Genomic DNA, 69,958 nt, shown 5'->3' with positions numbered 1-69,958 from the left:
AGCCCAGAGCAGCCCTGGAGGAGGTGCCGCTCGCAGGCCGACACCCGAGGGAGAGAGAGCCCGGCCTCCTTAAATGTTGCCTCTGGTGCCTCTCTCCCCTCGCCTGCCCCACCCTGGGCTCAGGCTTCAACCTTGACTTCGGGACCACAGAAGACAGCGACCTGTCACCTCCTCACCAAGTGAAAGGCTCCAGCAGGCTCCACACTCAGCCTGAGGCCCGTTGGTGGCATTTCAGGAGGTCACTAGGCCTGCTGTCATCAGAAGGCAGGGAAGCGCATCCCGGCCCCTCCACCCACGGCTCTGAGACCCTGAATTGGTCAGTTTACTTCTCAGACCTCAGTTTTCTCGTCTGTTAAATGGGTACGGGCTCTGCCCCACAGGGTCACTATGAAGAGTCTCCGAGAGCACCCATGGGCGAGCCCCCCCCATCCTCGTGACGTGAGCAGCAGGGTGAGTCTGAGGCATGAACCACACACACACCCACCCCACCCAGATCCCACACCCAGCTCGAAGCAGACTCAGGAACTTCTGTCCCCTCTCTTAGGCTGGCCGTGGTCAGCGTGGCAGTGGTCCTGCGGCTGGCAGCCCTGGGCGGGTGAGGTAGCGTCTGTGCCGGGCCCGGCTCTGGTGCCCGCACGATGAGGGTGCAGGAGTGGGGGGCTGGCGGTGCAGAGCGCAGGCCTTTGGGGAGACTCGGGGCACAGCAAGCTGGCTCCCCCAGGCAGGGGCCCAGGTGGAGGGCACTGGGCCACCCCCCAGCCCCTTCCCCTCGTGGGACCACCCCCCTCCCCTCGTGGGACCACCCCCCACCTGTGCGGCAGGGGAGAGAACTGAGCTGGCCTCCTGCCCGGGGGACTGAGGGAGGTGGGCAGAAAGATGAGGTCACAGGGACAGAGGGCGTCACTTGTTTACAGTCAAACACCCATAGCCAGAGACACCACGCGGACACACACGCAGTCCTGTGGACAGACAGCCCTGCACGGAGAGGGTTGGGCAGGTGGGGCCTCCGTCGTCAGCCGGCTGGCATGTCTGGACAGCAAGGAAGTGACACGTGCAAGCAGCGGGCTGTCAGGGCTTCAGCCACGTGGCCCAGTAGGCGCCGTGCACAAGGCTCCCTGCTGGGCTCCGCCCGAGGGGCCCAGGCACGGCCAGGAGACTTGCACAGGGAAGGGGCCCAAGGGCGAACCTGGGTGGCCTCGGACCCACACACAGAGAGACCCCGAAGGCCTCAGAGGGACCACAGGCCTCAGTCTCCCTAGGGCACCTAGGGGACCAGATCACAGCGGTATCAACCACTCCTGGGTTTTTTTTGTTTTGTTGTTTTGTTTTTTGTTGTTGTTGTTTTTGGTTTTGGGTTTGTTTTGGCCACACCACGCAGCTCGTAGGATCTTAGCTCCCCGGCCAGGGACTGAACCTGTGCCCCAGCAGTGGAAGCGCAGAGTCCTAAGCGCTGGACGCCAGGGAACTCCCAACCCCTCCTGCTTTAAAGCAGGAGCCACTAAGGCACGTTAAACGGGAGTGAGGGGCGACCAGGAGTGTGCCAGGTGGCCTGGCCTCCCCTGCAGCCCTGGGAGAGGGGGAGGCGGGCAGGTCTGGGGGCTGCAGTGGTGGGCAGCCAGGAGGTCACCAGCCAGCAAGTACACACACCCCTACTGAACTCACATTCACACTAGGCGGACTCACAGGTTCCCACCCACTGAACTCACGCTCACACACACGCACACCCCGTGCAGTCCAAGCCCCAGGAAGACATGGGCGGCCCTCCTCTCAGCTCACCAGCAGGCACCGTATCCCCCACGCAACATCTGAGCCTCCGCCGCCCAGAGGAAGGGAGTGAGGACACCACGTCCACTTCAGCCTGGCGTCGGGACCTGTCCTCACCGCTCAGGACACGCACAGCCACCTCCCACCCAGAAGCTGCCGGAACCAAGGAGGTTGCCCTCAGACGACCCCTTGCCTGTGGTTGGCAGGAGGAGGTAGAAGGAAGGGAGCAGGTTGGCCCGCCCACAGGTCAGATCAACGCATTGCAGCCCCTGAAGCACTGCTTGAGCGCCATTTATGCACCAGGCCCAGCGCCTGTCCCACGAGACAGAACTATGACTCACTGCTAACCAGGGGCTCCCAGGGCTGGTCTCCACCACTGGGGCAGCCGAGCTGGCACTGTGGGACTGCTGAGAGAAAAGAGAGCCCGTCTGAGAGGCACCGCGAGGCCTGGGCCCTGACAACACTGTCTGAGCCCTGGATCCAGCAGTGCCTGAATCCTGACCTGCACCTAGACGTATCAGTCACTGAGTCAATCAGTCACCCTGTGGCTGAAGCTGGTTTGAGCTGTGTTTCTGCACCTTGTGACCAAGAGGGTCCAGATGAACCCAGTAAATGTCTTCTGAAGCGGAAAGTCATCATTTGAAGACCTGTGTCCTGAGGAAGCACAGGGGTGCACCCCACGTGCACCCCACTTAGCCCACGTGCCTACTTTGCCCAGGGCTGTACGACGACCTCCATGGGTGCTCAGCTCAGTACTTTTGCTTTCGTGGATTCCTTCCTTCATTAAAAAAATTAACATTATGTTTTACAACTGTGTTGGTACAAGTATGAATGTGATCCAGGCCAGATTCATTATTATGTATTTATTATTATTTTCACTTCTTATTCTATTTTTAAAAAAATTAAAATTGACCATTTCCAGGGGCCCCTAGGAGCCTGTCAGGCCCTCAGGTATGTGGGCGCTATGTCCGCTGGAGAAGTCGGCCCTGACCTAGCCCAGCAGAGACTGGGGGCTTTGCCCACCCAGCCGCGCACCCCAAATGGGGGGTGAAGCTGACGCAGAGGAAAACCGCCCTCCTGGCAAACTGTGTTCACGGAGGGGGCAGGAGGGGGCAGAAACGCTGCTCAAAACTCCTGCAAAGGCACCAGTACACGAGGACCCTGCTGGCTTGGACCCGTGGAGAACCAGGGAGGGGAAAATCCCGAGGACGGAGACCCGAGAGGCGTGACCCAGGAGACCCAGGCAGGCCTTGGGGACACAGAGGACCTGGCCAGGTACCCAGTGACCTCCTGGATCCCTCCCCCCATCAGCCCCACCTGCCCCATCCCAGTCACAGAAATCATTCTGGACACCACCCGCTCCCTCAACCCCACGTCCAGGAAATGCATACTGTCCGGCGGCCCCTGGGGTCCCCAGGGTAAGGGCCGGCTCCTTATTCCAGGGTTCCAGCCTCTGCCCATCTCTGCTTCAGGCCCATCCTCTGTAGCCGCGCTGACCTGCCTGCAAGAGAGGCTTCCGACGTGATCCTCACCCACGCCTGGAAGGCCCACGGGCCCCCCGGTTCAGCGCCCGTGGCTCAGCCCAGGCCGGCTCACAGACCCCGAGTCCACGCCAGGCCCTCCTCCATCTCCTTTCTGGGAGGTGCAGGTCCCCCGGCTTGACCCTGGTGAGCTGACGGAACTTGGGCTGGGACGGCCCCAAGGGGACTGTAAGCCGTGACGCTGCCCAACAGGGAGGGTAAGGGAGGTGACAAGTCCTAATGAAAAATCAGAGGGAGCGGGTGGCCCAGCCGTTCCCGGCGGGAGTCCCCCGCCTCCCAGAATGCCGCAGCTCCGGGTCGGGGACAAGGGGGCCGCGGTCTGCATCAGGCTCCAGCTCCCTGGGGACAAGCCCGGCCCCTCTCTAGGTGGAGCCTCAAGGGCGTGTATCCCACGTGTTAGGCCCACCAGGGACCCCTGGCTCCTTGGCAGGCAGTCCGACGGTGAGCGCGAGGACCCCCTTGTGCCCCTAAGTGCTCATCAAACCATACCTCGTTATTGCTTTAATTTTCAGAAGAGCTCTCCTCTCCCCATTTTATAGGTGTGCAGACTGAGGCCCAAGGCATCAAGCCCCTAACCTTGGTTTGCATGGCTGTGAGGGTGGCCCTGTGATTTTCACCTTCTAACCCGTGCTCTAACCCAACCCAGCATGATCCCACTCAGACCCAAGGCAGACGGGAGGAGGGGACAGAGTCTGCCTCCCTCCGAGTGTCGCCTGCAGCATCGGGGGCCTCATGTGCTCCCCACTCCACCCCGAGTTGGGAGAGATGCACACAGTCGCTACCTGAAGGGCCGTGGGGACCCGGGAGGGGGCCGATGCAGAGGCGGCTGGGCCAGGTGGGCGCTCCCGCGGGTGGATGGGGGGAGGACGCAGGTGCCCTGCTGCAGGGGACGATGGCGCTGGACGCTCCCCCTGCCAAGGGCCACTGCGTGCCGGGCACTCCACGCAGCATCCGCGGCCAGATCTACAGCACACAGCCCCACAGGAGTAAGATTCGTGACAATAAGGTTCACCCCCCTCACATCACAGTACCCACTGGCTCCACACTAGATAGCACCTAAAGCCAAGGTTTACTCCTGCCAGCTCCCCCGGACACACCTGAAACCAAGACTTGCTTTTGCCTGTTTGAAAGATGCAGGCGTGAGGGCCCAATGAGAGCATTCACAATTATTTTTTTTAATCACTTTAATTTTTGAATAATAGAAGAGCAAAAGGTCACACATGAAGTATTAGGGATACGGATGGCTTTGGACTTGACAGCGGTTATACCATAGCAACTAGAAGATGATGGAGAAGTTCCTGCAAAATTGGCCTCTGCCCACCCTTTGCTGTAGGAAAATGATTTTCAAATTAGAATTTTATACCCAGTGCGATAGACTGAATATTTGTGTCCCCCACCCCCAAATTCACAGGTTGAAATCCTAAGCCCCAATGCGATGGTGTCGGGAGGTGGGGTCTCTGTGAGGTGATTGGGCCACGAGGGTGGAGCCCTCATGAGTGGGATTAGTGGTCTTATAAAAGAGACCCCAGAGAGCTCACACACCCTTCCTCCACATGAGGACACAGCAAAAAGATGGCATCTACGAACTGGGAAGCTGGTCTCACTGGACACCGAGCCTGTTGTTTCTAAGCTGCCCAGTCAATGGCATTCTGCTGTAGCAGCACGGATGCCCTGGGACAGCCAGCCCAACTGTCGATCGAGTGTAGGATGGCACGGACCTTTCCAGACAGTTGAACTCTCCCCTGCACTCTTGTTGGAAAGCCAGCAGACTACAGGCTCCCAAGACAAGGGAGTAAATCCAGACCAAGGAAGGTGCAGGACACCCAATGTGTCTGCGGTCTAGAGATGTAGACAAGAGGCAGAGGGTCTGAAGCTGGATTAAAATAAGCACATAAAGAAAAAAAAAAACACAGATAAAACGACATAGCGATTGATAACTATGGGGAAAAAGGTAAGGCAGGAAAAGGAATGATAGTATATTACCTGGCTCTGCCGTAGGCTCCGTTTACGTGATCGTGTGAAGGTAACTGAAACCACATTCTCTGCATTGCAGGGCTGGTGCTGGGAAGGAGGTGGTAGGGGTAGGGGCAGCGGATGAGGGAAAATTTATGCCTCTTCTCCATAGGGGAAGTCAGTAGATCCTGATTCAGCTGACAAAACAAGAAGGAGCAATACAAGAATGTTATTTAGGAATACAGGCAGAAATACCAAAAGAATTACTTTTTTAGAAAAGAGGAAGTGGCCGTCTCTGGGGAAGAATAACTGGGGTGGGTGGGGTGGGAGGTAGGGGTTGTTGTTGTTTTATAAGAAGCCCTGGGAATTATTTAACTCCTTAGATTATACGCACATACAACTGTGATTTTAAAAGACTTAAGAAAAGGTTTTCCTGTGAGCCGTGGATAAGCGAGAGCTCAGACTGCAGCTGGAGGGAAGTTGGCCCGGGGAGGTGGATGGAGACCCTGCCTTGCCTGAGAGGCACGGGGGAGGGAGGACGAGTGAGAGGCAAGGGCCCTGGGTTCCCTGGTGGAGATGGGGATCTCAGAGACCACCAGGCAGTGTGGCGGGTACCCGCTCCATGGGGCACGTCCACCTCCCGTTGCAGGTCCGGAGGAAGAGCCTTGGCAGCAGGGCCCCGAGACGCTCGGGCAAGTCACAGCGGCCAGGCCGTGCGGGGTGGGACCCAGGGCTTCCCCACCTGGTCTTGCCTCCCCTTAGATCCTATCTGGAGACCCTTAGGGGAGGGGACACAGGCCTGGGCGACACGGGTGCCACAAACTGAGCTGACTTGGCCGCCCTCAGGCCATCCCGGGGACTCTGTCCTCCCGTTTCCAGATGCAAAAGGAACACCGGATTTTTGCCATTTGGAGGACGCGGGAGCGAGGGCCGAGATTCCTTTGTGCTCTGAGAAAAACACAACATCTGGCCCCTCTGCCCCCAGCGTGGGAACAAGCAGCGCTCAGAGCGTGTGGGCGTGCGTGCGTGCGTGCGTGTGTGCAGAGTCACGCTTCGAGGCCCCATCTGTCCTTCGGGCTTTAGGATCGTTTCCTCCACGCTGCTGGCAAATTCTGCAGTTCTGACAACAGCTGTGAATACTCCGCTTAGCCTCTGTGAGCCCCGTGGCCACACAAAGGGTTCAGTCTGCCAGTCCCTAAACCTGCCCCCAGCAGTGACATGGGGGGTGAGGGGCCAGCTCAGGGGCCTCGATGTGCTGGGCCCGTGTCCTTGCTGCTCAGAGTGTGACCGCAGTTGGGCAGCTGGGTGTCACTTGAGAGCTTGTTGGACAGGGGGCTCGCCAGCGGCACCCCCAGATCTACCCCCTCGGGACCCGCGCTCAAGCAGATACCTGGGAAGTTAAAGTTCACGGCTACCTGGTTTATAGGACTTAATGCACACCCCAATCATGTAAGGTTGGGGTGTCACCTGCGGGTGAGAAGAGTGAGGTTCAGTGAAGCTGGGTGACTGACCCCCCTCACCCAGCCATGAGTAAACGCACTGGCCTTGACCCCAGGGCCGGGCCAGCTGGGTTCAGAAGGGCTGCCGGCTGGTCTGGACATGGCCTCTGGTGACATACAAGGGACACCAGCTGTCTGGGGCTGTTTCCTCAGCTGGAAGGTGGGGAGGGTCAGATCTAAGGGCACCCGCATCTCACACACGGTTATGAACCCGCGCTCCGCTGTGGGCCAGGCAGGCCTGGCCAGAGCCTCCGAGGGGTCAGACACACTCACAGGGGAGACAGGCGGTGGGCGGGCCTATCTGCCTCCTGACTCTGCTCCCGGCCGGCTGTGTGACACTAGGCAAGCGACCTGCCCTCTCTGTGCTTCAGGTTTCCTCCTCTGTGAATGGAGAGTAACTGGAGGTGAAATACTTTACTACCTGTAGGGTGCTTCCAACGGAGTCTGGCAAGACAAGCACTCTAGACTTGTTTCTTAAACAGATATTAAAGAGAAAGCACTAGGCCAAGTTCAGCTCAGGGGCAAGGGGAGGGGCGTGAGGGGGTGGTACCTAACAGCCAGAAGGGAGGCGGGATCAGGGGAGGCTTCTGGGAGGAGGAGACCCCCAGGCTGAGATCACCTGGGACAGAAGGAGCAGGGGTGAGGGTCTGGTGGAGAGAAAGACCAGGGGCCCCTCGGGGACGGGATGCACCCGGGAGCTGGCTGGTCCCAGCGGGGTGGGAACAGGCTCCAGGGCAGGTGGGGAGAGCTGAGGGAAGGCAGGCCTGCCGGACCCAGTGCCCACCTGGGGGATGAGATACCAGGTCCTCAAAGTCAGAAACGATGCCCGACCCCTACGTGAGGTGTTTCCAAAGAGCTTCCTTTGTCTTGTAGAAAGAGCTGAATGAAGGACGTTGCTGGAGTGAACGCTGGGCTCGGGTCTGGACTGCTGACGGCTGCAGCCCAGGGCGCAGCTCACGGGAAGGATCCCAGGCCACTGTGGACACAGAACCACACTCCATTACGGGCACCCCCTCTTTGGGCGCCCCTCCCAGCGTCTCTTCCTTCCCAGGTGGGGCAGGTGTGGACCGGGAGATGCCCAGGTGAAGGGCCCCGAGGCCCAGGGACACGAGCTCCGGACTGGGCAGGGGCAGGGAGTTCTGCAGGAGCGAGCTGGGCCACGCTGGTGGAGCTGGGGGACCAGAGTGACCCCTGGGAGCCCCCGGAAGCAGTGCCCGGGGATGCGGCAGACGACCAGGCTTCAGGGGAACGGCACCAAGCACGGACCTGCAGGTGGAAGGCTTCCCGCGCAGGGGATGCGCCCAGACCTGTCCAGCGGCATGTGTGTCTCCTGAACTGTCAGGAAGCGGACTCAGGGCTCGTCACCTGTCCCAGGTCACAAGGTGACAAACGGCTGGGCTCAGGCGCATCCGAGTCTGCCTCCTGGCCCCCCTCAAAGTCAATCTATCCCTTCAGGGGCTACCTCCTGGAGACTGTCACTGACCGGCTGTCACCCCTCTGTCTACCACCATCTGAAGCATCTGAACACCCGCAGACCTAGAACTTTCCCACCACCTCGCTCGGAGCCACCATCAGCTGGTGGGTCCCTGTGGGACCCTCTGCCTGTCTCCCTGCTTCCGCCCTTGCTGCCCGAGGCCTAGCCCTGCCCCGCCTTTACTTTCCCCAGAGCACACGGCATGCTCTGTTTACTGTTTACACTCTAATCTAATTCTCCCCACGGGGATGTCAGCGCCGTAGGAGCAGTGCTCTCTGATTTCTCCCTTAGTGCCCCCATCCTACAACAGCATCAGAGAGGGGGCAGGCACAGGCAGGGAGGCCAGCCGGGGGGCTGGGGCTCTGATGGAGAGAGTAGGGGTGCTGACCCAGGGGCCCAGGAGGGCTCCCTGGAGGAGGTGTGGCTCAGTCGAGTGGGCTTGCCTGTGCACCCTCAGTGACTTACATCAGCAGAGCCTCAGGAAGGATGCCTCGCCTCCCTGGTAATCAGGACGCCGCTTCAAAGGAGCATCTGCAGAGGCCGGGCCCTGGCCACTCAGCTTTGCGCCTCAGGAGTTATCAGGTACCCAATGCGGTAGCGCTCCGTCCTGCTAGTGTTAAACGGACACTGTCATTCACACGCGAGCCTAGAGGAACCTGGAGGGGAACCACAAAGCCGACTTCCGCGAGAGAGCGCGTCTTCTACAAGAGCGCGTTTCCGCGAGAGAGCCGTCTGTGGAACGCAGGCGGGCCACCTGGGCCACGGATATGGGGAGGCAGAGCGAGGGTCGGTCTGGGAAGAGGAGCTGCTGGGAGGACGACGAAGGGAATGGTGTGGGAGGCAGAGGGAACAGCCTGTGCAAAGGCTCTGAGCAGGAGACCCCAGCTGCCCCTCTGTCCTCCCAGGGACCTGGCGGGATTGTGGGAGGACAGCCCTGGGCCCGCCACACAGCAGTTGCAGCTGGAGGAGTGGGTGCAGGGCCCTGTCAGGTGGACTTTCTCCAACGCAGCTGTTGGCTCTGCTCACGTGTCCGCCAGCGGCCTGGCAAACGTGCCGCTGAAACCCCACTCGGTTGTTCTGGTTTGGGTTTGGGTTTTTCTTTTTAAGGAAAAACAGCTGCAAGGCCAGGAGAGAATGGCCGTTTTGGAGAAACTTCCGATGCCACGGGCCCGGCTTATACACTCAGGGCCAGGCCCCAGAGCCACCCCCTCCCGCAGGCCTGGGGGAGGCCGTGCTGCCCCGTCCAGCAGGATGCCCACCCTGCCCTCTCAGGCCTCAGGCTCAGGCCGGCATGACATCGAGCTCCCTTCAGCCTTCTCAGACGAGGGCCTCCCGCCGAGCCCAGACCAGCCACTCAGTGTGCTCTGTGGAGCCCAGCTCGCCAGGCCGGGCTGAGCCCAGGGCCCGTGCACAGCTGCCCCAGCTGGGGCTCCACCCTGAGCATCTGCCAGGCCTGGGGCCACCCCCCATGCCCCCAGAGCCCCAGACGGCACCGTCCCCCCCGCTGTGACCCTGCACAGCAGCAGCTGGTCACCACCTGCTAGACGTCTCACAGGAGCCCGGCCCACTATCTCCTCAAACCCTCCCAGGAGCCCTGCCATGTAGGCGGGGCCGCCCCCTTTTACAGGTGTGGAAACTGAGGCACCAGCGGTTCGTGTCGCTTGCCTGATCCCGGGAGTGGGGGTCGGGACCCCTGATGTCAACACACTCTCCCCTCCGGGTATCTGGGTCCAGCCTTTCTAGAAAAGGGGCGAGAAGCAGCGGGATTGGGGAAGAGGTACGGGCCCGGAAATACGGGCCTGGGATTGCAGGCTGGGCTCTGACGTCACTGCCGCCCGGAGAGGCTGGGGATGGAGTCCCCGCCTCCCTCACCCTCCACCTCTGCTGTCCCATGACCAGTGCCGGAAAGAGGGTCCCCACGTGCCTCTGAGATGAAGCGGAGAGGGAGGGGCTCTGGTGGGTGCCCTGGGGGGCGGAGGCAGGGGAAGGTCTCAGAGAGGGTCCAAGCCGAGGCTGGCCAAGGGCTTGGTGAGCGGCCAGAGGTGACTGGGCTGCAGGGGCAAGAAGGGGAGAAGGGAGGCGGGCCGTGGAGGCTGCCATGAAGGACCCTGAATGCAGTCCAAGGAGCTCCCCCGTGGCCCCCAGGGGCGGGGAGCGCGGGGAGTCCTCTCCATCAGGCCCAGGTGATGGGCGCTGGCTCAGAGAGGTGCATGGGTGGGCATGGAGAGGAGGGGCTTCTGAGGGAGGGGGCACCCCGGGGCCTCGTCAGGACCAGGTCACTAGGGGCCAGCGGTGACCCCAGGGTGTCTGGCTGGGGCTCCCACAGCTGTGCCCTTCCCTGGGGTGGGACCTGGGGAGCGGAGGGGTAAGCTGACCATAGCCACCGGGGTGGGTGAGATGGGACACAGGGGCTCCCGGCCCGCCCAGCGCTCTCCACGTCCACCCTGCCTCCCTCTAGTCCTGGCCCACCTATTAAATTTAAATGTCCTGCAGCAGCAGTGCCTGCACTGGGAGGGTAAGCTGACAGCCGCACCCCCAAGCCTCACTGCTGACTTGACAAATCGGGGTTTAACAAGTGTGAAAAGCAAACGTGTATGAGCCGGTAAACATCAAAAACGTGCATGGACCTCGACCCAGGAGTCCCACTCTGGGAGGGCACCGTATAATCCCAAATACACAGGGGAGGACACGCACATGACCTTGTCCACCCCTCGCTGGGCCATTTGTCATGGGGGGAATCAGAAAACAGCCTTCACATCCGACCACGGGGAACTGGCTACAGCAACCGTGGCCCTGCGTGCTGGATGGAATATCACGCAGCCACTTGGAAAGATGGGTGTGAGCGCTGCACGGTGCCGTGGAGAACACTTAGAATCGAATCTTAACAGAGGAAACAAGAAAAACCACGTGAGCCCCGGAGTGTAACGACGTCCAGAAAACCCACCGCAGGTGCAGGTGCAGGTGCGGGATAGAACGCCCCACGATGAAGGATTTGCCGTTTGGAGACGTGTGGCTCAGGCCGTGGGGGGGTTCTCTTCCTTGAGCTGAGAATTTTATAGGATGTGTTTATATTGTTTTTCTGATTTTAAAAAGAACCCTTAACAGAGAGAGATGATGTCAGCTGGAAGGCTCAGGGTAGAGCTTTGAGTTCACACTCGCTCCTTTGGTAGACGGGGAAGCTGGGGTGCAGAGGGGAGGTGAGGTCCGCTCAGCCCCGTGGTGCCGCTCCAGCACGGGGGGCCTCCCTCTCGCCCTCGCCCTCCGCTGGGCCGGGAGCTGTGGCGGCCCCCAGGGGGCCTGACCTGGAGGCAGGGATGTGGTGGGGGAGGGATTAGGAGACGCCCCAGGGAGGGGGAGAGTTCAGCACTCCCGGGAACCCGCTCTCCTCAACCCGGAACCACCTGCTTCCCCGACGCTGACAGGCAGGCAGGTGGGCTAGGCAGAGGGGCTTCCCAGAGCCTATCCCTCTCTTAGAACCTCCCCCAGAAACCCCACCCCCAAACTTCTGATTACACCTCACCGCCAGACCCACCAGGCACGGTGTGCTGGTAACCCAGAACCAGACTGAAGTTTATTTCCTCACAGTCCTGGAGGCTGGAAGTCCGAGATCAAGGTGTGGGCAGGGTTGTTCCTTCTGAGGCCTCTCTCCCTGGCTTGAAGACGGCCACCTTCTCCCTGTGTCCCCACAGGCTCACCCCTCTGTCCCTGTCTGTGTCCTAATCTCTTCTTACAAGGACACCAGTCATACTGGACTAAAGGCCTTCCCTCTGGACCTCATTTTCCCTTAATTACCTCTTTAAAGGCCCTAACTCCAAATGCAGTCACTCTGAGGTATTGGGGCTGGGGCTTCAACATGTGGATTTGGGGACAGAATTCAGCCCGAAACACACAGCCGTCTCCAGCTGCAAGGGAGGCTGGGAAGGCAGGCCTGTCAGGCCCGGCCGCAGAGAGGAGATGACAGCTGTAAATGGCGCACACGTGGGTCCGCGAACCAGCCCCGAGTCTGGTGAGAGGCACGCGAGAATCAGGAAGGCGGCCGCGGCCCCGCGTGTCTGCGTGACCCTTCGCGCCCAAGGCCCACTATTGATCCATTTAGGCTAAGATTTCTGTTACAACGCCGTGGTTTCAGCTGGACTGTGTTCATGGGCTCTGCCGCGGTGGGAAGTTCGCACAAAGGTAGCAAGTCGTGAAATTCCATCAGCTTCCTTCACAGCTAGAGCTTCTGGAACTCCGCTGCTGCTGACAGAGCCCCTAGCTTGTGGCCGGCACGGCAGAGCGCTGGGAGCACAGAGGAGGGTCCCCGAGAGTGGCTTTCGCGAGGGTCCAGGGTAAGCCTGTGCAAACAGTCTGCGGAGGGGCTGGAAGGGGCGTTGGCTTGAGGGCAGGGGGAGCCCGGGGGAGACAGGAGTCGGGCTAGGTGGGGGTGCAGAGTGGAGGCGTGAGGCTGGGACAGAGGGACACTGGGCAAGAGCCATGAGCGGCTGCCGTGAGAAGGGAGGCGGGGCGGGTTCGCCCGGACGTCTGGTGCGAGTCGATGCATGGTCATCGTGGCTTAGTGAAATTTTTAAAAATTGCTTTAAGAGGCCCCATGGTGCCAGCGCTGCAGGGCAATGGCGCTCCCTGCAGGTCCCCGTCCTGCTGCGTGGGGCCCTCTGTCTGCCTCTGCAGGCTCTCGGGGTGGAGGCACGCCTGCCCACTCACCACAGTCCTCCATCCTCCCGGCGCTGGCAGGGAGGGAGACCCAGGCTGCCCGGCCCCGCCCACCCCGTCCTGATGCTGGCTCTGGGGACCCGAGGCAACAGGCCTTGTCACGTGCCCCGGGGTGAGCCTCGTGGCCTCGCTGAGCACACCTGCTGAAATCTGGGGCAGTGGGGGATTCAAGCGGTCGCTTAGCTCAGGGGCCTGGCGCAGCCTCGGCGCACCAGGTGGCAGACCGTCTGCTGCAGCTCGGCTCTGGACCGGAGCTCGGTGGCCCCCGAGTGGTTAATGTACTGCCTGGCAGGACGCTGGGAATTCGCCAAAGGAGTTGTCAGAGTTTACCAGGGGGCCTCTCTTCCCTCGCTCGCCCTGGGGGCCTGGGCCGTCTTAGAAGCCCCCCCACTGCAGGCACCCCTGCCCGCCTCCCAGGGTTGGACCTGACCCACAGTCGGGCCAATTAACTGGACAGCTGTGACCTCACAGGGCGGCTCCCACAGTGCCCAGGGCTCGGTGCTAAGGGTCGGACAGGGTCCCGCATCTGGGATGGATCAGCCGCCCTGGACAGGCCGCGGGCCCCGGGTCAGGCCGTGCAGAGACCGCCTGGGCTGGAGAGCGGATGCCGCAGTGCAGGAGCGCGCGGCACAGCCGAGGGGAGCCGTGCGCGGAGGAGTAGCCCCCCCTGGCCGCCCTGGGTCAAGGGCTGTGTGTGGCTCTGCTAGATTTGCAAGTGCCAGGCGACCGTGCCGGTGGCAGATGTGCTGCGTCTCCTCCACGCCCACTGCCTGGGTGCACACTGTGTCCCGGACGTTGCCCCGACAGCACCCAAGAGCCCGTCAGCGGAGACGTGGAGCCGCAGCAAAGGGCACCACAGCGGCCAGCCCCCTGCTGGGCAGTTCCGAGCACGGCGACCACGGAGCACCTCCACTTACTCACCTGCTCAGAGACCAGCGCACAGCAAAAGCTTAGCGGTGTTTGTTCAATAAATGGTGAATGTTGGGGAGGGGCTGGATGGAGGTGGGGGCGGGGCTGGGTGGAGGTGGGGGAGGGCCTGGGTGGAGGTTGGGGAGGGGTGGAGCTGGCTGGCGGGGAGGGTGCCCGTGGCTGTTGGCTGCCCCAGTCCCGCTCATGGCTCTCCGAGCCCATCACCCTGGAGTTTTCAAGGTTGCTTCAGGGAAGCGTGGGACCTGGTCCAAGGCTGAGATCTGTTGAGACCACTGTGGTCCTGGAGCAGAGCAAGGAAACCTCTCCCTGGTGACCGGACCGCGGGGGTGCTTCTCCAGCCTGGCTGTAGGAAGACGTCGTGCAAACACAGACCAGACACCGTCTGAGGCCTACAGCTGGGCAGGATGCCCGCACCTTCTTCCCTCCCGTCCCCACAAAGGGCTCTTGTGTCCCCCTGGCTGGGCCGGTGTCACCGCTTTCTGAGCAGTGTTGTCTCTGCTGCCTCTGGCCCCTGTGGGCCAGCCAGGCAGGGGTGGGGGGAAGGGGGTAGGGGTGGGGCAGGTACCATCGGCAGAGCTGTCACCGTCATTGTGGCTGCAGACGGAGAGGTGAGGGTCCTGCAGAGGTGCCACCAGGCCCCCAGGCCTCCCGCCTCCCCGAGGGCATCCCTGGGAGCAGGGCGTCTTCCTGGAAATGCCCACCCTCTCTGGGAGGATGTTCGCCTGGCCCCAGACCTGCGCTCCTCATGTGCGGCTCTCCCGACCTCAGGCTGCGAGCACGCCCTGGGGACCGGCCAGATGCCCGTGGTTCCTCACCATCCTGGGGAGGATCAATCATCCCAGATCACTCTGCTTTCCACTCCTAACACGGTCACTAGTGTGACTCTGAACACCCGCCCACCCAGCGCGCCAGAGAGAACCAGCACACTGGTCCCGAGGCCCCTGCTATGGACGAAGGAACCTTCTGGAAGGACGATTTCACCACAGACCACCTGGACAGAACGCAAGGCAGCCGGTCTCCTCTTCCACCCTCTTAGCGCACGACGGTTCTGCTGCCACCTTTGGACTCACAAAGTTAGCCCTGGAGGGGCTGCAGCCCCCAGCCCGGGAGCCCCTCCCCGAGGGATGGTGGAAGCACTTGGGACTGCAGGCTGGCCACCTGAGCTCTCGAGCAGCAGTGTCCTCGCCTGGAAAATGGGGACGATCCCTACCTCTGGAATCGGATGTACACGGCCTGCAGTTTCTCCCCAGTGGCAGGCCAGTGCGCTCTGGAGCCGGGGAACCTGAGTCTGCTTCCCAGCCCCTGACTGTGGGCTGCCTGACCCGAGAGCCCACTTCCTCACTGTGGCCACCATCCCCGGGGCTGGTGGAAGAGAAAGGCAGGCAGGGGAACGCCGGCTGTGAGTCAGGTGCCACCTGGACACCGGTCCCCAGGCCAGCCCTGCACACGTCTCCTCCTGGCTTCCCTTTCAATGTCCCACGCCAGCCAGCGCCCACATGCCCACGATTTCCCCGGAAACACACACACAGTCCCTGTCCCCTTGGCCTTTTCCCTCTGCGCAGCGGAAACACAGGCTGCAATCCGCACACTCTGGGCGCGAGTGCCCGCTGCCAGAGGAACCCTGGACCAGCCACCAAGCCACCGGCTGAAACAGGTGGAATCATTTGGCCCGTCTGGGCTCACAGAGATCATACGGGAATGGGTCCTGTGCGCTTCCTTGCTTGGGCTTCCAAACCACAGAAAGTGATTTCCTCACAGCCCTGCAGGCTGGAAGTCCGAGATCAAGGCGTGGGCAGGGTTGATTTCTTCTGAGGCCTCTCTCATTGGCTTGCGGACGGCCGTCTTCTCCCTGGGTCCTCACGTGGTTACCCCTCTGTGCGTGTCTGTGTGCTGACCCCTGCTTCTCATAAGGACACCAGTCTTACTGGATCAGGACCCACGTGTATGACCTCATTTTACCTTAATCACCTCTTTAAAGGCCCATCTTCAAGTACAGTCACATTCTGAGGTGCTGGGGGGAGGACTTTGGCATATGGATTTGGGGGGACACAATTCGGCCATAACATCTTGCGTGGCCATTACTTTGGGGAAGAGGGACATCAAATCCAAGGTGCAGTAGCAGTGTGGTCACAAGGGAAAGCCCCGGACTCCAAGTCCTCCCTGCTGAGCTCCGCCAATTCAGAAGGTGCCGAGCACGCCCCTTCCCTGGGCTGCTCTTCCCACCCGGCCCTCCCTTCTGCATTTACCTTCCTGTACGTTCTCGTGGAGGGTCAGCATCTCCTTGCTGAATGACCGAGGCTGAGCGTGACCACTGCTGCTTCCCTGGCCAAGTCGCGTTTGTGTTCACAAAGCCTTTATCCAGCGTTCTGTCATTTGATACATGATTTTCTACATAGGAGTAGAAACACACTCCTTGAAAAAACACTTGGTTACTGAGACGGGCAAGTGAGTAGCTCTGGAAATAGCATTTGCTCATTTAATAGGGCTGGAGGGGAGCAGTGGCTTTGGCTTTTTTTTTTTCCTTGGGATGATTTTTAAAGAATTTCAACTGCAGTGATACTGCAAGATGAAAAATGGATTTTTCAGTGGCTGGTGGGCTCCGTCTGGTCACACTGTACTCCAGCATTATTTCCACAGCGGTCCACACATCCTGTCTGCTGTAGACGGGATGTCATTGGTCTTCAGTGTGAAGGACGTGCCCACCCCTCTGCTCACCTCTCCCTCCACGGAGCACCTCACTGGTGGCGCCCTGTGAGGGGCAGAGCTAGGAGACCATCCCTGGTCCCAGAGATCCAGAGGGGAGGCAGCCCCACCCAGGGTAGAGAGCCCTGGCTACTGCCTTGGAATGGGGCTGACCAGGAGCTGCAGCCAGTACCGGAGCTGGAAAGGTGGGCGGGGGTCAGCATGGGCTCAAAGCAGCAGCACAAGCCAGGGTGGAGACAGGAAGGCCCGAACCTCACACGAGAAGGCGAGCAGCCCCACTCGGTGGAGTGACTGGGACCACAGCCGTACCTGCCATCGCTGGGCACTGGGGCCAAGATGGTCCTCCCTCCTTCAGCAGCCTCTAAATCCACCCCGATCATTCTTTTACTCGTTCATTCATTCGCTTCTTCACTCATTCATTCATGAGTTTTTTCATGCAACTCATTCACTCATTCATTCATCCATCCACCCATCCATCCACCCATCCACGCCCCTCCAGCACTTGCCAAGCACTTCCCGTGTGTGGCCTCGGGCTGGGAATTGGAAACAGGTGATTCAGACCTGGTCCCTGACCTCAAAGAGCTTCCAGACCAATGGGAAGACCGACTACAAGCCAGTCAGTGCTGTGCTGTCCAGGGAACTGGGCTATGCACGTGGCAAAGGCAGCATGTCACATAATTCCTTCCGGCAGACGACTGACAGTTCAGCAGGGCAAGGGACAGGCCCCCCGGCTCAGATACCAGGTGGGAAGGGAGTCCGCTGCCAACCCCACATCCGTGTCCACACAGAGGCCGTTGGTCGGTCAGGGAAGAGGGACACGCTAAGGAAGGACGGAGGGACCCGGGGCTGGGACGCCACGTAGGCAGCCCTGGGACAGAGCAGATCGTCCGTGCGGCCCCTGGCCCTCGACGGCCAGGTGTTGAGGGCGCTCACAGACAAAGGCCATGTGACAAGGGCTCCCCCGGAGGGCAGGCTTCTGTGCAGCCCAGTATTTGCAGAGAAGGGCCGGCCTGGAGCCACGTGAAGCTCCTTCTGAGGCCCCGCTGGCCCCTGGTCCTCAGACAAGACCCTCCGCCCAGGCAAGAGGACTGGAGGCCGAAGGCAGAGCCGGTCCTGGCACACACAGGAGGTGAGGGGGCCGCACCTGGTCAGCCTCCATCCTCCATCTCGGCCTCTTCGTGAGGCCACAGGACGGCCCCTCCCTGCCCCCGAGGCCAGGGGCAACGGAGACGGGGTGTCGAGTGAGAACCCACCCACCAGCCATCGTCCTGACCTGGGACACTCGAGTGACAGGTGGAGACACCCATCGACCTCCTCCATCTGTCTCCCCCAGCCACCCCATCAGGGCGCCCAGGACCCGGAGCACACGCCCCCCCACCCCCACCCGCGGAGCCAGGCAGCAGTGGGTGTTCCAGTGCCTGTAGGAACAAACCACTTCACGTAACAAAGTGACAAAGTACACAGCTGGGAGGTCGGAACTTAAGGACGACCAGACGTTCAAACCATTATGCATTTTTTTTTCCTTTGGAAACATTTCTTTGATGGAAGCTTCCAGTTCCACACAACAAAGTAATCAAACTGATTTTCTTTTCCTGCAAAATCTTCAACTATGTCATTCGGGTGGTCCATGGTGCAAATGAGTAAGGTCATAATTTAATTACATGAGAAAGTCAAACCAGAGTGAACGAAGAATCAGACTGGCATCGTACAGGGCGTAGTGAAGAACAGCCTTGTAAGAAATCTCAGATGAAGGTAGAATATTGCCCGACCCGAATCACCAACGACCAGTTTCACAATCAGCATATGAAAATAGAACGTACAAAGCTCTAATTATCAAAAAGCGCTCAGTCCGTCAGGAAGAAATGATCTTACAGGTTTTCTTTTCACCCAGCGAATCAGCCCTGCCCTTCAGGCGTTACCCGTCCTGCTGGGACTCGGGGTGGGGGGCAGGCCAGGATGAGCCAGTCCCGCCTTGGGCTCCACGGGACGAGCAGCCGGGCAAGGGCAGAGCTGTGGGTTCGGAGAGCGGCAGCCGTCTCTGGGGCCTCCTGAACTTGAACTCGAGGTCCACGTCTTCACGGCTTCATCATGGTTAGCCAGTGCGACTACAGCTTGGATTTCAAGCTTCCTAGGACGGGCTTGTTGGCAGAGAATTCCGACCACCACGACGCCCTCTCTAGCACCTTGCTTTGCTGAAGCACAGCGCTCCAGAGGTTCTTATAGAGCTGCAGAAGAGACAGAACACACGTGTATGTAACGAGAAAGACTTCGAGTGTGCCAGTGCAACTGTGAACACCCAGGAAGTTCTCTCCTGTCACTCATGGAAACATTTTAAGATGATTTAAATTTAATTTATGTAAATCAGTCTTTGCCAGTAGAGAACACTTGTGAAAATGCAACTATGAAGGCCAATAATGTACACTTAATGATGAAGACATCCCGCTCGCCCTTTGCTTTGGAAATTCTCCTGGAAGGTGGATTCTGCAAGTCGACGTTTCTCTCGCACCCACGCGGCTGCTGGCTGGTAGGCGGCAGGGCAGCCCAGCAGCAGCGTGACGGCTTGTCCCCTGGGCCACAGGGCCTGGGCACGCACTGTCCCCACTCTGCCTGCCCCGTCAGACTGTGCAGACCGGGCCAGCTAGCCGTCGCCTCAGGGCCCCCCAGGCGGAACTGCTCTCGGTTGTTATGTTCGAGGAAGGTCCTGAGCGTGGCAGGCAGCCGCCTGACGCCTCCCTGCTCCCAGCACGGCCAGCGTCCAGGCTGAGGTCCGTGGAGGCAGAGAAGGGGCCGGTTTCGTATCTGGCTGATGCTGGCAAATGTTGCTTTTAAGAAGCCACCCTCCCCTGCACCTGCTAAGCACACTCAGCAGTTCTGCCCACGCTCTGCTATTCTTGGCTCCCAGGGAGATACAAGGACAGGCTCTGTCTCCACAGGTCATCAACCCGAGGCGACACTGCACAGCCCGGAGCGTTATGCTTCACTTACTGATGATCTCAATCTCCTACAGCTGTGCCTGCTCATCTAAAAGGAATTTCTGGGACTTGCCTGGTGGTGCAGGGGTTAAAAATCGGCCTGCCAATGCAGGGGACATGGGCTCGAGCCCTGGTCCAGGAAGATCCCACACGCCGCGGAGCAACTAGGCCCGTGAGCCACAACGACTGAGCCTGCGCTCTAGAGTCCGTGTGCCGCAACTACTGAGCCCGTGCGCCACAACTACTGAAGCCTGCGTGTCAAAACTACTGAGCCCGCGCTCTAGAGCCTGCAAGCCACAACTACTGAACCCACGCACCACAACTACTGAAGCCTGTGTGCTACAACTGAGCCTGCGCTCTACAGCCTGTGAGCCACAACTACTGAGCCCACATGCCACAACTACTGAGCCTGCACTCTACAGCCTGTGCGCCACAACTTCTGAAGCCCGCGCACCACAACTACTGAAGCCCGCGCACCTAGGGCCCGTGGTCCACAACAAGAGGAGCCACCGCAGTGAGAAGCCCGCGCACCGCAACGAAGAGTGGCCCCCGCTCACCGCAACTAGAGAAAGCCCGCGCACAGCAATAGAGACCCAACGCAGCCAAAAATAAGTAAATAAATAAATTTATAAAAAGTAATGCCTGACATTAAAAATAAAATAAAATGAATTTCTCACCTAGGAGCACTTAGTTCAAACCTCAGCCCTTAACACTAGGAGGAAAGCACACTGCGTCAGGCACTCTGTTGGGTGAAGCCTCGGGCTGGCTCTGGTGTCAGCGTGGAACCCGGGGCCCCTGTATCGGGACAGGACGGGATGGGGCGGCCCTCCCCTACTCTGCCGCCGCCCGCCCGCGAGCCAGGGCCGTGTTCTGCAGAGCCGCTCGGCGCCGCCTGTCGGGGCTAACGCTCCCGTGCACCTGTGTCGCAGAGGCCAGCCCCCCTCCCGTGGGCTTGTCAGCACATCGTCCTCATGCTCCCGCGGGGGCCCTAGCCAAGAGCAGCGTTCACTCTCTCCTGCCTTCCCTCCAGACGGTCCATCTCGGCCCCAATCCTGGCTCCGCTACAACCCGCCCGGCCCCTCCGGAGGCTGGGTTTCTCCCTGGCGAAGTGGACGTGGTAACACACACCGTGAGCGGGGACGCCCCGCCCAGCTGTGCAGCCAGAGGACGGCAGGCCCTCCACAGATGTACGGTCCCCACCATCCTGATTCGATGGGGGACTTGTCCGAACTGCCCACCCCAGTGCCTGGTACTCCTGTCCCAACCCCAGGTGTGGCTTGGGCTGGTCAGAGGTCCAGGCGTCTGCCCCCCCAGACGGATTGCAGTGTCCCTTGGGGACAGACGGAGGGTTCCTAGCACTCTACGTTCAGTCTCCTGGGTCAGCAGAAGTCTCAGCAGAAAGAACACAACAGCCCTGGAACCTCAGCACGTGACTTCAACACTGTGAAATGCCACGTCTCCATGGAAACACAGGGACAACCACCCACAGGTAGTGGGAGGCACTGAGCAGACCCGTGGGCGTCGTCCAGCACGGGCGTCTCCACGTGGTGGAGGAGGTCAGGTAGGGACACCCGTGGGCACCGTGAGGGTCCCACAGCAGGACAAAGTGGGGCCACTCTTGGGGGTGCCCCTTCAGCTGGAGGCCGGAGAAGACCTCTCTGAAGAGGTGCTTAGAATGAACACAAGTGCTCCGGCAACAGGAACACAGGTGCAAAGGCCCTGGGGTGGGAAAGCGCCCAGTACGACGGAGAAACAGGAGGACAGTGAGACTTTAGTCCAGAGGGTGGGAGGGTTGCGGTGTGAAATGACCTTGGAGAACGGGGCAGAGGTCAGGCCGCGTGGGCTGGGGACGCAGGAAGGGATTTGGGTGCCATTTCAGGTGCAGGGCTCCATCAGAGCAGCTGTCTGACAAGGTCTGCTTTTAAGCCATCGTTGTGGAGCGTGGGGAGGAGGGGCGAGAGAGGAGCTCGGGAAGCCACGTGCGGGCTGCCGGCGAAGCACAGGCAGAGGGTGAGGGGTTACGAGCTAGTGCCGTGAGACGGTCAGAAGACCCGGGGGTGGAGAGGCTCCCAGGAGAGCGTGAAAAGAGCCAGACAGTTGCAGGGCCCCGAGCGTGGCACAGGCTCGGGCTGACCTCGGCATCACGGCCCAAGAGGGCGGCAATGCCGTCCCCTTTCTCGGAGGAGGGCAGGCTGGGGGACGGCTAACCCGCCCGTGACCACCCCCACGTCTCCCAGCCACTCCCTCCCCGCTGCCCACGTGTGACCAGAGACTCCCGGGCCACGGCATCATCTCAGGCTCTGCAACGACTACCATCAGGCCCCAGAGAGCCCCCGGCTCGCGGTCCTGAGTGCAGCGGCCCCAGCCGCCACGGGAGGAGGCTCTGCTCTTTACCTCGCCGTCAGCTCTGCCGATCGGTGAGTTCAGGATGGAGTCAGGAGGGGCGATCACATCAACCAGGGCAACAGCATCGTCTTTCAGCTGTTGGAAAACAAAGTCCATACACTTGGCAACTCCCGGCATCTCCATGGCGACCACCGAGCAACAGAGCCTACAGCCCACTAGCAACGGTAACTCTGGCGGGCAGGCCCATGTGGCTCAGTTACTAAAGTGCTATCTTTTCACTGGCCTGGATCTTAGGTTCCCTGAGTGTGTGTCTGAATATTTTCACCATGTTGCTATCCACTCAAGACTTCCAACGTTTTATTTTTTTTTCAACAAGGTACGGACCGCTCGTAAAACTGACGATTCCGTGGCTCATTAATTGGCAACTGTCTTCAGAGGTTTGTCTCTGAACCCTGACTTATCTGGGCAATTACTGTTCCAACAGAGGAAAATATGTCCGGAAAAAAATGTAAGAGAAAAAGCATTTATGAGCACCTGGAAAAGCCATCATTCCAACGCTCTTCGGTTCCCAGTAGTTTTATTACTCTCCCGTCCCATTATACAAATTATTCTTCAATATGACAAGTGGAATTTATATGAGAAGACTCCCAAGCATTTTCTTGAAATGCAAAAAACAATTTTCTTAAAATGACTGTGAAATGCCGTGGCTGAACTCAAGAGAACGCTGGAACGGGGGCGACTTGAACAACGTATGAAAGCAACCGTTGAGCAAAGAGTCACAAGAACAGGGAAGTGCAGCCCGCTCTGTGGTTCAGAGGCTGCTCCCCGGCTCCGCACACCCCCGGGCACCGCGGTGGGTGAGGGGAGACGAGCCTGGACCGGGGTCGGCCAACGTTTAACGTAGGGGGCCCACAGGAAAGAGCCCGGCTTTGTGGGCCGCAGGGTCTCTGTCTCACGCTCCCCTCTGCTGTGACGGTGAGGACAGCCCCACAGACGATGCCCAAGGGAATGGCTGGACCGGGGAAGGAGCTGGCACCCTCCCCCCGGCCGACCCTGGCCTCCCCGAGTCAGGACGAGCCTGGATCTGCCAGGCGGCTCGGGCTGCATTATGGCCCAGGACCGCCAGCCACCAGCTCCGTGGTGTAAGTGTCACGTTTGAGAGCAAGGAAAACAATGGTTGTTTTTTTTTTTTTTTTTTGCGGTACGCGGGCCTCTCACTGTTGTGGCCTCTCCCATTGCGGAGCACAGGCTCCGGACGCGCAGGCTCAGCGGCCATGGCTCACGGGCTCAGCCGCTCTGCGGCATGTGGGATCTTCCCGGACCAGGACATGAACCCGTGTCCCCTGCATCGGCAGGCAGGCTCTCAACCACTGCGCCACCAGGGAAGCCCCGATGGTTGTATTTTTCATAATGGCAACTCACCACCTGTGGAACACACGAAGGAAGACCCCCTCCTGTTTAAGTAAACGTGGCCTGTGAACACAGCACGATCACAGAGACACCCTTACCCAGAGCCCACGTGGGGAGAGATGGGCGCTTAGGAAACGAACCCGGGGAGAGCCTTAATGTCAACCACAGAGGCATCACCTAGAACTACATCAACTTAAAAGCCCTGAAAGGGGAGAAACGGAGTGGCCTGTCACCCGTCGTGTGAGACACTGGGCAAAATGCTGGGGACTTTGGTTCACGTCTTACCATCAAAAGTAGAGAAATGCCTCTAACTGCACCCCCCGATACGGCAGCCACAACACACGTGACTGTTTCATTAAAATTAAAGAAAACTGGACTTTCCTGGTGGTGCAGTGGTTAAGAATCTGCCTGCCAATGCAGGGATCATGGGTTCGGTCCCTGGTCCGGGAAGATCCCACATGCTGCAGAGCAACTAAGCCCGTGCACCGCAACTACCGAGCCTGTGCTCTAGAGCCCACGAGCCTCAACCGCTGAGCCCATGTGCCGCAGCTACTGAAGCCCGCATGCCTAGAGCCCGTGCTCCGCAATGAGAGAAGCCACTGCAATGAGAAGCCCCCACACCACAACGAAGGGTAGCCCCCGCTCTCCGTAACTAGAGAAAGCCCGTGCGCAGCAACAAAGACCCAAGGCAGCCAAAAATAAATAAATAAAATATAAATAAATTGGTTTAAAAAAAAATTAAAGGAAACTAAAAATCCTTGGTCACACTGGCCGCCATTCTAACAGCCCCGGGTGGCCAGTGGTGATGGTATGGGACAGCGCCGTCCCAGAACACGTCCACCCCCACACAAAGCTCCAGTGGACAGAGTGCCCTCAGAACGTGACGTGGCGCTGGGGCCATCTGACTTTTCTGGGCGACAAAGGTAGAAGGATGCAATAAAAAAGGAAAATACCGTGAAACGAACTAAAATTGGAGGCTAACATGAAATGCTGGAGAGAATTATCGATATCGCTGTAAAAAATTATTAGAGTGAGCTGAATGTGTACAGATTCTACGACAGTCTCTGAAAGTGACGCTTCCTGAAATTTCTGACATAAACACATTCTGTAAGTTTCCCGGCTGTGCTAACAGTTGCCCGCACACAAACGAGTGGGAAGCTAAGGTCAGTGAGCGTTAATATACGGGTGATCGCGTGTAATGTGGAAATCGTATAAGGATAGAAGGGGATTTCAACTCACCTGGGCACACAGGGCCAGGATGGCGTTCTCTACCGTTTTACCTGCCTGTTCACCAGAAAAGTAGCCACCTGTAAGCAGAGCGCTGGTTACTCTGGGTTCTGCTACCCTAACTCCCAAATTACCCACAAATTGCAAACATGCTGAAACCGCTTTCCAAAAGAGCCCATTCTGTGTGAAAATGCCTCGCTACTGCTGCCCGAGCCCCGCTGCGACCCGTTCACAGAAAGGTACCGGCCAGGGCTGGGCTCCTGTGTCCCCCTTCCCGCCAGCTCATTGAGCTTGTGCTGGGGGTCAGAGCCGGGAGCTGGGGAGGCTGAAGCCCAGGAAGGCGGCCTCGGGGGGCTGGGGGGAGACCTGCGGGGCAGGGCCGGTGGCAGGCAGAGCGCGGCGCGGGCGGTGGCCGGAGGCTGTGCTGGGGGCCGACAGGGGCTGCGGGCACACAGCTGCACCTGCGGGCATGTGGGTGTCTGTAGCCACCAGGGGCTGGGCACGAGACCCAGCCCCTCAGCCTCACCTCCTACAATGCGGCGGGCTGTGCCGTGCCGTCCAACAGGCCTAAAGAGGAGGCCCCGACTTTGCTGCGGGACTGATTTTGTCTGACTTTTGCCGCAGAGAACGGCGCCCGCTCACTCGGAGTGGGTGGGCGCCTCGCCCCACACCCCGCTGCTCCCTCTACCCGGGAGCCCTCGGGCACCACCTCCCAGGGGCAACACCAGCCCCAAGAGGGAAAACATGGGTTCCTGGCAAGGGGGAGGGGAAAAGTGTACTCCTCACACAGCCCAGATGTACGCACAGAACGTGAACAGATACACAGAATAGCTGTAGTGTTAACACGTCATGGGGGTGGTTAGGAAAAGACGTCTAAAAGGGCTCCTTGGGGGATAATAATGAAAATGAAGTTTGAGAAACTCAGGTTTACCCCCTTCCCACCAATCTTCCAGGAATCAGGCCATTCATCACCGCCTCCAGGAAGCCCTCCCGGATCCCCAGTCTGGGCATTCCTGGGGGTGCTGCCCCAGCAACCCGGGCTCGGTCCTGTGGGCGCCACCCTTCTGCTGTGCTTTTCTTCTTGTGGCCTCTGGGCTCCTCACTCAACGTGTGATGAGTGCTCAGAAAATGGCACGGAAGGAGCACCACATGGGGAAAGCAGAGTCTCCTGGGTAAAGCGGAGGGTGCCCAGCTCCTGGGCAGGGGGCTCACCTCGGTAGAGCAGGGCCGTGTGCTGGTTCAGGGACCACAGGGCGTAGAGAGCGCTGAGCCGCCCAAGCACAGCCCGCAGCGGGGGTGGCACGTCGGGCTGGTGCACGTGCTCGTGGAACCTCCGCACGACCGTGAGCTCCAGGAATGCCAGGGCCAAGGGGCGGCAGCAGTACACCTGCAACAGAACACAGCACACGGCGTTCGGGAACACACAGCAAGGTCTGCGTGCCAGCAGCATTAGTGCAGCAGGGGACGGACGGGGCCGGGCAGTGCTTCTGGGGAAGCACCACGGAAAGGCCTGCAGGAACACAAGCCCAGCTGCAGCAGCTCTGGACCTCAGGCCCGGCGACCTCTCTCAGCTCAGTCCCATCTGGGACGCGGGGTGACCCCACAGCCAACACACAGGCACGGCGGGTTCGTCCAGCGCGGCCAGTGGCGTCTCCAGGAGGTGGGCTCCCTGAGAGCACAAGGTCAATTCTCTTGTACCCGGGGCCACGGACAAGGCTACTCCGGGGACTCACCTGAGAGTGACGTCAGCTCCTCCAAGGGCGTGGCCACGCCCCTGCCTCCCAAGTTTCTAAAGATCAGCCTTTCTCGCCCACTCTCCTATCACGTGCAGGAATAAGGCAACCACTGAACAGGGGCCAAGACGTGCAGCCGTTCCCGGCCGAGTTTGACTTGCGTGTGAGTTCCGATGCTGGCTTTGTGTGTGGAAGCAGGAAGTCACCACGGATCTTTCGGTCCCAGCTTTTGCTTCTCTAACCAATATCCAAAACATCTGCTGCTAATCATCAGCCTTGCTCGCCAGCTTTTCTCTCCCCATCTCTAATTGATCGGTTTACTGCCTTTTTATTAGAACAATTATAGATGCGTTCCTGATTTATTATAATGAGCATGTGTTGCTTGTGTAATTAAAAAAATAGTCCAGCAAGGAGGTGGCCGGGGACGGGGCAGGGTGAAGACCTTTATTCAGTGTCTGCCTACTTTGCCCCCGACCGTCGACCAGAATCAACAGACTGCGGTCCAGAGTGCGGTCCGGGGCGGGGGAAGGGGGGAAGGGGGTGCAGGCACCAAGGGGCAGGGGCTATGATTTCAAGGCCGGCTCTCGACTTTCAGAGCAAACACTGGGTCGCCCCTTGGTCACTTCCGAGGCCGAGGCTCTCCCAGGGCCTGCCCGAGACTAGGCGCCCTCAGCAGAAAATTCAAGGGGAGGACGCTTCCCCGGCCTCGTGCCAGTCTGCCTCGTCCGACCCCAACACCCCGCTGGGCTTCTGAAGCCGCAAGGGCACACATCCTGCGTCCCGTGTCCGGCCTGGAGGGCCAGCCCGGGGCCTTCAGAGCGGCTCTGTCCCCTTCCCTCTCGCACACGCTGTGGTGTGTGCGCCCTTGGCTTTGGAGGGTGAGCGCTGGGGGAGGCTGGGGGAGGAGACCTCACAGGAGGGAAGCTGACGACGGAGGTGGGCAGGGAGTACCCCACCCTCACCCCAGGCCAGGCACTAAGCCCACAAGAGCCAGCAGTTTATCACCTTGATCCTCCCCGGACCCCACGGATGAAACAAGGTCACGCAACGGGCAAGAGGTGGAGACATAGCTGAACCCAGGCAGGCTGGCCCCAGTGTCCACCCCTTCACTACGTCGCTCGAGCGTGTCATTACAGTAACCACCCGCACCCCTAAACGTGCTCACGCGCTGTGGGCTCCGCTCTGCGTGAGGGTCCTTGCGAATCCCGGAGGCCGGGCTCAGAACTGAATCCAAACTCTCCGTGCTCTCCACTTCACTCTCTCCTTTTCGACCACGTGGATTTTCTAGTATGAAATCACATTGCGTTCATCTCATCTCCCCGTGCAAGCGGCGGACGTCCATTTCACCTATGGCATCGGCTGGTGCAGGCCTGGAAAGGCAGCGCCACCTCTGACCTCGCCACCCGGAAAACGCATCCTGAGCCCCGCTGAGCTCTGAGTCACTGACGCAGAAGTGATTCAGGGTCGAGGGGACCAGCTTCCAAATCCACTCGGCTTTTCCAGATGTGCACGTGTGGACAGGCGGTTTCCACCCCAAGCCCAAGCTTCTTGGTCTGAGAAGAGGGGGCGTCAGGGTGCAGCCTCCGGCGCTGCCAGGAGGGGCATCAGACAGCATCTCACGTGTCCGGCACCTGCTCGGGGTCCTAGACGCTGCTGTGATGGTGGCTGCTCTTCTACTCTGTCTCGATCCCAGGACTCGGACACGCATGAAGCTGCTACGTGTGCTTCTGGAAATGTTCAGATGAGGCCATCGGCCGCCTGGGGGACCTGGGCTTTGGGGGTCCGCCCCACCGCGACCTCCGTGCCCAGGACGCCCGACGCAGCAGCGGGCTCAGGAGCCCACGTCTACTTCCCCACCCCGCTGACTGGGCGCCAGGGGCTGGCTGGCTGGCTCTCCTGGCCGCTCGTCAGGCCACCTGCCCTGCTGCCTGAGAACCTGCATTAATAGCCGTGGAGAGCACAGTGCACGGGCAGCATATGTGCTGGGCCTGGGCGGTCCCGTGGATGCAGGGTGACGGCCATGCCAGGCCGTGGGCAGGCAGGAGGCGTCTGAAGGGAGACACGGCAGAGGCGAGATTCCACGAGCCACAGAGAACGGATCTGCTTCCGCTTCCCATCAGCTCCCCGCTCCAGACGGGAGGTTCCACTGACTCAGGGGTCCTTGACTGGGGCCGGTTTGCGCCCTGGGGCATCTGGCACCGTCAGGAGACAGTTTGGTTGTCACGACTCGGGGGTGTTGTTGGCATCTTAGTGGGTACAGGCCTGGCGTACTGCTGGACACCCCACAATGCACGGACAGGTCCCCCAAAATCACACAGCCCGAACATGCATAGGGGTGAGGGCCTCACTCCAGCTCCCACGCCCTCCACTTCCCGCCCAAATCCTTACACGCAGTACCCGTCCTTGGCTTCTCCCGGACAGCCTGTCCTTGCCGTCAGCAGATCTGACCACGCTATTAACAGACATGGGCCAGTGCCCACAAAGGGTCCTTATGGTGTCCACTCTGGGGCCGTGGCGGGGACAGAAACACTCAGGGGTGGTCCTACCCGCCATGGCACAAGCTGGTCCACACTCAATGTTTCTGCCGCTCTGTAACCACGAAAAGCTCCAGAGAGAGGCCAGCAGTCCGACGTGTGAAGCCAGGAAGGTCCGTTCCCCTCTCCCTGCACTGGTCCCAGTGCCACGGTCCTCCCTCCCATGCATCCCCACCCCCACTAAACCTACAGCCCCAGGGAAAAAATTCGGATCCAGGTATCAGTTTCTGGTGTGCTCTGATTTCTGAGTGTATTTGCATTTTACCAAGTAATAAATATTTTAGGCAAAAAACAAACTCTGAACTATTCAAGCGTGGACATCAGCCGTGCAGTGTGGGGGAAAGAGCTGGGCTCAGGGGTCACAGCTGGCTTGGGTTCAATGCTTGGGAGTTCTTACTAGCAGGAGCAGATAAAGAAAAGTTTATCAACTTCCCCCCCTACCCCCCGGTGAGTCAAAGAGTGAACACACTTTATATTTTCACAAAAGCAGCCAGTGACCTCCCCCAAAGGGCACAGTAGTTCACAGCCTCGACTGACAGCGCGTGGAGTGGCCCTCGTCCATCAGACACTGTCCTCGGACCCGCGCATCCCTGGCCCTGGTTCATGGTCAGCGACTGCTGTGGCTGCCACCTGGGGCCAGCGGCTGGTTTCCAGGCCAGGCTGACCCTCAACCTGTAGGAACTCTTTGCTACCGTCGGTTACGTACGTCTCATGCTTCCCCAGCCTGGAATCTGTCCTCTGACTGCTTGCAGTATCCTTTGCTGTTTAGAAAGGGGGGACGTATGTGTAGTCAGAGCTGCCAGCTTTCTCTTCTTTCACAGCCTCTGAGTTTCCTGTCATACTTGAGCAGCTCGTCCCGCCGAGGGCACGTAAACATTCGCTGAAGTTTCCCTCTCGTGCTCTACTGCTGCTCCCATCACCATCCGGGCGGGGACCACATCTCCACAGGACCCTGAACGTCTGTCCCAGGGCTGTGAGGCGCTCTCAGCTGTCAGGATGACCCAGCGCTCACGCTTAATGCTCCGTGATCCAGACCAGGTCTGGAGAACGCAGCCCCCCTCTCGGGTCACCCTCCCCTCCAAGCCCCGCGGCCGCCTTCCAGTACACATCACGGCCACTCCGTCTGGCCGCACCTCAGCTCCGAGGCTCTCCCCAGGGACACCCGTCTTGGCTGGACCCAGGCTGGGTACGCTGCCCCTCCTGTCCTCTGCCACGAGGCTCACTGAGGTGCTGTTGCCAAGTTCTCAGTCGAAGGTCTATGTGAATTCCTTCTCAAACGACCACGCCACACACTCGGGTTCTGCTGTCTGTGTGTGCAGGTGCCGGGCACAGGCCGGCGGGCATGACGGTGTCGCAGATCGGCTCAGACGAGACCTGTGGTGACCTTCTGGGCAGCTCTGCGGGGTTCGGATGTGCTGGGAAGGGGCGACCTCTGTGTCCTCCATCTCTTCGGGGTCTTGGGCTACAATGCAGAGAAAGGAGGAACTCCGCAGCCGTCAGTGTCCGAGTGACCGAGGGAGCCGTGGCCCCAGCCCACGTGGAAGGATCGTGTTCACACCTCCTCTCTCGGGTTCCTGGACTGAACTAGGGTTTCACCCACCTTGACGTCTGCTGAATTCATTGAAGACACAGGTTTGATCCTGGTTTATTCGCCCTCGGTCGGAGCCTTTCCAGCGAAGCCCCATCCTGGTGTGCTCCTCCCCCTTCCTGAGGCAGACACGCCCGGCAGGTCCCCGGATGCCTGCTCTGCTCTGACTGCACCTGCTCAAGGGGGTGAAGCTGTCCCTCGCAGCACAGGGGGCGGGGCCCTCGGAGGTGACGGGCAGACGTGGCCCCAGGCTATTGGGGGAGGCTCCATCGCCCAGTGTCCAAGGTGAAGGGACGACACCAGTTTTGGAAGCTTCCTGAGCTACGTTTTTCCCGAACGACACCCGTCACTGTGGATGCACGGGGCCCACGGACCACAGCAGGCCCAGATCCCGCGTAAACAGGTGTTTAGAGCGGCTGTTTTCGTGCTGCGGATTCCACACACGAGAGGCAGCCCTGTCCCAGAGTGAGAACCAGAGCTGCCCGTGGGCCAATCTCACCGAGCCTCCTTGGAGAGAAGCACAATGACTACGGAAGCAAATGCAGACAGAGCGCGGGTGGGACCTCACAGGAGTCACCGAGCCGTCACTCTGCTGGTCGGGAGGGACCCTGGTGGCTGACGGGCTCCCACAGCCCCGGGTCCCCCCTCCAACCAGCACAGCTCTGGCCGACGGGCCACACACTTGTCAGGGGCCTTAGATATGATGCCCACAACCTCTTCCACACGGGGCAGGGGCGGCGCCACCGTCCCAACAGCAAACCAAGGTGCGGAGAGGTCAGGCCAAGCGCCCGAGGTCACAGGGGCTGAGCAACGGGGCCTGCCATCATCAGGACATGCAGCTCACCAAGGACACGACGGGGCGGGAATTAGGAGCGAATCATTAGAAAAGCAACTTTTAAAACAAACACGTACCTGACAGTTGTTTCTTGCTTCAAAGTCGTTGCTTCCCGATTGTTTCTCTTGATTTAATTTCTGATAACTCTCGCGGAGCAGGTAACAGACCAACCACTCGTATGCCGCCAGCGGGACTTCAAAACGAGAAACGGAGAAAACTGTAACCGATGTCACCGTAGGGCGTCTCACCCTTGTCGAGAACTCAGCTCTCCAGTTTACAGGTGCGGAAACTGAGGGACTGCCCACGGCACAGCCCGGGTGGTGGCCGGGCTGGGACAGGCGCAGGTGAGGGTGTTTCCTGGCTCTGCTGTGAGGCCAGCCCGCGTTCTCCATGGTTCCGGAGCCACGGAGCCCACAGGGTCACGGAGGCACTTTGGGGGAAGCACCTCATTTACGATGAGGATACACAGTCTGGAAGAAACTCGGATCCGCACGGACGTCAGGACGACTTTCCAGCAGGCGGTAGGAGGAGGGGCGCCCTGTCCGCCTGGCCAGCCCGGCCCTGGGGCCCTGGACCTCACACCGGCTCCCCTGACGCCTCGCCCCCCTCACCCGAGAGCCCTGAAGTGCAGAGAGGAAGCACACGGCAGGGGTGTAGACAGACAGGGACGGGCTGGAAGGGGCTGGAGGAAGACCTCCGTCCTCCTCCCCAGGCCCCAGCGCCGCGCCCGCATCTGTGGGTCCTTCTCGCCACATCTCCGCTAGTTCCGAGGACTCGGCGGCCTCAGAACAGCCTGCCCGGCAGGACGGCTACCGCCTCTTCCGTTAAGGACACAGGGCGTGAGGACGAGCCCAGGCACACGGCGAGTGAGCGGGGTAGGGGTGTGGAGTGTGACCTGGCCACGTGGCCCTGCATCCACGCTTTCCCGCCCGACCCAGGCAGAGGGCCCAGAGCCAGGGCGCCCAGGCCCGCGGGGCCTGCAGCTGCTCCCGGCTCCAGACTCCCAGGTGGGATCTGGCCGAACTGGGTCTGGGCACAAAGGCGGGACACGGGGCACCTGGGATTTCCTTCGATGTCACACAGCCCGTTCCCTGGGAAGATGACGCATGGTACCCACCGCTACGGGTCCTGCTACGGACCCCCGACCGTTTCACGCTGTCGCATCCGTCACCTCACAGCACAGCTGAGAACTTGATTAAAGAGCAGACGATCCATGTCACTGGGCTGAGGAATCGGCTCAAAGGCCGCAAGCTGCCCGAGCTCACACAGCTGTTCTCAGGGAGCCCAGGAGGCGGGGGTGGGGACCCGGGACCCGCACCCCTCCCAGAGGCCTGCCGGGTGGGGTGGCCGGAACGGGGCATGTCCTAACCCCCTGAAACCTGTGAACGTGCCCTTACTTGGGCACAGGGTCTTTGCAGATGGAATGACGGGACAACACGGGGTCATCCTAGATCAGGGTGGCCCTGAATCCAACGAGAAAAAGGAGAAGCGCACACACAGAAGAGAGGCCGTGCGAAGGCAGAGGCAGAGATGGGGGACGCGGCCACAAGCCCAGGGATGCCTGCAGCCCCCACGAACTGCGGAGATGAGGAGGGAGCCTCCCCGGAGCCTCCGGAGGGAGTGCGGCCCCGCCCACACCGGGGCAGTGAGCTTCGGTCCAGGACACATTCCTGCTGTTTTCACACCCAGTCCTGTGCCACAGGACACCCACAAACCAGCGGCCCAGGGCGCTGCCCTTCAGGACATCCCTGAAAAGCCAGGTGGACACTGGAAACCAGCTCTGATGCCGACGGGGCCCGCTCTGACGCATGTGTGTCCCAGGGTCTTTGTGGCTAAACTCTTCCTGCCGGATGGACCGTCACCAAGACGGTAACAGGTGGGCGCCACGGGGACTCAGATTTTCCATGATCTATTTACATGGCAACAAAACCCAGGAAGTCGCCAAGGCCAGCAGCCGCTCAGGCTAATTCCTGACCCCAGCCAGGGGCCCCACCATCCCACGACGCAGCAATCGCGGCTCCTCTGGACTCTTCCCTGACGCTGCCCGGGCAGGCGACCCCCTGCAGAAGCGACCCGGCTCCCCGAGGGTCCCGCACCACGTGGAGCCCCCGTGCTGACGTCAGCAACCAGTTCACGGTTTGCTCTGTGCTCCGAGCTTGATACGTGAGTTGCTGGAACGTTTTTCCTAGAAATTCCACTTTCAGCCTTTAGTGTTTCAGAGAGAAGCGGGTCACACTGCTCCGTGTTCACACGGAAGGGCGGAGCCCCCAGCGAGCACACAAAAGGTACCATCGCAGCCCGCGGCGTGCGGGCCACTCGCAGAGTCCGTCTGGGCGTGAGGAGTCATCGGGAACGAACTGGGGGAAACCGGCACAGGTGGGCGGCAACGCTCTTGCTTAGGGGCTGCTGACGGCCCAAGACAAATGCTGCTTCAACTTCAGTCCCCAAGTCCCTCCCAGGTTCCTGGGTCACAAATGGCCTCCTCGGGGCTCCCCTGGCCGCTCCCCTGCACCCCTCGAAGGCCCTGAGCACTGTCTGTCTCCCCACACCGGCTCCCCCCACCCAGGCGCGCTCCCAGGGCGGCCACTGTCACTACGGTCAATCACTCCGAGGTCTGCCCACCCTCCTGGCCTCTCAGTGTCGGGGCTCCCCGACACGCCCACCGGGCACTCAACGTGGGACCCCTGAACTCCCAGTTTCACCAGCACCCACCCCCCGGGGGGTCTCTCACCTGGCCCTCCATCGAACGTACCACCTGACCATCCCCCCGACCGTCCCCCGTGCCCTCACCCAGCTCCCGTCGCTCTCTCCTGTGCTGCCCCTGCCCGGGTTCTGGTCCTCTGGCTGCTCTCCCGAGTCCAGCCTTGCTCTGCGTCGGCACCAGAGCACGCCTTCCAAAGTGGGGCTCTGGCCCAGGTGCGCCCCAGAAAGCAAGGCTTGGCCACCTGGCCCAGATCCTCGGCTGGCACACAGCCCCAGGTGTGGGAGCCACCTGCTCTCCCACCATGCCCACCCCACGGCTCCTGTGTGGCTGGCTGACTGCTCCCCAAACACACGGCTCTGAACCTCCAAGACCCACCTTGCAAGCCGCCTTCCTGGGAAACAGCTAACTCACGCTACAGGGGTCACTCTGCACCCACCATTCCCAAGGGAGGGCCCCAGCTCATGGCGGTGAGCCGCCCACGAGGGCGGGGGGTACCGCATTCCCTCTTGATACCTTACAGGGGAAACTGAGGCTCAGAGAGGTTAAGCATCTAGCTCGAGGTTACACAGCTGACTCCAGACCCTGAGCTTCCAACCTCTGGGCGGTGTGCTGACCGCACCATGTACCCCTCTGAACACGTGATGCTACACAACCCTACTGTCCTGCGTGTATACACAATGGTCAGAGCAGCCAACACGCTGAACTCCAATTATTTAATATTTTTGCAAATAAGCCAACTAAAGGAAAAAACTGGGCCTCAGTTATTAAGCGACGTGCAGCTCCTCAACACTCAGGACCATTTGTTAAACCCATCCTCAGCACACACGCATCCTCAGCACATAAATCAGAGGAAGCAGACAGAGAGCTGCCCCACCCGGCCCCTCCCTCTCCAAAGAAACCTTTTAATCCCTGGAGGAAAAATCTCCTGACCTTGCAGACAGCCCTCGCTCAATACTGGAAAGGTCTTGAGTGTCCAGCCCTACAGAGCCCCAGGGTCATATGTCATTTATGGACTTTTTACCCAAGATGCAGCTGAGACAAAGGCCGGCCCCGAGGTGTGGGATTTCATGATCGAATGCCCTGGAGACGAACGGCTGGCTGTGGGCTCCCAACCGTCAGTGTTGGATGCCAAGCCCCTTTTGTCAAATGAATTTTGTTTGCGTTCTTTGCTCCAGAAAATGTTTTCACTTTGTTGGAACGAGCAGAAATTAGAGCACCCACAGGAAAAACAGATGACGCCGCCCTGGCGTGCTTCCTGATGGCCGGCGCGCAACACAGCTCCTGCGTCCACAGCTCCAGCGAGCGGGGAAGGGGCACAGCGGGCACAGCGGACACCTCCTGAAGCTGGCAGACCACGTGCTTACGTTCTGATTCTACAGTGGGGGACAGTATTAGGGGAAAACATTCCGGTGGGGTTGATGTTATTAGAATGATTAGGTCGTTTCCGGGGGCTTCCTGGAGCAACATTTGGGGAGCTCTGTAAGCATCAGAAAGAGATCTTCAAGTGTGTCCCTGTGTCCTCTTAGCACTTTAAAAAGGGAGATAAAGGACGTGCGTTATTGTCAGAAAAGCTGTAACGAAGTGTGGTGAGGGAGACGAAGCAGTTACTAGCAGCAGTGTTTCTGGATGATGATGGTGATGAAGAAGGTGGAGGAGAGACAGCCGGCAAGTCAGCCCAGCCCGGGTCTGACGCCTGCTCCGGCCGCTGACATGCACTGGGGTGCACTGGGGTGGACTGGGCAGCCGTGGTCTCCTCTCCTGGAGACGTGAGCCGCGGTGCAGCCCGGCGGGGTCCCCCAGAGACGGCACGCCCAGTGCCCGCAGCTGCTGATGCTGCGATGTGTCACATGCTCTCCATCCTCCGAGTAAGGGAGGGGGCGGCTCCTTCACCCGGAGGACCCAGCGACCTGCCCCCGGGGGGACACAGACACTCTGTAAAGCCAGGTGCCCTCCTGCCATGCCAAAGGCTCTCCGCTAACAGCGTTCCGTGGAACACACAGCATCTCAACAGTGGTTTTTGCGATTAAAATCACAACCGTTAACACGGTGGGGGGCCAGGAGCAGACCCAGCACCCCTTGCTCTCTGGCAGATGGGCTGCCATTCCAGCTTCTGCCAGGCACAGTGCACCCTGGAGACACGGAGGGAGTGTACTTACCTGAGGAGTCCAAGCAGTCCTCAGGGCTGGAAGCCTCGAACCCGTGGCCAAGGAGGTTGGGATAGGCTTCCAGAAAGTCCACGGTCTTCAGCGGGCTCTCAATGCGGGCACCGTCTAGGAGCACAGCCAGTGACTCGGGAGAGCCAGGGACCCCAACCCCCACCCCAGGGGATGTCTGGCGATAGGACCCCACCTGCCCCAGCCCATCACTTCAGAAGCTGGTCCATCCCCATTTGATCACACATTTCCTTCCTGCAAACCCAGAGTCCATCCTGACAGAAGAGCTAATTCAAGGGGGCCTGGGAACCTCACCCTCCCGCCCCCAACTGGGCTGCAGGGGCGCCGGCCTCCTCACCTTGGTCCCGGCGCACCAGCAGCCCAAGCAGGTAGTTGCTGGTCTGCTGCAGCAAGACGTTGTTGTCGCCTTCGTATGTGCAGTTCGGGTCGTTGTCATCTCTGAGGTCTCCCAGACGGTTCACTGCAAGGAGGCCCCAGCATTCTCGTCACTGGGGGTGCACATGTGGGAAGTGCCCCCCAAACCCCAGCTGCCACCTGGGACTCTGAGGTCCCAGGCCCGGCTTGACCGGATGAAGCACTTCCCGCCCTGCTCCCAGTGCCAGCTCCACCCCCGACCCGCGGTGTGCCGTCTCCATCCGGCTGCTCCCTCTTTAAGGACATATTGGTGACACCTGCGAGGTCCCCGGGAAGAGAGGCGGGTGGCTCCCCGTGAAGCCCCAGGGCCACGCTCAAGAAGCATCTGCTGGCATCAGCATCCCTGTCCCTACCACGAGCCTCTCAGGTCACCTGGCAAAGCGCCCTCCAGTGGGGTCACTGACGGAGCTGACTACCTGAGCAGCGGGAGGGTGCCCTTCTTCCTCTTCCAACTGAAGGAACCCTTCTTTGGACACGAGACATTTCAAATATCTGAAGACAACTCTCATTTTTCTCTTGTCTTTCCTACCAGCGAAATAACCCAATTCCTTTGCAGATTTGATAAAGTATGCTTCCCAGATCTTCACCACCTAGGTTTCCATCCTCTGACGGAGAATGTTCTCCAAACGTGAGGCTGAGATGGGAGAAAGGGTAGGACCCTAACTTCTCACACTCACGTATTGCTATGAACAGCCCAAGAGGGTGTAAGATGTTCAGCAGCAGACACGAGGCTTGTGGTCACCTATGACACCCTGATCATCTTCCTCTGAATTGCTGCCCATGCCACAGTTAGACCACTGAACCTGAAGGGCTAAGAGTGCCCTTAGAGAAATGACTTGCAATTGATATTTAAATCTAGATAAACGGCTTTACGTTTATCCCTGCTGAGTTGGGCCTCACTGGCTTCAGCCCTGTTTGTATTATGTGATGACACTTCCTTTAGTCATTTTTGCTGTCTGAAGGGCTGCGTGATTCAAGTTCCTCCTTCTAAACTATTTATAGCGTCTCTATACGAGCTATAACAACAAACAAATACTACAAAGAGCACTGCACAGAGGACAAAACACATGGATGAGTAACGTCTGCAGCCCCATGATTACCCACACGTCAGTAAACGTGGAGTGTGGGGAGGGGAGGGGCCCCCCTGCCTGCCGCCCCCGCACGAGGAGTAACTGGGACACGTCCCGGTTACTGAAAGCTCCTAAAAGGCTTCCGGAGGAATAAACTGTCAAGGAAGTCTCTGCCAGCTCTGTTGTTGCCTTGAGTAACCAGACTTTAACCAATCAGTTATTGAAGAGACTAGCACACGGGGAGTTAGGCAGGTAAGCTGCAGTAATGATGACGACCACAATAATAACAATAATAATAACAGACCAAAATGACGGGGCACACGCCCTATGCCGACACTGTGCTCGACCCTTCATGTGGGGTAGTTCACTTACCCGTTGCAAAGCCCCCCGTTGTGCTATCCTATCATTAGTCCCATTCTACGGAGAAGAAAGCTGAGGGGCAGTGAGGGTGGGCAGCTTGCCTGCGGCTACGAAGCCCGTGACCGGCAGAGCCGGGATCTGGCCCCGGGCTGTCGGTCTCCCCCTCCCTCCACCATCCACCAGCTGACCGACTGCCAGTGTCAATAAAAGCAAACTCTCTTTTTCTAAGTTTCAGAATTTTTCTTCGGAACAAAACTTGCTGCCAGTTTACTGCCAAAGCCATTAACTAAAAAGTTCCAATTCAGATGAACAGATAAGCTCTTTCCTCTTCTGGTTTTCGGTCTCCACGCATCGTGACACCCGGATTTCGACCGAGGAGCATCAGGTGGCGGCGAGCCGAGGGACTGGACTAGGGCAGGGGTTGGCAAACCCGCTCTGGAAAGTTCCAGCCAGTCAATGTTTTAGGCTTTGCTGAGACGGCTCTGCTGGGCGGGTGGAGTGGGAACACAGCCACAGGAAGTGTGTAAACAAATGGGTGTGACCCGGGGGCCAACAAATCTTTATTCACAAAAACCTTTACCCACAGAGACGGCCTTTGGCCCGCAAACGACGGCTGTCGTTTGCCGACCCCTGGCCGTGAGCCACATGGTGCGGGAGAGGACAGGAGACCAGCCCACGTGTCCCCAAAACCTACTGGCCAGATAGCCGTGTCCTCCGCACGCCTCCCGGCACTCCTGGATTCCGCGCTGGGCCGTCCACGAGGCCAGGGGCTTGCCGGCCGACGCCAAGGCGTGGATCTCGCGTCCCAGCTCTGCCTTGGGAGAGAGAAGCCAACGAGAACAGGTGAAAAGAGGCTCCGACCCCAGAGGTCAGGGGTCAGTTCAAGCACAGCCTCAGAGGCTCATGTCCCCTCCAGTCTAATCCGAGGTACCCGACAACTACAAAGGAAAGAAACCCAGTTTTAGTTTAAAAAACAGGATTCAAGTAAACAGGGATACCCTGCAGTACAGTCACACAACTCCACGACAGTGAAAATAAACGACCACGGCTCTGCCCAGCCGGTGAACACGGGGTGGGAGCGCGGGGGAGCGGGAAGGCTGATGGCAGAAGAGCATAACGTTATGACTCCGTTTACTCGAAGTCTGCAGCGGAGACTAAGAAGAAACCCAAGGGGTGGGAGGCGGTGCCGAGACGCTGCCCCCAGGGGAGAGGGTGGCAGGCGGCCCCAGAGGACTGCACAGACATGGCCACTCGGTCCACACTGCGCGGAGGCCCAGCCAGCATCCCCAGCCTTAACACGTCTAGTAAATACTCTTTCGCCTCGACTCGATATTCAACGCAGTTACAAGAGAGACACACACACACACCCGCTAAATAACGTGATGTGTTTGACCAGCGTTTTCAACTTCGAAGAAGGGCTACTTTATAACCTGTGCCTGGGTTGAAGCACTGAGTTTCAGAAAGAACAGAGCTCGACGACACGTCAAAACATTTTTAACAGGACAACTCCATTGTCCGCTGGCAAAAGGTTCAATGACTCACGCTGGGGAGAAAAAACACGCGTAACCCTGCACTCCTGATGAAACGGTCTTCAGGGTCACGGTTGTCACGGTCGGCCTGACTGCTCAGCCGTGCACACTGCCGGCAAGCCCCCCCCCCCCCGCCTCCCCCTCCCCACCTCTGGACCCCTGGATGTTTACGCTGAATATTCCAAAACGTGCTAATTTGATACAGGCTTTTCAGGGCGTGGTACGTAACCCCGATCTGCAGCATTCCTAATCAGTTTTCAGACGCCCTTGGTGTGATTCCCATTTCACCGCTGCCCAGGAGGCAGCGTAAGGGGGGAAAAGAAACAACACATGAACCGCCACACAGAAATTAGCGGAGGACCCCTTTCTACGAAGGGGCCGACCTCAGTGGGTTTGCACGCTCATTTCTGGAGCAAAGCCCCGCCTGTCAAGTCAAATCCGGTCAGCTGGATTCAGACCTTTGTCAGGTTGTTTACAAAGGGAGCAGAACCGTGAAATCGACTGAGGGGCCAGTAATGCGGATTTTGCAAAACCATCATGTTCTCAAGAGGAGAACAGCAGCTGAACTCACAGACGGGAACCGGGAGAGGTGTCAGCACATCCTTGAGAATCGGGAATGTGGACACGTGCCTGACACGTTCCCATCGCAGCGAGGGCTCCGAGAGGACACAGCCCACGGGTCAGGTCGGACGGAGCCTCCATCCCCGCGAATCCACGCACCGAGGCTGTTCTGAAAGAAAGGCTGAATCTGTGCTGCCCAACCCGTGAGATTTAAAGGATGACAAACGCTGTGGAGAAAAGCGGAGACCCTCACCTGCCTGGCGCTCCGGTCTTTCCCCAGAAGGCCTTGCTGAAGCTCCACCAGATCCAGGAAGAGAGATTTGGAAAAGTGGTCCAAGGCATAGGCCGCGGCCAGGTACGGGAGTAAACGCCATTGCTGAAACAGACAAGTCCCTGCCTGGAGGCCTCCAAGTGCCCCCAGGGCCCGCCTGCCTTCCGGGGCTGGAGCACCAGGAACCCACTGTCCACCGTCCCCACTCATTGCAGAAGGTCCCGCACGTCTCCCGGACCCACCCCCGTGACGCTTGCCCCCCGACGCTCTTCCAGTGCGGCCGGGTCTCCCGCACCACCCTGACGACCCCACTCAAGGAGAAACTGTGCCGCGTGCACCACCCTGCACGGCCCCCTCACCGCTCTCCCATCCACGTGGCCCCTGAGCCAGAGCAAATGCTGATCTACAAGAGAACTAAGAAAGCCAGGCGGCCGTGCCTGAGCGCGGGGCCCACCTGGCGATGCCCGGGCTTTGGGAGCCTACGGGGAATGAAGCAACCCCCCCAGAGCCAGACGGGGAAACAGGCTCATGGAGAGCCGAGGGAGGGTGTCTCTTTCACCAGCGCACATCCGCTGTTGCGTGGATGGAGGGGGCGGAGCCTGAAAGGACCTGGGAGACAGGTGCCACCGTCGGCAGCACCGTGGTCACCTGCCGTTTCCTGGGTGTGGTCACGGTGCCAACTGCTTCTCATGCACTAACGTATTTAATCCTTACAGCCACTCGCAGAGAGGTATTATCAGCAGTCCCAACTTACAAAGGAGAATACTAGAGCACAGAGAGGTTCAGTGGCTTGCCCAAGGACACACAGCAGGGAGGGGGCGGACCTGGGGTCAGGAGCCCAAGCATGTGGCTCAGGTGGGCTCTCGTGACCGCTGAGCCAGGCCTGATGCCCAGACAGTCGGACGTGCCGTGACCTCACCAAGGCCACAGGGTTGGTGGTGTGGTGGACACTGTGTGCCAGCCCGGCATGAGCCAGGCACTGGGCTTTTCCTTACTTGTTTATTTGGTATTAAAACAGGTTCACGGCCATAGTAAAAGAAGTCTTAAAAGAAACAACTTCGATTCAGTTACAATTTCCTGAAACTTGCGCTCAGATACACCTTTGCTCAGGCCTAACTGGCCAAGACCTGGGTCCGATTTAGCTGCTGACTCTGGCAGGAGCCACTGACTCGAGCCTCGGGGACCCACCTGGATCCCCAGCCCACCTGGTGTGCAGGGCAGCTGCCCGGTGCGCACGGAAGGGCTGGGGCCGCAGGGGCACCGGGGGGGGCTCGCTGTGATAAAATGCGTCCCCCGCCCCGCCCCGGCGTCCAGGTGATGCCCAGCCTGAGTTGCACCTTTGCCATCGAGGGCTGCCGCATCTCGGAGGACCCGGAAGGCGAGCGTCCCCCCTGCTAGAGGACGTCACCACGAACAGTGCTGCCCCCTCAGCCGCTGCGTCCCGGGGTCACTTCCCAGGGATGGGACGAGCGCGTTGGAGTGTGGCCTGGACGTCAGGGTCCCGCAGGTGGGATGAGCGTGCGCACCTGCTCCCTCGGCCTCACCAGAGCGCGTCCTGCTGGTCGTACACACTCCTGTTCAACTAAAGACCATTTATCGAGACCGCGTGTGGCCCCAGACGCCGCACTCCTTCCCTGTGAGTGTCTGTCACTCCCTCTGTTAACTCCTGAAGAGGCCTGACCAGCAACCAGCAACCCAGGTGCAGCGACCTAAGAGAGGAGGTATGTCTGCACGCGGAGCAGAACGAAAGTGAACTCACGCCTGCGGAAGCTGTACCTGCATCGGATACTCCAGCACCGGTACCTCCTCCTCGTCTGTTGGTCCAAACTGACGCCTGGTGGCTGAGAAACGCAGAGCTATGGACACGGCCAGCTTTAGGTTCACGACGGACATGCCCGCGATGGCGACCCGGCCGGAGGACAGGCTGCCCAGGGACTCGCTGAAGTGCTGCCTGGCGTCCTGCAGGAGGAAGGCAGGTGAGGGCGGACCTGGGACCCGCAGGCTGCCTTGGGGACGGGCACAGACGTGGAGGGGCGCTCCTTTATTCACTCAACACTTCCAGGCCCTGCCCCCAGGGCGCCCCAGGCACAGGCCCCTGGGCCCAGGAGGCCAAGCTGCATGGGGGCCGGCGTCCCCATCACAGGATGCTGTGGGGAGGCACAGAGGATGCCTAGTGACAGGAGGACGGGGCCCCGGGCAGATGTACCATCTGCAGAGACCTGCAAACGGCCACCTGGAAGTACGAAGCCCCGCTCCCAATCCCACCGAGGACCGGACAGCTGTGCCGAGAGCGACGCAGGAGCCGAAGCAGAGGGCATGGCTGGCACCGACATTTCGTTTATAAACCAGGTTCCTTCCCCCACCCCCTCACCCCCCACCTGGGATTCCTCCCGGTCCATCAAACCACCATTCTAAGCGGTGTGATGGTCAGCTGCCGTCCTTTGTGACCTTTGAAACTGGGTAATTGCCCGTGTGCGTCTATTTTTAACGTGTTGTAAATCGCAACGCGCTTATCGCTGTTTCCAACAGCGGCTCGTGCTTTAAGGGCCGTCGGCGGCGTTTGGGTACCTCTGCCCGTGAGGCTCACCCAGTTATCCGATCACGCGCACCTCCCTTACCCCCTGCTGCTCCTCCTGGGTTCACTTATTTTACTATTCGGACTTTTCTTCCAAAATTATGTCCACGCTGGTATTTGTGTGGCAACATGTCAAGCCTCTGGCCGACAATATTGATTCTGTTCTCACGCACGAATGACAGTCCAGCTGGATTTAGAAGAAGCGTGTTTACAGTTGTTTTCCCTCAATGGTTTGAAGCGTCATCTCACTGACTTCTCGCGTTCGGCGTCGTGCCGGAACTCTGAGACTAAAGGGGCTTCTATTCCGTGGGAGTTGGCCCAGCATCCCGTCTCTGGAAGCCCTCAGCATCTTCTCTACGAGGTTCTGACACTTCTCCGCAGTGAGTGTGGGATGGGAGACCCTGACTCCCCCTCTATGGGCCCCTCTGTCAAGGTTTTCTTCCTTCTTTACTTTAGAGACATTTATCTTCATCGTTTCTGCAAAACGTTGTCCCCGTGGTTCTCTCCATCCTTTCCTGCCGCCTCCTTCACTCTGATTTCCAACCGCTAATTCACTCTCCCGCTGTAGGTACCCCATCTGTTGGGTTCTCTTGATGACTTACTTTCGTACTTTTCATTCACTTTTTATATCGCTGTTTCCATTCTTGAACGGCTTCCTGTGTCACCTCTAGCTTCTCTCGTCATCTGAAGGTACCCGTCACACTCGTTGAAGCCCTGTTCTCTCGGCCCCAAGCAGCCGAAGCTCAACGTCAGGCGGGGTTCTCACACGCACATGTGCTGCCGGGACGCGTCATCCCGGCTGTGGGTTCAGGCCTGAGAGGGCTCAGCTACCCCGACTTGGCCACGTCTGGAAAGCGCCCGGGGCCGTGCCACTGCATGTCTACACTCAATGAACTTAGGGGCGTGGTCAGACACCAGAGGACACTGTCACCCCCGTTGGTGCACAGCCCACAAGGCGACCCTTCACTCTTAAACCCCTGGTGGGAAAGAGCGCCGGCGGGGGCAACCTCCCTGACTGAAATGCCGGGGGCCTGGCAGGGGCGGGGTGGGGGGAGGTCATTGTGCTCGGGGTCCTGGGGGTGTGGCCGACCCAAGCACTCCCGTCCCTGTTGGCGGCACTGGGACCTGATCCTAGACAGGTTTGCACGGGCCACGGGCTCCTGTGGTGACTCTCCCCCTGAGCACAGGGGGTGGGTGTCCTGTGGGCCTGGAGGCAGCTGTACCTTAACATGGGTGACGTAGGTGCCCTCGGGGGTGATATCTCCTGAGCGGTTCAGCAGGTCCTGGCGAGGAATCCTGACCTTGTGGAACATGGCAAATCTGTGTGGAGACACAGCACTTCTGGTTAAACTGGGGTCAGCCCCTGGGGCTTATCTCCTCTCCCTTCTGAAACTCAGTCAAATAAAAGCAAAGGACAGGGCTTCCCTGGTGGCGCAGTGGTTGAGAGTCCGCCTGCCGATGCAGGGGACACAGGTTCGTGCCCTGGTCCGGGAAGATCCCACATGCCACGGAGCAGCTGGGCCCGTGAGCCATGGCCGCTGAGCCTGCGCGTCCGGAGCCTGTGCTCCGCAACGGAAGAGGCCACAACAGGGAGAGGCCTGCGTACCGCAAAAAAAAAAAAAAAGGCAAAGCACAGCTCAAAAGGTGACATAATCCCCAAAAGACCAAAAAAACAAACACAACAAAACACAACAAAACAAAAACGCAGGAGAGAGAAGGCACCAGTAGACAAGACGTTTCAACTAATTTTTTTATCCAAAAAAGTAGGCGTAAGCAAAAGGTGGTGTGAGTGATGGGCTCTGTGTGAGATAAAGCGGCCGTCTGTTGGTAATGATGTAGGCGAGCCCCCCCACCCCCAATACTGCCGGCGCTTGGGCCTCAGGGCTGCACGCGGGCTCCCGCTACACTACACGCTGGGAGGAAACGTCCTCGCTCGCTGCGGCCAGAACACCTGGGACCGGTCATTCAGCAGAAAAGGCGGGACCGTTTTCATAAAGATGAGAATCTCCGGTTCTCACACTTGACTCCCACACCAGAGTCCACACACGGAGTGACAAAGTCAGCAAACTGAGGTTTTAAACGTCCCGAGTCAAACAGGGGTACTGCACCATCCCATTAGGGCTCCAGGGCAGGCGAGTCAGCTTCCCTGAGCAGCTGAGAACACACGTGCACACGCATCCCTGGGGAACACGCGTGTGTCAGTAATCGAAGGTGTTTTCTGTGGTTGTCAGGAAGGAAGATCTATCTCACGACAGCGCAGGAACAAGGTTATGCGAAGTAACGGGTGGTACACTGTGCAGAAAAACCCAAACCATCTTAAAATATCAACAGTTCCGACAGCGCCTTATCTGACTTCTAAGCAGTTTCGATGTCACACGGAACATTCTTTTACTGAACCAGAGGAAGCAGCTCTGGGGAGAAGGGCAGCGCCCTGCGGAGAAGGGGGGCAGCTCCGCGTACCACCCCCCAGCTCCTGCTTGGATCCCAGGCTGTGTGGCTCCCCAGCCACCGTCCGAGCCACGGTGCTTACCCCCACCCCGAGCTGTGTCCTGATGGTCTGTGCCTCTTCTTGTCCCATTTCCTGCAACAGTCTCCCCCTTGGCTCTCTCCAGACCCCACCTCGTCCCCCTGTCCCGCACACGGGAGCAGAGGCCTGTCTAAACCTCAGCTCGGAATGGTCACACCCGGCACGAGAATCTTGGGTCCCTGGGACCAACAATATCTAAACCCGTAGGGAAACGTGGTGAGCCCTCCGGCGGGACCCCTGTCAGCTGCTGCCTCCTTGTAGCCCGCAGCCTGTAGCTGGGTCACATCTGCCTGTCACCGTCAAGCCGGCCAGGCCCTCTCCTGGCCTCAGGGCCGACGGCCCTCAGAGCGCTGCCACCTCCTCCAAGATGCCTGCCACGATTCCCACGCCTGCCCCGAGGTGAGCACCAAGGGGTCCCACAGCACCATTAGATGGCGGTCCTGGCCATGTTGCCCACTGAGCCACTTGCCTTTCGGTGGCCGTTAGGGACCCTGTTATAAGGGGGCCACATGCCTGGCACCCAGCAGACACGTCCTAAGTGCCGGGGATGAATCAACAGCGGCGAGACATTGTCCTTAGGGCGCTGGTGCACCTCCACAGAACCCCGAGTCCCGGGGCAGCCTTGAGGGGTGACACAGCCAGTGCACCTGGGGAAGAGCTGAGAGCCGGGGCTGGGCGTGGGGCGGCTGGAGGGGCCCCTCCCAAACTCCTTTGGAAGCGACTAGGATTTCTGCACGTGAGGCCACCAGGGCCCCAGCAGCATCCAGGCCAGGGTCTCCCTCCGGCGTGTGAAACGCAGGCCTGGCCCGAGCACCCGAAGGCACTGCCTGGAGGGAGCCACCCATCGGGGCCTTTGTGGGGCGGCTCTGACGGGCCCCGGGACCCACGTCTCTAGACCGCCCGGCCTCAGTGCCGACGTCCCTGGTCTGGTCCAGCTCACCACTTGAAAGGCGAGGAATGCTTTCACAAGTCTGATGCTGTCAACTGAGTGCGCCCTTTTTAAGGAGTGGAAACTCTTCACCCTCCCTGCCACGCAGGGATGGAACAAGGCGGAATGTATTTACAGGCGCAAGACTATTCGCTGGAGCTTAACTGAAATCGAAATTTTACACATTCTCTTTTGAGCACTGCCATGTGGCAAAGGCTGTTCCAGGAACAGTCGATGCTGGCCAGCCTGGTCACAATCCCCAGTGTCCCCCGAGGGCAGGGGGGCGGGGGGCCGCACAGGTCGTATCTGACACAGGGTGTGCGTGTGACACGATGGCGTGAGCATACGGCAGGGCTGGGGGGCTTGCGGGCGGCAGACCCTGCCCCAGGCCCCGCACCCCCTTCCTCCTGGGCCACCCGTTCCACCTCCCGGTGGCCTCCTTACTCCTGGGGCCTCTCACTGCTGCCCCAGCCCCACCTGGGCCCCAGAGCCTCATGGGACGTCCTCCCAGCCGCTCTGGAGACGCTTCCCCGCCTCACCTCTGAGCAAGTGTGAGGATGCCCGCAGCCCACCTTGAAGGTGAGGCCCAACCGTTCACTGGAGGGATCTCTCCTGATTTGCTTTTAGAGTTATTTGGCTAAAAGTAATCCGTGCAATTTACGTCTGCCTCTGATTTCTACACAGTCTTCCCACAGACTCACGAATCCTTGTGACCTACCTATGAACTGTTGACCACTTTTTCAAAATAAAAGATCTCAATCCCGACCCTGCTCTGCAAGCGGCCTGCAAACAAGGAAAGCCAGGGATTCAGACCCGCGCGCCCTCTGCTGGGCGTGCGCCCCGAAGCTGGCAGGGACAGCTGCGTTTCTGGCGGGGCGGGCACTGCCTGCGTCACCGCCCCTGGCCCACATCCCAGCCCCAGTCCAGCGGCCGAGGGACCCCAGGCACCACTGAACCTTCAAAGGCGCAGGGTACGGCTGCTTCCACGTCCTGTCTGCCGGCCTCCAAGTGGCCCCATGGGAACGGCGACTCTGGTTTGGGGGGGCCGCTCTGAGCCGGCTTCAGGGTAGTCGCCATGCTGCCCCCTGGCGGCACCGGGCTGGCACTGCTGAGTCTCAGAAGAGCTTTGCCCCTCGGACGCGACATGTTTATTTAGGAGGGCCTTTGCTACGTTGGTGTGACTCCCTGGGACCATCGCAATAAGAAACAAATACTCAGTCTCTAAAACGGGACTAACAGTCTCTGAAACGAAACTAACACACCATTGTAAAGCAGTTATACTCCAATAAAGATGTTAAAAAATAAAATAAATAAATAAAAATAAATAAAACGGGACTTGATTTGGAGGACCAAGGGCAGAGTTTTTCACGGATGTCCCAAAACAGTGTTAAAGGTTCTAACTTGTAAAAGCAAATGAATGGGGACTGGAGATCTGTGACCTCACCCAAGGCCTTCCTTGGACAGCAGTGACCCAGCAGCACTTGTTCACAGCTGGAGGGTCATTTCCCACCGCCAGGCGCCTGGAGACACACCTGCCCGGCCTTACGTGTGAGCACAGACCCTTCCACAGATGGAGTCACCGTACACGCATTTTCCGGGTCCCACAATGGGACGCGTGGATCTAATAAAGGACGCTCGTGCTCAGGGCCCAGAGCAAGACGGGGCCTTCCACCTCCACCTCCCGCATGGTCCTCCTTGACGCTGACTCACCTCGGCCAGATCGGGTCCATCTTCTCAAACACTCCAAGCCGCGTGGCGGCCTCGCCCTGAGGGCTGCAGAGCTTCCCCTGCCCCAAGGACCACAGGCCACATGACCCATCCCTGCCGGGGGGGCCCCATGCACCCGCACAGAGCAGTGATGGAAGGGAACTGACACCCTCCTCCCCCCACCCCAGGCTCCAGCATTAATTAACAGGCTCTTTTCACAGGCCAGCGAGAGAGGCACTCAAAGCTCTAGACAGGTATAGGTTAGAAGGGCTGTGTGTGTGTGTTTCTGGTTTCACTTTTTAGCAACATCCTTCCGTTTTCTCCTCCAGCTACACAGAGTGAAAATCGATGGTTCTCCCGCCCTCTCTGGTACAGGCTGGGGCCCCACCTGTTCTGAGGGTCCAAGCAGAGGTTTGAGACACTCTCCGTGCCCCCAGCTCCCCTACCTCTGGGGAGGGGGGACAGCTGAAAGGAGGTTTCTCCACGCTTAGGGTGGTGGGAGACCACCTGGCCCAGCTTCTGTCTCGGAGATGAGCTGCTGCTCCTGACTTACACTCAGAATGACCGGGGTCAGGATAAGCAGCGGGCTCCAACTACAGCGAGGCGGGCTCCTCTGTTCTCTGCCCCCCGACAAAGCGGCAGGTATGCAAACGTTCCCGAGACGCAGCGTGAGGTGCACGACTAAGGAACCCCCGGCTGTGCTTCCCCCCCAGGTAGAAAGCGTCTCAGGAGAACAGAGGGGCGCAGCCAGGCTTTCCGGGAGACGGCACGTGAGTCCCGCCCGCAGGCGCAGGTGATGAGAGCACTGACAGGTAGCAAAGGCCCCCAGGCAGGGCTACGAGAGGGCCCGGCTTGGGGACATCATGCCCACCTTACAGAGGAGGAGAGGGCCAAGAAAGCTGGTCAAGATAACACAAAGAGGCAGAGGTGGACCCAGGATTTGAACCCAGATCTGCTTCCAAAACTCATGCCATGAATGAGCCCGGGAATCCCTCAGGGAGACTCCAAGGCCCTTCCTGACGTGGCTCCCCTGCCCACCCGCCCCCCTCCAGCTCCCCAAGCCGAGGTCTCATCTCAGGCCACTCTGCCCCCGCTACCCGGCACCCGGCTCTGTCCCCAGAACCAGCGTGGACACCTGTTGGGTGCCTGAGCTCCAGGATGGGGAGCAGGGCCCGGGTCACAGGCCGAGGCCCCCACGGGATACGGGTGTCCAGCCTGAGCCTGGCCTGACAGCTGGAGTGGCCCCCTGCCGGGGAGAAGCCTGTGTGCTCCGCACTTGGGGCCACTTATGTCTCCTGAGGTTGGAGTACAAACGGGACCCGGCCCTTCCCAACATGATCTCAAGTGCAGAGGTAAGGCACATCCCGCAGGAGCCTGGGAGGGCACGGGGACAGCACTGAGGGAGCCGGTGGGCTCACAGGGGGGACGTGCTGAGCAGGCAGCCTTGAGGAACGACCCCTGGAGGAGCGACCGTCAAGTACAAGGTGCGCGCTCACCCGTTGTCCAGACCGTTCTGTCCAAGCTTCCTTCCGATGTCGCCAACCATCACCCCTGGCATGGGAAGAAGGGTCTTCGGGTCCCGAATCTGCAAACCACAGATGGCAACTCTTATGACCGCACGAGAATCAAGATGAAAATGTTCGAAACCCCCAGGGACCGAGCCACAGGCTCCCTCTGTGTAGCTGCCGTGGGTTGAAGTGTCCTCCAAACATGTGACCTTGTTGGGAGACAGGGTCCTTGCAGATATCATTAAGGATCTGGAGGTGAGGTCACTCTGGGTTACCTGGGTGGGCCCTGAATCCAATGACCGCTGTCCTCCAAGAGTCAGAGGAGGAGAGGGCATGGAGAGAGGGGGGCCACGTGCAGATGGAAGCAGAGACGGGATGGAAGCGACCACAGCCCGGGAACTCGGGGGTCACCAGAAGCTGGAAGAGATAGGAAGGACCCTCCCATGGAGCCTCCGGGGGGAGTGTGGCCTTTCTGACACCTTGATTTCAGACCTCTGGCCTCCAGACTGTGGAGAGTAAATTTCTGTGGTTTCAGGCCCCCAGTGTGTGGTGCTTTGTTTGGTTATGGTGGCCCCAGGACACTGACGGAGGAGCTGATTAGTACGTGCTGCCTGGAGGAGGCCAGGTATTTCCCAGTCACGTTTTCGATGGAGGACTTTCCACTGGCTTTTCATGAAATGACAAAATGGCTGTGCACATACTTGCTGTGGATTACTTTTGTAAATCTCTGCTCCCCCAAATGAGCTTCCAGTAGATTTACTTACTAACACACACAGAGACAGCTGGCTCCCTGGTCCTCGCCTCGTGCGGTCTAAGCGGACAGTATGGAGTTTCGTTCTCAAAGACCTTTAGTGATTCCTACCAGGCGTGACTGCGCCACCCTCCCCTCCCAGGGTCATCTGCCGATGGCTGTTGATATTTTGGGTCGTCATAAGTGGCGGGTACTATAGGCATCCAGTGGGCAGAGGCCAGCGATGCCACTAAACATCCTACAGGGCACAGGGTGGTCCCGCAGCATGGAATTATCCAGCCCCGAATGTCAACGGCACGGAGGCTGAAAAAAAACTCCGTGTTAAAGAACTACTGAATTTGTACTATTAGAAATTTAGCTATTTGTATGAATTGCTAGTTTTTCTTTCTTTCAGTGGAACAGTTAGCTAATTTAGTTGAACTTTATAATACGGATAAAATAAAATTGAAAGCTAGCGACAAACGATAAGGTTCAGTGAAGATTCAGATAAAAACTCTTATGAAATAGAAAAAAATCGTTTTTAAAAAAAGATGGAGGGCTTCCCTGGTGGTGCAGTGGTAGAGAGTCCGCCTGCCGATGCAGGGGACGCGGGTTCGTGCCCCAGTCCGGGAAGATCCCACATGCCGCGGAGCGGCTGGGCCCGTGAGCCATGGCCGCTGAGCCTGCGCGTCGGAGCCTGTGCTCTGCAGCGGGAGAGGCCACAACAGTGAGAGGCCCGTGTACCGCAAAAAAAAAACAAACAAAAACAAAACAAAAAAGATGGAGAGGAGAAGAGACATGAAAAACAGTTAGTGATTTTCAAGTAATCAGACAGAAAAACACTGCTAATGCCAGTTTTCAGTTCATCCAGAAAGAAATGGTAACATCGTCCTTACAAACTTCACGTTAACCTCTCAAATCAAGGAAAGGACGCTCACTAAAGTCAAAACCAGAATTAAGTTAATGGTCTCCTCTTCTCAAAAGTATTAAATTGTATCAATTTACGTATAACATTTCCCATAATATTTGGAGACTGGCCACCTGATGTGATATAACAAAACTGCAATGAATTACGCCCTCTGGTAGATACACACTGCTACGTGTAAAGTAAATAAGCTACAAGGACACGTGGTACAGCACAGGGAATGTGGCCAATATTTAATAATAACTTTAAATGGAGTAAAAACTATAAAAATTTTGAATCACTGTATCGTACACCTGAAACTAAAATAACGTTGTAAATCAAGTATACCTCAATAAAAAGAAACCACAAAAATTTTTTAATTAAAGGAAAAGAAATATTGGTACCTAAATAGCGGTAGCCACTACACTGGATTAAACTAATCGTGTTGAATTTTCCAATAAAAAAAATTATACCCCTCCACTCATCAGCTAATGACCTGTGGCACATAGCACATTCTAATTAAATAGTTTTGTGATGACTTATTTCAACCTCTCTTTCTGAGTAGACGGTAAACTCCACGAGGGCAGGATTCATGCCGCCCTCGAGCCTGCCCTGGATGTGCACTAAGTACACAGAGAGGATATGTCAGATGGAGGCCCGCAACATCCTACTGAGTGTTTAAAGCACAACGTGTAACAGAATCCAGAACACCATGGCTCTACAATCTAAGAGCCGGAGACACTGAAAGACGTTGCATTCAAGTCCGATTTCCATAAGAAGTTCACTTCGGGTACAAATCTGTACTCCAGAAACAGTGTATGGTTGCCTTAGGTATCAAAAACTACACCTGGTCTGCAGGGGTTCATTGCAAATTGAAAAATAAGGACATGAGCACCAAAGGGAAATGGGTCAACTGGACGTCGTCAAAATTCGAGCCCTTGTGCACAGAGGACATTATCGAGAAAGTGAAGACAATTTTAGAACAGGAGGAAATATTCGCCCACCAGCCATCTGATAAGGCTTAGTATGCAGAATATATAAAGAACCCTTGCGACTCACCAAAAATCACAAACAATCCGATTAAGAAAGGAACTGAGGGTCTGAACATACTACAACTGGACGATGACCAGACCACGTGCGAAAGCAGGGCTCTGACCCTCGGGCTGTAGCCGCCAGCCCCGGGAGCCAGTCTGCTGGGAGTCGGACCTGCAGGAGGGCAGACTGCTGTCTCTAGTGACAAGCCAGGAGGCCAAACAGCCACCGCTGGACAATCGGCCAGGACTCGATCAATACTGACGGCCTCCCTAATCGTCGTCCTGCCTCCGACTCGGGACCAACCCCAGAAGGCCCCGCCTGCCCCCTGACCAGTCACCCGGGATGCCCCCCCTTCTAGACCCTCCCAGCCCCCAGCCCCGTCAGGCACCCTGAGCCCCCTTTTCTCCACTGGGAAGCTCGCCCACGCCTCTGCCTGCCTCTGGGTCTCTGCCAATAACACTGACGAAGGCTGACCCCCGGCTCAGCCAGCTCTGAGCAAACAGCCTTTGCTTTCTCAGTCCCTGCTTGGTTCCACAGGGCAAAGGATTTGAATAGACATTTTGACAAAGAAGGTAGGCAAATGGCACAGGAAAATATGTTCCACATTGTTGGTTATTAAGAAAATGCAAATCAAAATCACAACCAGATACTGCTTCGTACCCATTAGGGTGGTTATGGGGGAAAAAAGGAAAATAACAAGTGTTGGTAAGGATGTGAAGGAACTGGAGCCCTCGGCATTGCAGGTGGGGATGTAAAATGGTGGAAACTATACGGGATTCTACAAAAAATTGAACACAGAATGACCATACGACCCAGCAATTCCACGCCTAGGTACATACCCCGAAGAACTGAAGACTGGTGTGCAAACAGGCACTGCTCATGAATGTTGACAGTGACATTACTCCCAACAGCCAAAAGGTGAAACCACCCAACATCCATCAACGGACGAATGCATACACAGACTGTGGACCGTCCACATAATGGACCATTCAGACTCGAAAAGGAAGGGGGTTCTGGGACAGGCTGCAACGTGGATGAACTTCAAAAACACGTGAAGAGAAGTCAGACACAAAAGGTCACACAGCGCGTGATGCGTTTTATATGAAACATCCCGGAGAGGGAGATGCATAGAGACAGAAAGCAGACCACTGGCTGCCAGAGCCGGGGAGGGGGGCAGGGAGGCGGTGCTGAATGAGCGTGGGGTTTCTTCTAGAAAGGAAACGCTCTGAAACTAGAGAGATACAACATCGTGAATTCCCTAAATGCCACTAAATTGCTCACTTTAAAATGGTTAATTTTGGTAATTCCCTGGCGGTCCAGTGGTTCAGACTCTGCGTTTTCACTGCCGTGGGCCGGGGTTCAATGCCTGGTCGGGGAACTAAGATCCCGCAAGCCACACAGCGAGGCCAAGAAAATAAATTAATTTAATTTAAAAATAAATAAAATGGTTAATTGCATGTTACATGAATTTCAGCTCAATTTTTAAAAAAATGATGATTTTCTTCTCTCATGAGAGCACCGCCCCCGTCAGAAAAGTCTCTGAGAAGAAAAAATGTCAGAATGGGTCTGGGGGTGGGGGAAGCAGGGTGTCATTCAGTATCCAGTCAGCCCAGAGAGAAAGGTCCTGGAGAACCTCCCAGAGCTCCAAGTCCAGGGACACTGCAGCCGCCCTTGGCAGCGGGAAACAGGCTGGCCATCCCAGGCACCCCCGATGGCCAAAGCTCCGTTTGTGACCCAGGAAGGGGCTACATGAAAGCCCCCAAGTCAGACTTCACGTCGGGACTCCTGGAGCCCCTGAGACCAGCTACCAGAGCCTGGGGGGTGGGGACAGGCGTCCCACCATGCCAGTGTGGCCCCCAGGAGGATGGAGATCCTCCCCCAGCTGATCCTGGGCTCAGGGCTTCTCAGTGGCAGCATGCTGACATTTGGGGCGGGTCGGGCTTCTGGCGGGGGTTGGCAGCAGGGCTGTCGTGTGTACTACAGCGTGTTTAAGGCACCCTCGGTCTGGACCCCAGATGCCAGAAGCACCCCGTCCCCAGCTGTGATGAAAATGTCTCCAGACTGGCCAGACACCCCCTGGGTAACACCTGCCCTTACCTGCACGACGAAGGGGTGCAGCCCGTGGCACTGGCCCCCCGGCGTGTACAGCTGAGCAAACACCACCGCGTGCGTAGCCGTCTTGCCCAGATTGCCAACCCAGAACTTGGCAGCTTCGAAATCCGGGGAGTGTATGATGAGCTCCTGCACGAGGGAAAAAAATGAAAGTTACAGCTGGAGACTGGGGAGTACATGGAATTTCTTTCTGTCTTTGACACACTCGATTTTCTCTGTTCAAAACCTCTTGAGGCAGGAGTAAGAAGAGGCTGCAGGTCGTCTCCTGCGTGGCACAGGTCGCCCTGCTTTTAAACAGAGCACGTCCTGGGTCTTACGACTTAAAGAAGCACCTTCCTATGGAAAACGATGACCAGTATGTCGAACAATAAAATATAAGCAAAATACCTTGGAAGCTGCCAACGCCCGACAGCGTTTACCTTCCCAGCAAGCCCCCCCGAACACGGCCTTTGGGAGGAGGCACGGGTCCCCTCCTCTGCCTCACGCCTGCCTGACCCCTCATCCACCTCTGATTCACGACGTTCTGTCCCTCTGCTCGCCCTGTCTCTCCCACCTAAAGGCTGGGAGAGATGACGGGGGGATGACACCCCACGAGCCCAGGAGCACGAGGCAGACAAGCACAGGAATTAAAGAAGGAGCAGACAGGAGGGGACAGGTCCTCCGAGGACACAGCCAGGGCCTTGGGGAGGCAGGACAGAACACGAGAGCAAGAGGAAAGCAGGGCTGGGGGCTGCCCCCAGGAGGCGCCCCAATGGAGGGCCCGGGAAACACTCCAAGGAGAGGGCGTCCTGGTCACTGGACGGACCGCGCCTGCGGGCAGCGGAGAGCGTGTCACCTCCCGCATAAATTCCCGAGGCCCCTGGAGGCCGGTTCCAGTTCAGCTTCTCTTGTTCTTGCAGGGCTCACAGGGAGAATTCCCTTCTGTAACCGGCGGTGTGTATGATTTTATAAACTGTACGTGTGCTACTGCATGAGATAATATACAGACACCTTCCCCGCACCCTCCACACTCTCTCCTCACCCCCGCCCCCGCGTCTCCACAGCCCTGGCACATCCAGCTTCTCCACGCCGGTGACCGTCGGCGTCTCCCCTCCAGCATAAGAGTCCCACCGGCCTGCTCGCCGCTGTGAGTCCAGGCCCTCACCGCAGCTTCTAGCGCACAGTAGGTGCTCAACAAATACCCGTTGTCTAGACCAACACAACCCGCGGCCCGTGGGAGGCTCGGGGATCCTAATCTTGACCGATCTGCACTTAAGGACAAACGCCAAGAGGAACGGGGTCAAAAACAACTGCTTGTCCGCGTTCCACCCAGGCCACCAGGCCACCAGGCACTGACCTCTCTGCGCCAGAGCTGGAAGCCCCCCGCCCCCCCTACACTGAGAGCCCAGGGGCACGGGAGCCAAGGAAAGAGAAGGCCGAGAGCCAGAAAGACCTGGGTGCAGACAAAGGTATGTCGTGGCTTAAATGACGGGTGAGAACCCAAGAGGTCACGCGGCCTGCTCTCAGCCCCAAAAGCGTGGCTGACCCTCGGCTCTGCTCCCAGGCACCGCCTGGCAGCCTGCGGGGCGCCCACTGTGACCCCCGTCCACTGCTCTACTGTCCCTGCTCTGCCGGGGGCTCCGCGGGTTCATCCTCGAGCCCCCAGCCTGCAGCACGGCAGGCACACAGCCCACACTCGGCCGGCGCTGTCCCATGAATGATGGCCGCGTGCTGAGCAGACGCACGGGACACGGCTTCACTTTGCTGCACAGGGCTCTGTCGAACCACACGACCAACTGGGCGGGTGGAGGCCAAAGGGTCCCAGGATCCCAGCACCATGAGAAAGTGGCAGAAGGATGCGGGCCTCTGGGAGACATGGGGGCAAAGGGGCCACGGGATGCGAGCAGCAGAGGTCACAGATCCCCCGCACGCCCCGTCCTCTCCACCTCCCTCACTGCCGTCCGCCCCACACACCATGACCCCATCTGTTCACAGGCTCGCCTCCTCTAGAGCACGCGCCCTCTGACAGCAAGGACGGCCAGGGTCGCCCGGACATGTGCCACGAGAATCCACGAATGCAGGAGGAGTGCCAGGACCGGAGGGGCCGGGCCACTGCCCGAAAGAGCCTGGCCACAGGCAGGGGATGCAGACAGACAGCTAGAGAGGGACAAGGGTCACAGGGAATCTTCTTTACTGTTTGTTCTACAAAGCAGGAGCAGACTGAACGGTTTACAAATCAAACACCAAACCTGGTAAACAAAGAAATAAACTGTACCACATGGTAGCTCGTGCTTTCACCACATTCAAATGCCACCCAAATGCAAACCAGGACAGATTTCCGGGTGGGACTGGGTTTCACATCTCACAGCCTTTATCTCCTAAGCGCCAGTGTTCTGCGTGACAGATCTCAGTGTGCACTCACGTAAAAAGACGGGTTTCCTGGTCTTATTACATGACAACACCACGTTTCATGTGCTCGAAGCCCAGAGACAGACGGGCGGGTATCACCTACCTCAGTGGTGGGGTCGTAGTGTGCGGTCGTCCGCATGGCCTTGGTATTACTCCCGTGACTCACTTCAGTCAGAGCAAAACATCCAAAAATCTAATGTGGAAACAGAAAATGATGTAAGGCGAGGGTCCCCTTCGTGGAGGGGCCCTGCCAACACCCTTTCCCTTACGGCCTAAACCACCCATCAAAGCCCCGAATCTCCATTTCCTATCTAACAACCAGTGACCTTACTGAGCCGTCCTGCCGTGCCGGCCGCCGGCCGCAGCTCCCGCCTGTGAGAACAGCAGGTTGGAAGAGCTGACGGCGGCCTCGCTAAGTCAGCACTGCGGCAAGAACGGCTCCCGGGCAGCAGAAGAGAACGGAAGGCTTTACCTCGATAACGAAAACCTAAATTCCTATAATGCTGGGGATGTGGCACACCCCAGTTTGGTAAACAACAGCCTTAGCTGTTTGGTGAAAAACCTAGAAACATCATGAGATAAGAGGAGCATCCCTACCCCCTGCTGCAAGCTGCCCTTTCCACAAACCTCCAAGGGGAACAGGGAACAAGACGTGAACTCACGACTCACCACGACCCTCAACTGACCTCCATATTGAAGATCTTTGGAAGATATTTGAAATGCCTTTCAGAACCAGAGCTGTAGATCGCTGATCCAAAGGTCTGAAAACAGAACACCATGACGTGAAAAGGTGGAAGCTAATGAGTGCCGCCGCCCTGGGACTTCACACCCACCCTACCGTGGTCCCTCAGCACCACAGCATCCCACAGCGAGGTCATCAGGTCCCCAGAGGTAAGGGCACTGGCGTCCAAGGTCCAGGGTCCCCTGAGACACAGCCTTGAGCTCGTGGAGTGGCGAGACCTGGGTCCTTGTCCCAAGCAGTTTACGTGAGTTACACTGAACTGTGAGGGTCCATGAACAGCAAGGAGATGGGGCTTGGATGAGGGATGAGGGTGCAGGAAGGGCAGAGTGAGCCCACCTTTCCTTCACACAGCACGTGGATGAGGCCACCTTCTCAAGTTCAGCTCTACCCACGTATTTGAGGCAGAAACACAGGCTTCACCTTTGACCTACTTTCTCTCCCCCCCCCCCCTTTCTTTCTCTCTCTCTCTCCCTCCCTTTCTTTCTTTTTTGGTATAAAGCAAAATTCCGAACGCTCCTGTTCCTATGGGGCTGTAACTTCACAGCACTGCACTTTATCCAAGGACTTAACGCGTAAATATTTGCATAAATGGCTGAAAAAACACTGGCCTTCTCACTAAAAGTCACAAGATCTGCCCCCACATTCTCATCTCTGCTTTTGCTTCCTATCTTATTTTCTAGAAATCTCTTTAAATGAATATTTCCCCAACGCACAGATCTCCCAAAACTTTAGAAGCAGGCAAACGCTGACAACCACGAACCCACAAAGGCACCTGTCTCCCTCTCACAGGCTGAGTTTTAGGTCCACGTGGACAGAGAGTCGTCGTGGCCCCGGGGCGCAGGGTGAGAGCGGGGATCCCTCTCCTCTCCTCTCCCGGGGCCGACTCACCAGCGTGTGCAGGAAGAACTTGGTGGCCAGGGACCAGTCGTACATGCCCAGGCACTGGATCAGCGCCAGGACCCTCAGCGGGTTCCCCAGCAAGTCCTCCACGCGGAGGAAGTCGTATTCGAAGACCCGCTTGCAGCGCAGGAAGTTCAGCTCCCGGTACTTCTCCAGCGAGAGACTGCCGGGGGGATGGGCGAAGAGGGGGTCGTTCTCCAGCGCCGAGAAGATGTTTTTCTGGAAACGCAGGGGGCGCGGAATGGCTGATTTGGAGGTAAAGTATGGAATGTCGCTATGCTCTGGCTTATGTGGACTTCTCGTGGCCACGTCTCATGGCCTCAGACGTGCAGTGTAACCCAGAAATGCAGGGACAGAGACAAGAGTCCTTCCCAGGGGAGAGCGGAGGGCCCCAGGCCTCTGTGTTCATGCATTCCCGGCTCCCTATGATTCCCCGAGGGCCCGCCCCACCTTTCTGCCGAGGACCCAGCCACCCAGCAGACCCTGCCCGACCGCGAGGGTCCCCCGGCGCCGCCCAGCCCAGCCTCACCTTGAAGCGCAGCATGTCCGGCCCTTCCCAGAACAGCGCCAGTTCCTTCCAGGGGAAGGAGGCGCGGGCGCGGGCCGCATGCAGGGGCCCCCGGGGCAGGTCTGGCAGCACGGGGTCATCGCTCCCTTCCCCAAGGGGCGCCATCGCTCCCGCCACCTGCACAGACACATGAACCAAGTCAGCTCGCGTCCTACTCACACCATCACCAACAACGGCACGTGTGCAGCAGGCTGTGAAGGGCAAACGAGCTCTGACTGTGAAGGGACAGCCGGCGGGGGCCACAGAGCTGACGGCCATCCTCCCGGAGAGGAGGTGAGCGCTCCGCGTTTCTATTCCTGAACCAAGGTGATGAGGCGTTGGACGGGGGCAAAGGGCAGCCCAGGGCCGGCGCTGTGAAGCACCAGGGTCCAGGGCTCTGCGTGCTACAGCCTGGCCTGAAGACACCTCGCCCCCGCCGGGCCATCTAGACCGGTGGCCCAGGAAGCCTCGCCCTGGAGTCGAGCCAGCGCTGGCCAGTGCACTCTGGCCACACCCTTAGGGTCCCCTTGAGCCCGCCTGGACGGGGGATGCCCGCCCAGAGCCTGGACGGGGGATGCCTGCCCAGAGCCTGGATGGGGGATGTCTGGCTTCTACTAACAGAGCAACCCAGCTCTCTTGACCAAAGGTTCGATCTGGAATTTTCTGAGCAGACTGGCTCCTCTTCCACAGTGCCTGGGCCAATGAAGCCAGGGATGGGAGACGCTTGTGAACACAGACCTAGAGGGCCACCAGGAGAGCAGAGTCCCCAGCTCAACTCTCTAAGGCCCAAGGGAACCTTTAAGTCCTTCTAGTTAAACATTAGAATAGTCTAGGATGTCGGACTCTGAGTATGACGGTCAAGGTTGCTGATACACAATGGGAAAGTGGTCTCTACCGGTGAAGCACCTCTGTCTCCTGTGTGTGTGACAGAGGAAAAGATGGGAAGGGGCACATCTGCCCGCCCACTTGTGTGTCAGGGATGATGTCTCCACAGACTGCAGCTTACATTACCCCCCCAAACTGTGAGCCAAGTACTACTGGCCCTCTCGAAAGATGCAGGAACCCCAGCTCAGGGAGGCCTGCTGTCTTTTGGGAACCCCCACCGCTGAGAAGTGGTAGAGAAGGGACCTGAACCCAGAGTCTGAGCCCAAGGCAAGCTCTTCAGGCACCGCTTTAAGATGCTGGGGAAAACCACAGACTAAACCTAGAGCAAGCAGAAAGGAAGAAGATAAAAGATTAGAGCCCAAAGGATGGAATAGAAAAGAGAAGATCAACAAAAACAGAAGTTGGTTCTCTGAACAGACTGACAAAATGGACAAACTTTTAGCTTGACTGACCCAGTTAAAAAAGAGGGAAAACACAAATTACTCACTTCAGGAACCCAGGAGGGGCTATGACTACCGACCTTAAAGAAATAAAAAGGATTCTAAGGGAATCCTATGAACCACTGAATGCCAACAAGTCCGATACACTCCATAAAATGGCCCAATTCCTCAAGAGACACAATCTACCAAAACTGACTCATGAAGAAACAGAAAATGTGAATAGACCTATAACAAGTAAAGAGATTGAATTAGGAATCCATAAACGACACACAAAGAAAAGCCAGAGGCTTTCGGGTGTGAATTCTACCAAACATTTGAAGAAGAATACCAGTAATCTACAAACCCTTCCCCCCATTCCCCCCCCCCCGCAAAAAAAAGAGTAAGGAACATGTCTGTAAAGTGTTCCATTAAGCCAGTATTCCCTTGAAACCAAAACCAAAGACATCACAAGAAAACTACAGACCAACGCCCCTCATGAATATAGCAGAAGTCCTCAATACATCTTGCAAACTAAATCCAGCAACATTCAAAAAAGATTATACACCATGACCAAGTGAAATTTATACTAGGAATGTAAGGCTGATTCAACATTTGAAAATCAATTCATGTAATACACCCTATCCACAGAATAGAGGACAAAAAACACATGGTCATATCAACAGCTGCAGAAAAAGCATTTGACAAAATTGAACACCCTTTCATGACAAAAACTCAATAAACTAGAAACAGTTTGATAAAAGCTATTTAATCTGATAAAAGGCATCTACGAAAACCCCATAGCTATCATTGTACTTAAATATGAAAGACTGAATGCCTTTCCCCTAAGATCAGGAACGAGACAAGGATGTCCACTAACTCTTCTAGTCAACACTATACTGGACGTGCTAGTCGATGTAATTAGACAAGAGATGAAATTAAAGGCATCCAGATTAGAAACCTATCTCTATCTGCAGATGACATGACTCTGTATACAGAAATTCCAAAAAATGGTTAGAATTAATAATATCAGTTCAGCCAGTTTGCAGGGTACAAGGTCAGTAAGCAAAAGTCAACTGGTTTCGGGACTTTCCTGGTGGTCCAGTGGGTAAGATTCCATGCTCCCAATGCTGAGGGCCTGAGTTTGATCCCTGGTCGGGGAACTAGATCCCGCATGCATGCCGTAACTAAGAAACCCACATGCAGCAACTAAAGAGCCTGTGTGCTGCAACTGAGACCTGGCGCAGCCTAAATAAATAATAAATAAATATTAAAAAAAAAAAGTCAACTGGTTTCTATATACTAGCAACGAACAACTCAAAAATGAAATTAAGAAAACAATTCCATCAACAACAGCATTAAATATGATAAAATACTTGGAAATAAATTCAACAAAAGAAGTGCAAAACTTGTACTCTGAAAACTATAAAACATTTTTGAAAGAAATCTAAGACCTAAATACGACTGCCCTGGTGGCGGAAGTCTTGTACCCCTTGTTAACGGATCAGAAGACTTAATATTGTGAAAATACCAATATTCCCCAACTCATCTACAGATTCAGTGTCATCCCAGTCAAAATTCTAGCTGGCTTGTTTTGCAAGAATTAAAAAGCTGACCCTAAAATTCATATGGAAGTGTAAGGAACTCAGAATAGACAAAAACACCTTGAAAAACAAAGTTGGAAGGTTCACACTTCTTCTTGATTTCAAAATTTGCTACAAAGTGACGATAATGAAGACACTGTGGTACCGGCATAAAGACAGACATATTTATCAATGGAATAGGATTGAGAGTCCAGCAATAAACCTTAACATGTAGGGTCAATTGCTTTTTGAGAAGGGTGCCAAGACAATTCAACGGAGAAAAACAGTCTTTTCTCAAATGGGGCTGGGGCAGCTGAGTAACCACATGCAAGGGAATGAAGTTGAACTCTTGCCACACACATACACAAAAATTAACTCAGAATGGATCACAGATCTAAATGTAAAAGCTACAGCTATAAACTCAGAAATATATATGAGCAAATCTTTATAATTTCATAGGCAAAGCCTTCTTAAAGATGATACCAAAAGCACAGGCAACATAAGAAAAAATATACATATTGGACTTCATCAAAATGAAAATGTTTTGCTGCAAAGGACACCATCAAGAAAGTGGCAAATCAAAACTACAATGAGGTGTCACCTCACACCGGTCAGAACGGCCGTCATCAAAACATCTACAAACAATAAATGCTGGAGAGGGTGTGGAGAAAAGGGACCCCTCCTGAGCTGTGGGTAGAAATGTAAACTGATACAACTGAGACAGGCCTGGGACCTGGGACCCTTTGCTGCAGCGCTTGCACATGGACACACCTCTCCTTGAGCAACAAAAGACAAAGAAACTATACGGGACTAAAAATAACTGCGTGCATGGGCAGTTGGCGCAAATTCTGGACAAAATATACAAAAGACCAAAAAACTCAAATGCCACTTCTGAAGAGCCGGGAGCAAAAGCAGGGTCCTGAGCATGCCCCCTGCACTCAACCCCCCCAAGGGATGGGCAAACCTCCTAAGCCACCCCTCCGGCTCGACCGCTGTACACACCCCTACCCTCACCCCATATAAGGAAGCAGCTCGCACCCCCTCAGGGAGCGAGCCAGCAAGGGTACCTGTTTTTTGCTCCCCTCTGCTGCAGCAGGGGTCCCAATAAAGCCTTGTTTGAATTTCTTGTCTGGCCTCTGATTACTTTCTATTGGTTGGGGAAGGCCAAGAACCCTGGTCACTATCACAGCCACTATGGAAAACAGTATGGAGGTTCCTTAGAAAACGAATAGAGTTGCCGTATGATCCAGGAATCCCACTGCTGGGCATATACCCGGAGAAAACCATAATTCAAAAAGATACACACACCCCAATGTTCATTGCAGCACTATTTACAATAGCCAGGACATGAAAGCAACCTAAATGTCCATCAACAGAAGAACAGATAAAGAAGATGTGGCACATATACACAATGGAATATTACTCAGCCATAAAAAAAGAACAAAATAATGCCATTTGCAGCAACGTGGAAGGACCTAGAGATTGTCATACTGAGTGAAGTCAGTCAGACACAGAAAGACAAATATCATATGATATTGCTTATACGTGGAATCTAAAAAAAAAAGGGTACAAATGAACTTATTTACAAAACAGAAGTAGAGCCACGGATGTAGAAAACAAACTTATGTTACTGGGGGCAAGGGGGAGGGAGGGGTAAACTGGAAGATTGGGACTGACACATACACACTACTATATATAAAATAGATGACTAATAAGAACCTGCTGTCTAGCACAGGGAACTCTACTCAATACTCTGTAATGGCCTATATGGGAAAAGTATCTTAAAAAAAAAAAAAGAGTGGCTATATATACAACTGATTCACTTTGCTGTACACCTGAAGCTAACACAACATTGCAAATCAACTATACTCCAATAAAAAATTTTTTTAAAGTGAAATGACAACCCAGAGAATGGGGGAAGAGATCTGAAAATCATATATCGATAAGGGACTTGTACCCAGGCTACACGAAGAATCTTAAAACTTAATAATAAAGCCAAATAACCCAATTTAAACGGCTCAAATAGACATTTCTCCAAAGATATACGAATGGCCAACAAGTTCACGAAAAGACTCTCAACCGCATTAGCCATCAGGGAAATGCAAATCGAAACCAAAATAAGATACCACTTTGCATACCCTAGGATGGCCATGGATCAGAAAGATAGATAATAACAAGTGTTGATGAGGATGCGGAGAAACCGGAACCCTTATACATTGCTGGTGGGAATGTAAAATGGTGCAGTGACTTTGGAAAATTTGGTAAGCTTTCAAAAGCTTAAGTATACTGTTACCACATGACCCGGCAATTCCGCTTCTAGGAATATAGCCAAGAGAAATGAAAATAAATATCCAAAGAATATTCATAGCAGCATGTATAATAACCCCAAAGTAGAAACAACCCATACATTCATCAATAAAATGTAGTCTCTCCGTACAATGAAATGTGATTTGCCACAAAAAGGAAGGCAGTACCGGCATATGCCACAATGTAGACGAACCTTGAAAACATGATGCTGAGGGAAAGAAGTGAGACTTGAAAGATGACAGACCGCATGATCCCATTTAAGTGAAATGATCAGATAGGGTAAAAAGAGAGAGACAGAGAGTAGGTTAGCAGCTGCCAGGAGCTGGGGAGGTGGGAAGATAAGGATTGTGACTACTAACGTGTCCAAGGTTTCTTTTGGACTGATGAACACGTCCTGGAATTAAACAGCGGGGTTGGTTGCACAACTCTGTGAATACAGGATAGGGAAAACCACTGATCTGTACACTTTAGGTGGGTGAATTGTACAATGAGTTATAGCTCAATAAACAGGTTAAATTTAAAATAAAATAAAATAAAAAGTAAGGCACGGCTCTTGGCAGAGACCAAGTGCCCCCAAATACAAGCTACAAAGTCCAAGGGAACTCTGTATCTTTCTGGACTTCCCTGCAGGTGGCCCCATCCCTTGGTTGGTCCAGAACACCACACTTCTCCTGCCTCTGCAGCTCCTCTTCTGTCTCCTTGCAGACTGGGCCTCAGCCACTCTCGCCCTGCATCATCTCATCCGTTTACACTGACTTAATTCACCAAGGGCTCCCAACTCCACACCTCCAGCCCCATGTGCTCACTGGCAGCTTCCTGGACACCCCTCTCCTCTCACGTTCCAGAGGTCCTCAAACTCTGAATGTTCGGCATGGAACTCACCCTCAGCCCCCGGCTCTACCTGTCCCCCTGCAGGGCCAGTTCTTTGCTGCCAGTGGCCCAAGGGTTAGTTGATCTATAAACCCAAGTGTCATCCTGGAATTCCCTTCTCCTTTGTGCCCCATAATCCAATTAGTTTCCAAGCCTTCCTCCCCCCCCGCCACCCCCCATTGCACCTCTTTAATGCCAACCGAACCCTTTCGTTTCTCGTTGCTCCTATTACATCTATCATAATAACCTCCAATTATTGAGCAAACATTGCGTGTGGGTGGGTGTGTTAATCTCACACGTTGCTAACAGAGACTGAATAGTTGATCTCCACGGTGCTGGCAACCCCAGTATAATCAGTACTCTCACTTTACACATGAGGAAACCGCAGCTTGTCAGAGTGGAGTAAATTGCCCAAGGTCTTAACGCTGTCATCAGGCACATCCCACCCCAAATGCCAGGATTCTAAGCAGCAAAATGCCGCCTGAGGTCACCAACAGTACTGCATGATGGTTCAGCTGTTACATACGAGGATCTGAAGCCAGACGCCTGGTGTCAGATCCCAACTGTAGAGCTTACGCGTCGGGCGAATTTGGCAAAGTCACGTCACCTCTCGGGGGTGATGACAACACGGTAAGGCTAGTCCTGTATCTAGTCTGCAGGCTGTTGCCATTCACGGGGGCACTTGGAGCAGTTCCCAGCATGGAATGTCCATACCATTATTGTGGCAACAGCCGCTCGCAGACAATTTCAGAGATGGCCCTACCATGCGGATCCGATCATTCTCCCTTTAGGTGACCTCAGGGGACAATGTCGTAACTCCTCAAAACGTCTCGCGCAGTTACCCGCCCGGCCGCCGGCCCTTGCAGCCTCTGCGCCCAGCAATCCCGCGCGGGACACACGTTTGCTCCCGGACCTTTGCACGTGCCGCCCCCACGCTCCCGGGCTAAGGTGGGCTGGACCTTCGGAATGCGCCAGGCCCTCCGGCTCGCGAGTCCTCGCACCGCCCAGCGCACACAGAAGGCGCTCACCGCTCGTCCCCGGGACAGAGACCGAAGTCCCAGACGAAGAAGAGCGCGCGCAGCCGCAGACAGGCCCTGCCTTCCGCACCGCCCCGGTTCTCCTCCCCCGCCCCCTGACGTCATCTCACCGCGCCGCCCGCCCCGTCGCCCGGGAAACGCAGGACGCGTCCGCGCGCGGAGGCCGCTGAGGCTGCGCGCAAACGGGGCACTTTCCTCCGACGGTCCCTGGCGATCTTCCCAGTGGACCTTCCTGCAGAAGAATCCCGGGGATTCTGTTCCCTCTCTGGTTTTAGGACACTGCTTGACGTGCATTTGACAGGGAACGTGCTTTGGACATCTCTAGGTAGAATTGGGTGGACATAATGACTTTTTGGGCAGTGGCAAGGTGGGGAGGGAAGGGTTCACACACTACTCAGGGTTGTTTTGCTGGGTAGGTAGAGATGCCATGGAGACCGACATAGGAGGAGCCACCTGGGGGAAGAGAAAGGGAGTTCTGTCTTGCATATGTTTTCTTAGCTACTTCCTGGTAAAGCTGCCAGGAGCTGGTGTGAGCAGTAGGGCAGGGTGCAAGCTCTTTCGGTAACTCAGCTGACGATGATCTGGCTGTCCTCTGCTGGGGCTCTGCCGTCACTCCCCATCCGCCCACTCTTGTCCTTTTGACATCTGTCCCACTCCACCCTGTTAGGCACACCCATTCCCTGCTCATTTTGAGTCATTTGCTCTGTTGGCCATTGTTGGTAACTGCAATTATTTGAACACATTGTTAACACTAAAGTCTCCCCCAAAACTCTGGCCACTTGTCTCTCCTTATCCCCTTCCTCCTTTCTCTCCCACAACCACCACCTCCCTTACCAGTTCAGGATCCAGAGAAGAGTGGTTGGAAAGGAGTCACCAGCTCACTGGGTTGGGATGGGCCGTGATGACTTGGTACCAAGTATGGTCCTGTCACAGCTCTGCCAGGACCACAAGCACCAACCTCCTTCCCCGTAGTAAATCTACATCAAGTAGGAGGCAGCTGAGAACGGTATTGGGAAAGAGTTATGCAATTCAATATGGTTTTGCATCAGATGCACACAGAAAGCGCCGAAGCTTTGATCTTCGTGGCAAATGTTACAGGCATGAGTCAATGAAAGAATTTATTTTTGGAAATCATAAACCCAACAATTCAATCCAAAGGGTTTAAATACTGAAGGAGGCTTGGCATCAGGGGAGTGTCTGGCTGAGGACTTAGAAAGTAATGGGGAGGATGGGCTCCTACCGAAGTGGCGTGAAGCCCATGTTCAGTCAGCACGATAGGGCTGGCACTCAGGACACTCAGAGCCTAGAGGGCCTTCCCACTGAAGCCTCAGCCGCTGCTTTCCCTGAGCTCCACCGGCGTCCGGCACTTAGATGTTGAGGACCCAGCCTGGAGGGTGTTTGGGAGTCCCACCTGGGTATCTCTAGAGTCACACTGTCCAGTACAGTAGCCACTAGCCTCATGCGCCTATTTTAATTCAAATGTGCATTAGTTAAATACATTTCACATTAAGTTCCGCAGTTGCGTTAGCTACAGTTCACATGCTCCATAGCCACATGTGGCTACTGTTTCAGACGATGCAGACATAGAACATTTCCAACCTCACTGGAAGTTCTCTAGGCTATCAGTATCCTGAGACCACTCCCAACCCCAGGCCACGGCTTGCAACCTTGACCTAAGCCTGGCTCTGACACACTGCCTTCCCTCACGGACATTTTCACTCAGAAATTATCACTGGGTGTGTCCAGTGTGCCAAAAACTAAGCTAGGGCTATGGTGGCAAACAAGCCAGATAGAGTTCCTGACCTAAGGACGCTTGTGTTCCAGAGGAAGGAAACAAAACACACTACAACGCTTGGATAATTATAAGAAAACAAAACAGGGCAATAAGATATGAGGTGTCTGGAGGGCTCTTTTTTTGGTGGGGCGGGGGTCGTTCGGGAAGCCCTGTCTGAGGAGAGGACATTTAATCTGAGCTCTTAATTGGGAGAAGATAGGGAACGAGCATTCCAGGCAGAGGGAACAGAGTGGGAGAGAGGGGAATGAGCTTCCAAGTTCCAAGGACGAGAAGCACCCCGTGCAGGACTTAGCAGGTGAGGGAAGGGAAATGAGGTGGCAAGGGAGGCAGGAACCAGCCTGTGTGGGACGTCAGAGGCAGGAGGCCAAGAGGCAAGAGCCCAAGAGGCAGGATACGTGCAATTTTGATTCAATGTGTGGGCTTCTGGCAGGGAACTGGCATGAGCTTATGCAGGGATACCGCCCCCATCGAACTGGAATTTTCCACCTCCCCCTAAACATTGGTCTCTGGATTTATGACCTCTCATTGCTGCACTCAGGTCCAACTGCTTGCCACTTGAAAGCTGATACTTGAGAGGCAGGTGTTGGTGTAAAGGAAAGGTTGCTTTATTCACGAGTCAGCAACCAGGGGAGAAGGTGGACTCTTGTCCAAAGGCCAACTACCCACTGCCGATCAGCAGGCAAGGGCTTTTATTTTTACTTTTTATTTAATTAATTTACTTTTGGCCGCGTTGGGTCTTTGTTGCCGCGCGCAGGCTTTCTCTAGTTGCAGGGAGCGGGGGCTACTCTTCGTTGAGGTGCATGGGCTTCTCATTGTGGTGGCTTCTCTTGTTGCAGAGCATGGGCTCTAGGTGTGCGGGCTTCAGTAGCTGTGGCTCACAGGCTTAGTTGTTCTGTGGCATGTGGGATCATCCCTGATCAGGGATCGAACCCATGTCCCCTGCATTGGCAGGCGGATTTCCTGCGCCACCAGGAAAGTCCCAGAGGAGCCTTATAGTGTAAAAAAAACTTCCCTCCTTCTGCAGCCTCTGCACCCCTCTTGACTGTTGACAGCCTCTTGACTGTTGCACTTTTCATATTCCTTGATCATTGTCTTACCTGTCTGCCTCCTCTGTCGGCCTGAAAGTTCCTCAAGGGCAGGATCTTCCTTCGCCCGGCATCCTCAATACTTAGCCCAGGTCCCTCCACATGTTAGCAACTAATAAGGTTTGTAATTATTAATCTTTTGGCTATCCCACCTGGCTAAACATCTTTGGATAGCGGCGGAGGTTGAATTATGTCTCCCCCCAAAGACATGCCAAAGTCCTAACCCACCGTACCTGTGACCTTATTTGGAAATAGGGTCTTTGCAGGAGAAGAGACGCAGAGAAACACAAGAAGGCCACATGACCATAGAGGCAGCGATTAGAGTTAGTGACCACAAGCCCAGGAACACTTAAAATTGCTGGCGACCCCCAGAAGTTGAGAGGCAAGGAATAGATTCCCCCTCCGAGCTTTCAGATCTGTGAGAGAATAAATTTCCGTTGTTTTAAACCATCCATTTTGTGGTAATTTTTTATGGCAGCCCTGGGAAAGCAATACAGACAGCATGAAAATCAACTCCATGGTCAAAGACTATGAGGTTTAGCATTCATTTATCTTTTACGTAATTCAACAGACATTGCTCTTCTCTCTGGTAAATCACATGATCTGAGTTAGTTTTCACTCCTTGATTCTGACAGAGACCCTTTAGGGAAAATCCCAACTGAGGGACTATAATGTACAAAAAGAATGAAGAATCTTTGAGGTTTTCGGGATATCACTAGATTCTGCAGACTGTGCAGTTGACGTTGGCCTAAACCCGCAGTACCCGCCCTTCTCTGCTCCTCCTGGGAACACGCAGGTGACAGGTGACGTTCACCTGTCCTAACAGACACCCCAGGGCAGCGGTCAGACGCAGGAACGCAGCAGCTGCAACTCTCCACACGAGAAAGCACGCCAGAGTAAAAACGGAGACGCGCGAGCTTTCATTAGAAGACAACCCTGAACATTCACAAACGGAGGCTCCATGACTTTGATCGGTAACAATACGGAAACAATCAGACGTCGGATGCAGGATTGACCTTTATGATTCCATAAATACACCACCTCCAGAATTCTCCAAAACTCAGCTCTGGTCATG

General features: G+C 56.9%; 1 protein-coding gene and 1 long non-coding RNA gene across 14 annotated transcripts; both read right to left on the bottom strand.

The window, feature by feature from the left end:
• Positions 1-4,501: 4,501 nt before the first annotated feature.
• On the bottom strand, positions 4,502-8,835 carry LOC141278664 (uncharacterized). 2 transcript variants are annotated; one of them, XR_012331699.1, is made up of 5 exons: positions 8,697-8,835; positions 7,542-7,733; positions 7,031-7,138; positions 5,289-5,455; positions 4,502-4,632 (listed from the first exon to the last, which is right to left on the bottom strand). It is a non-coding gene; the product is annotated as an uncharacterized lncRNA (long non-coding RNA). The 2 variants fall into 2 exon arrangements; XR_012331700.1 differs by lacking the exon at positions 7,031-7,138.
• Positions 8,836-18,074: 9,239 nt separating this feature from the next.
• ACOX3 (acyl-CoA oxidase 3, pristanoyl) lies at positions 18,075-66,941 on the bottom strand. 12 transcript variants are annotated; one of them, XM_073804803.1, is made up of 19 exons: positions 65,880-66,038; positions 64,456-64,523; positions 58,888-59,043; positions 58,347-58,577; positions 57,403-57,477; positions 56,820-56,909; positions 54,314-54,457; positions 49,536-49,624; positions 44,101-44,197; positions 42,079-42,261; positions 40,285-40,407; positions 38,636-38,756; positions 36,435-36,557; positions 36,080-36,193; positions 31,297-31,412; positions 25,742-25,916; positions 24,542-24,609; positions 21,941-22,027; positions 18,075-18,799 (listed from the first exon to the last, which is right to left on the bottom strand). In XM_073804803.1, the coding sequence occupies exons 3-19, from the start codon at positions 59,029-59,031 to the stop codon at positions 18,680-18,682; spliced, it is 2,100 nt and encodes a 699-aa protein (XP_073660904.1). In that variant the 5' UTR covers positions 59,032-59,043; positions 64,456-64,523; positions 65,880-66,038; the 3' UTR covers positions 18,075-18,679. The 12 variants fall into 12 exon arrangements, with proteins under 12 accessions (XP_073660904.1, XP_033712505.1, XP_073660905.1 ...); XM_033856614.2 differs by lacking the exons at positions 64,456-64,523; positions 65,880-66,038 and adding an exon at positions 66,838-66,941; XM_073804804.1 differs by lacking the exon at positions 64,456-64,523 and having other exon boundaries at positions 65,995-66,077.
• Positions 66,942-69,958: the final 3,017 nt, after the last annotated feature.

The sequence above is a fragment of the Tursiops truncatus genome, chromosome 5, assembly GCF_011762595.2.
Source record: "Tursiops truncatus isolate mTurTru1 chromosome 5, mTurTru1.mat.Y, whole genome shotgun sequence".
NCBI classification, from domain to species: Eukaryota; Metazoa; Chordata; class Mammalia; order Artiodactyla; family Delphinidae; genus Tursiops; species Tursiops truncatus.
The sequence above is the reverse complement of the archived record's forward strand: the minus strand, read 5'-3'. Positions and strand labels throughout refer to the sequence as shown.

What these genes read in the sequence shown, in the direction of transcription:
- ACOX3 (XM_073804802.1), bottom strand. An exon ending in AGTTCTTCCTGCACACGCTG is followed by an intron (nt 57,478 to 58,346) that starts GTGAGTCGGCCC and finishes TTCTGTTTTCAG; the next exon opens with ACCTTTGGATCAGCGATCTA. An exon ending in CCTACGTCACCCATGTTAAG is followed by an intron (nt 42,262 to 44,100) that starts GTACAGCTGCCT and finishes TTCCTCCTGCAG; the next exon opens with GACGCCAGGCAGCACTTCAG.